Source organism: Piliocolobus tephrosceles, chromosome 17 (assembly GCF_002776525.5).
Source record: "Piliocolobus tephrosceles isolate RC106 chromosome 17, ASM277652v3, whole genome shotgun sequence".
Lineage (NCBI taxonomy): Eukaryota > Metazoa > Chordata > Mammalia > Primates > Cercopithecidae > Piliocolobus > Piliocolobus tephrosceles.
The window spans coordinates 42040394-42110028 of record NC_045450.1 but is presented as its reverse complement, the minus strand read 5'-3'; the positions used below and the strand labels follow the sequence as shown (position 1 = coordinate 42110028).

At 50.4% G+C, this 69635-nt stretch overlaps 3 protein-coding genes across 5 annotated transcripts; all 3 read right to left on the bottom strand.

The window, feature by feature from the left end:
- Positions 1-4585: 4585 nt before the first annotated feature.
- On the bottom strand, positions 4586-6555 carry CCL17 (C-C motif chemokine ligand 17). Its single transcript, XM_023209876.1, has 3 exons — positions 6440-6555; positions 5259-5376; positions 4586-4673 (listed from the first exon to the last, which is right to left on the bottom strand). Exons 1-3 carry the CDS (start codon positions 6507-6509, stop codon positions 4586-4588), a joined length of 276 nt encoding a protein of 91 aa, XP_023065644.1. The 5' UTR covers positions 6510-6555.
- Positions 6556-29627: 23072 nt separating this feature from the next.
- CX3CL1 (C-X3-C motif chemokine ligand 1) lies at positions 29628-42262 on the bottom strand. Of its 3 annotated transcripts, none has more exons than XM_023210020.1 (3): positions 42078-42147; positions 34980-35118; positions 29628-32660 (listed from the first exon to the last, which is right to left on the bottom strand). In XM_023210020.1, exons 1-3 carry the CDS (start codon positions 42145-42147, stop codon positions 31643-31645), a joined length of 1227 nt encoding a protein of 408 aa, XP_023065788.1. In that variant the 3' UTR covers positions 29628-31642. The 3 variants fall into 3 exon arrangements, with proteins under 3 accessions (XP_023065788.1, XP_023065790.1, XP_023065789.1); XM_023210021.2 differs by having other exon boundaries at positions 29632-32660; positions 34980-35100; positions 42078-42262; XM_023210022.2 differs by lacking the exon at positions 34980-35118 and having other exon boundaries at positions 42078-42226.
- Positions 42263-48870: 6608 nt separating this feature from the next.
- On the bottom strand, positions 48871-56660 carry CCL22 (C-C motif chemokine ligand 22). The gene is made up of 3 exons (XM_023209848.1): positions 56549-56660; positions 54488-54611; positions 48871-51561 (listed from the first exon to the last, which is right to left on the bottom strand). Exons 1-3 carry the CDS (start codon positions 56619-56621, stop codon positions 51477-51479), a joined length of 282 nt encoding a protein of 93 aa, XP_023065616.1. The 5' UTR covers positions 56622-56660; the 3' UTR covers positions 48871-51476.
- Between the last annotated feature and the right edge of the window lie 12975 nt (positions 56661-69635).

The following is a 69635-nucleotide window of genomic DNA, read 5'->3' as shown; positions in this document are numbered from 1 at the left end:
GTCGAGAAAAAGGGGACCTTAGTCCACAGCTGCGAGGAACTGCATTCTGCCAACAAGCACGTTAGCTTGGAGAGGACCCCAAGTTCCAGATGAGAATGCAGCCTAGCCAGTACCTTGTAAGATCCTGAGTAGAGGCCCTGGTCTTCTGTGCCTGGACTCCTGGCACACAGAACTTGTGATAAGAAATGGGTGTTATAAGCAGCTAAGTGTGAGGTCGTTGGTTACTCAGCAATAGGAAACTAATTCAGCCCCAGAATGGTTTGACAGTAACATTATTATTATTATTATTATTATTATTATTATTATTATTATTATTATTATTTGTTGTGGTGGTGGTGGTGGTGGTTGTTTTGAGATTGAGTCTTGCTCTGTCACCCAGGCTGGAGTGCAGTGGCGTGATCTTGGCTCACCTGTGTCAAAGTATCACATGTGCCCCATAAATATGTACAATTACTATGTGTCAATTTAAAAATTTTTAAATGTACCCACAGGATTTGAATTGATGGAGGTGGCTGAGTGACAACACAGAGCAACTAAGGCCACTGAAAGAAGAATTTATTACTTGCATCTCCCCAGGAGAACAGGGCATGGCACACATGCAGGACCACACATAGGGTCCACAGGGGGAGCACCAAGTTTGGTCAGGAGGCTAAAAGGAAGGTTCACAGAACAGCACAGGCCACAGCCTTTCATGGGGTTTCCACTTGAAGGGCAAGGCAGGCCAGGGGAAGCAGCCCAGGTCTGGCTAGTTGGAATAATTCCAGAGGGCCTTGGGCATAGGGGCTGCCCCTAGTTGTCTCTACCCGGCTCTGGGTGATTTAGGGCAGGGGAATTACTGGCTTGGTGTGAGAGTTAAATATAGATGGTTGGGGGGTCTGTGATCAGGATTGGTAGGAAGGTTTGTAACTATTATTACTTCAGGATTGGTAGGAGGGTTTGTAACTATTATTACTTTCAAAAACTTGCAAAATCTGGCTTGCAGGGGAGGTGTAAATGCCTTTGGCCCTGTGATTTGGCCCTGTGATAAATGGATGCCAAATAGAACAAATACAGTCTCTAAGAAAATACAGGGAAACACCCCGGCCCACAGCTCGGCACTGCCCAGGTTGCTTCTGGAGTTAGTGGCCCTGCTAGTCCCAGCAGCTTTTCTTCCTTCTTCCTTTTCATCCAGCAAACCCCAGGCAGTGTAATTGGTGGTTTCTTAGCTTCTGTTCCCCCAAGAGGAGAGCTGGCCAGCTACAGACACCCCTGCCTCAAGGCCTAGTGCAGTTACAACCAGATGTGGCTGATCCCAGCCCCTGGGGACAGCGATGGGGTGGGAGTCCAGCTGGTGGGGTCAGGGCCTCTGGCGCATCAGCCTCAGAACTTCCTCCTAAGAGCAGAGTGCCCTCTGGTGGGCCATTGGAGAACAATCCAATTCTAATTTCCACATTTGGAGATGAGATGTGTTTCAGGCCCGGTTGTTACGGCTCCCCAGGAAATTTCTCTTTCCCCGCTAGTGCCCTTGTGGAATTCACCCAAGCAGCACTGATGAAAATGTATAAATCAAATATACATTATGCACAAAGCTTTTTTCCCTCCTCATAAATGAGTCTGGTACTGTTTCCTGACCCAAATACCTGCTCAGTGAGTTTATTGGGTAAATCACCCAAGCAGCTCCAATTACAAGGGGCAGAGTGTGGTCACGATTAGACTGAGGTGAGCACTGCCAGCAGGTGGAGGACACACAGCCCAGGTTCAGATGCAACCAGAGAGACCAGGGCTGGTTGTCTTGGCTGCCGGGGAGGCAACACTCAGTTGAACGTTGAAGAGAAACTGGATTTCAGAATAGTAATCCCAGCACTTTGGGAGGCTGAGGCGGGTGGATCACTTGAACTCAGGAGTTCGAAACCAACCTGGCCAACATGATAAAACCCTGTCTCTTCTAAAAATACAAAAATCAGCCGGGTATGGTGGCACACACCTATAATCCCAGCTACTCAGGAAGCTGAGGCATGAGTATCCCTTGAACCCGGGAGACGGAGGTTGCAGTGAGCCGAGATCGCACCACTGCACTGCAGCCTGGGGACAGAGCCAGACTCCATCTGAAAAGAAAAAAAAGCAGGGGTGGGGTGGGGGAGGAGGGGAGGCACCTATCAGTTGAAAGAAGCAACGTAAGTCTGGCACTCCTCCTCACTTTTCAGCCCGAACCTGCCCATTCCTCTTTTTCCCTCCCAGCTTTCCAATCATGGCAGCCTCCAAGTCACACCTCCTTAAAATGCCCTGAGGTCACATGGCAGTTGTCCTAGCTCTTGCATCTCACCATCCCCCAACTTGCCCCGGATGCTGCTTGTGAATACTTGGATTCTGAATCGTGCATTTTGTTGCCAGTCCTGGATCCACCTCTTCCCTGCCTTTATGCAACGCCCCCACCCTATCTCACTTTCAGAGACCCTCTGGCAACTCCCCACCTCCTCACAGGCCTCCACGGCAGCTCTACTTATCTCAGCTTATAATATGGGCTTCTGAGTAGGATTTCAGTAGGGGGAAAAAAAAGGTCTTGCTTTTTTAAACGAAGTTTGCTGGAGGCCAGGCGCAGTGGCTCATGCCTAGGATCTCAGCACTTTGGGAGGCCAAGGCTAGTGGATCACATGAGGCCAAGAGTTCAAGACCAGCCTGATTGACATGGTGAAACTCTGTCCCTACTAAAAATGCAAAAAAATTAGCCGGGTGTGGTGGCAGGCACCTGTAATCCTAGCTACTTAGGAGGCTGAGGCAGGAGAATCGCTTGAACCTGGGAGGCGGAGGTTGCAGTGAGCGGAAATCCAGCCATTGCACTCTGAGAGTCCTTCCAGCTCTGGCATGCAGGGTGCAGGGGTCCAGACCCCGACCGTCGCTGGCCTTTGCTATCTTAGGAGCTTCTCCTTGCCTCCCTCCCTTTTTAGATCATCCTCCACTGGGTGGATTCAGAGGACAATTTTCCGTGAAGAACTCAGACTGGGCCACCCCTAGGACTCTGGGTCTTAGGCAGTTGTTCAAGGGATCCTCCTCGGCATCAGGACAGGAGATGAGCCCATCTGCGGCCGAAGAGACCCTAGAGTCACAGGGAAGCCAGTTCACTGGTTTTATCAACGTTTTTATCGCTGTTCTTGTTTTAATCCTGCCCCTACTGGAAAGTAGACTTGCGTTCTATCATCTGCCCTGCAATGAGTTGACTGGCCACAAGGGGGCAGAAGGAGGCAACAGTAGGGCCTGGAAATTGCCCTTCTACGCAGCCCTGCCAAACAATGCCGGCCACAAGGTCCTCGGAAGAGAAGGACCCATGCCCCTGCTGCCAAACTGTGTTCAGAGAGAAGCCACGGCCCCATCGCTGGTTGGGAGAGTGAGAGAGAAGTAGAAAGGAAGGCCCCGACTCCTCTGTGCTCAGCCCGTAGCTGGGCATGGGCAGGAGTCTGGGGGTGGGGTGTTCTGAGCCTCTAGTCCCCATCTTTTTGAGCACAGGGATGCGGGGTCCCCGGAGTGGCTCACGGGGCTCTCAACCTAATGGAGGAGCTGGGACTGACACACACACACACACACACACACACCCCAATGAGAGAACCACGAGGAGCAGGGGTCGGCTTCCGGGCAGTCCCTAAGAGCTGGGGGAGCGAGTCGGTGGGCGGCTGTGCTGGGCCGGCTTCCTGCAGTCTGGGCGCAGCTGAGCTAGTGGGGAGGTCAGCCCGGGCCTGGTGGGCATCACACTTCAGTCAGGAGGAACCACAGGGCCACGTGGTGCCCGCCTGCCTGGGGCTGGAGGGGGCTAGGAAGGTAGCTGCAGGCAGAGGACCCAGGGCCCCCGCAAGGACCCAGGACCCACAGATCCCCCTTGCTCTGAAGCTGGTCTGGAATTTGAGCGGGGAGAGGGAGCCAGGGCCAGGAGGAGTCGGACCAGCTGGCCTGCAGTGAGTGCAGGGGGAGGCAGGGACAGGGCTGCAAGGTCCCGCCACCCTTGGCCAGGGGGCTCCCCAGCACTGGGCAGAGCTGTGGCCTGCGGCAGGGTCCTGGCCAGTCTGTGAAATTGACTCCAGCACCTCGGGGAAGCTTGTCCTCAACTCCACGTGGGGCAAGAACAGGAGCTGGGCTAGGGGGAAACCGGGAGACCTCGGGGTAGGTGGGAACAGAATCCAGCCACCGCCTCCCAGGACCCCGCCAGCCCCGCCCCTGCCCGGGCCTCTCACCAGGGCCTCCCCTCACTGGTGCGTGGTCTGCGGAAGCCACGTGCCCCTCTCAGCCTCAGTCTCCCTTTCCAACCTGCACAGGGCAGAACCAGATGTTCTCTGAGGACCCTCCCAGAGTGACAGGCTGGAGTGGAAGTGCATCTTGCACTGTGGGCACGAACACGCTGACACAGACTGAGGAGAAAGAATTTAATCTGGGCCCTTTGTGCCCATGGCTCCAGTTCAGACAAGGGGATGGGATCTCCCTCACTGTGGCGCTTCTTTGGCCTTGGAAGGCTTCCCCTGGACCCATTTGCTCAGGGTTGGGGCAGTGAACACCAACGGTGGAGGTCCCAGGTGGTCCCGGGAGACAGTCAGGAGTCTGAGGTGAGGAGACTTCAAGACCTCTAGAGGCTTTGCAGGTATTTAAGTGCCTTCTTCACTTTCTTGTCATTGGGGTCCGAACAGATGGCCTTGTTCTGGACAGTTACAAAACTACACAGAAGGAGGATGTTACCAGGGGTGGCAGAGGGGGAAGGGCCCCCAGAGTCCCTGGGACGGCCCCGCCCTATGCTGACCAGGATTCCAAGGCTCCAAGAGGGGCAGGAAGTTGCTGCAGTCACACCAGGCATTGGTGGCAGATCTGGGACTTCAGGTTCTGTCCTGAGTGACATCAACCCTCTCAGGCAGCCAGGGCTGCAGGACCTTGTGCCCACCCCTCAGCCTGCCCATGCCCCCAGACGGCCTAGAGCCTGGGACGTGGAGACTGCGGGCAGGGCTTAGGCCCAGGCCAGGGAAGGTGACCACATTGCCCCTGACCAGCTGTGGGACCTGGGGGTGTTCATCGCTTCCGGGGCCTCGATTTCACCGCAAATCAAGGAGCAGGTTGGACCTCACGGCCTGCAGCCGCTTTGGGTCCCACAGCATGGGGAACATGAGCTGCCCCAAGGAGCCTGCAGAGGTCAGGGAGGAAGGCCCCACTGTCTCTTCCCTGCTCCAGTGGCCGTCCTGGGAGCTCCTGGGAGCACTTGTCCCCAGGCTTGGCCCCGAGGAGCAGAGGTAGGGCCGGGGGGGACTTACACAATGGCATCCCTGGAACAGTCCTCAGATGTGTGGTACCACGTCTTCAGCTTTCTAAGGGGAATGGCTCCCTTGAAGTACTTCAGGCAGCACTCCCGGCCCACGTTGGTCCCTCGAGCTGCAGGGAGAGGAGCGGGGCAGGGGTGTCTGTGAGTATCTGGGTGTATGTTGTGGGGACTCCTGGAGGCTGTTCATGGAAGATCTGCATGTGCGTGTTCATGTGTGCACCTGTGTGTGGTGACTGCATGTGCATCGCTGCCTATGTGTATGTGTGTCTGTGTGTTACCATGCACAAGTGTGTGTGAGGCCTCTGTGTATGCTGTGGGGGTCCCGTGTGTTTGTGGGTATGCCTGTCTGTGTGTGTCTGTGGGGGATCCTGTGTGTCCCGTGAGTGCCTACGTGTGTGTGTCTGTGTGCATCCCTGTATGTCTATACTTGGCAACCTTATTTCATCTTCCCTTTGTCAACCTAATATAAGAATCTCTTTTTCAGGCTGAGCCCCCCCCCCCCCCCCCGCCCCTGAGGCTCATGCCTGTAATCCCAGCACTTTGGGAGGCCGAAGTGGGTGCATTGCCTGAGGTCAGGAGTTCGAGACCAGCCTGACCAACATGGTGAAAATCCATTGGTGGCGTGGTGGCTGGGCCCCTGAATTACCAGCTACTCAGGAGGCTGAGGTAGGATAATTGCTTGAACCCAGGAGGCAGAGGTTGCAGTGAGCTGAGATAGCACCATTGCACTCCAGCCTGGACAACATAGTGAGACTCCATCTCAAAAAAAGAGAATCTTTTTTTACATGCTTTTGGAACCAATTATCCTATCTTTATGCTGATTTCCTCATTGTGCATAAAACCTGTTAATAAAACAGAGGCTAATAAATAATTTTGAGAATTGTTCATTTTCCATTGCAAAACTACAGCCACAGCCCCCACCTCGCAGCCATTGTAGCCGGAGCTGTGCTCGCTTTGGACCTCACCAAGCCCACCCGCAAGAGCTGGGTCATCATCAACATTTTTCTCTGCTTATTTCCCTCAAAATCCTAGTGCTGTGGGCTTCTCATGTCTTTTGTGGGAGTAGGTGGAGTGTAAATAATACACAAATGTGTGTGTTGCTGCAGTGGTCTTCATGCCCCCAGCTCCTGTCCTCCCGGTGCCCACCCCTGGCCACCTGTCCCCTGCTCTCACCTGCATGGATGTGCTGCAGAGAAGCCCCCAGGAGGAGGATGACCAGGGCCAGCATCTTCAGTGGGGCCATGGTGCCAGGAGCCCAGGAGGGAGTCTCTGCGTGCAGGTCCCTCTGCTTAGGGAGACACCCGGGTGAGAGTCGAGAGTGGCAGTGACCTATTTAACCTCTTTGAGGGTCTTGCCCCCCTTCTGTCACCTCCTCACATCCTTCCCTAGACCAGCAAAGTTCGAAGAATTTGAGATGATTCAGGAGAAGTCCAGCTCTTGGAATATTTGTGGATTTCCAGAGAAGGGGCACTCAACTGCAGATGGAGGTGGGGTACATGTATCTGGAGCCCATGGCAGTGACATACTTCTCCTTTCAAAGGGGACATTTCTTGGTTCCTCTATTAGAATTGAAAAGCCTCCATGCACAGCTGGGTTCATCTGTCTGGGGCTGGAGAGCATCCTTCATGTATGGGGGCTTGAGTAGGGGAGCAGACGGGGGTGTTGGGGAGTCAACCAGGCAGAAACCAAGCAGAGCTCTTCTGAACCATGAGTGAGCTTCAGAGTGCTGTCGGGGCCACCGTGGCTGCCGGGCACGGGCACATGGGCATCACTCTGCAGGGAGGTCCATGCTTTATCCGCCTCTGAGAGGCTGAGGCCCAGCCAGGGCACACAGCAGCTCTGGTTGGTGTCCCATCCCAGGCGAGGCCCTGACCGCAGGAGGCATGAGCCCGGTGGTGCTTCGATCACCATTCAGTCCAAATAGCTCAGGAGACCACGTTCCCCTAAATGGGATGCCTTACCCTAAGATATAGAACAGAACGAAGGGGTCAGTGGGAGATGCTGCTTCTCACTTCTAGCAGAGCTGTGTTCCGGAGTCAGTACTAGATGCCTGGTCAGGGTCCAGCCTGAGTCAGGCCCTGAGCTGACTTTCCAGGCACCCCAGCTCATTGCAGGGCAGATGACAGAACACGAGTCCACTTTCCAGTAGGGTCAGGAATAAAACAAGAATTGCAATCATAAGGAGGTTGATAAAGTTGGTGAACTGGCTTCTCTGTGACTCTAGGGTCTCAGCCCCAGGTCACAGCATCCCTGCAAGTGGGTCAGTCCCCTGGCCACCCGAGGAAATTGCCAGTCGCTCTGTTGGGGCTCGCAGGAGCCTGAGCACGGGCATCCCTTCAGTAGGATGAGAGTCCCATGGCCTTCAGGTGGGCAGCACCAGGGAAGGGCGGCTCCAGGCAGGGCAGCACCTGGACTCTGATTGTGACATGGGGGACCTTGGCCTGGCTTCACCCTGTCCCTGCATGACCAGGGCCAACTCAAAATGATAGCACTGCCCCTCCAAAACAAGGCACAGGTGCCTTCCACCCTCTCACAGTCCACCCTGTGTTAATCACTGTATCTTTACAAAGTTTTTCACTAACGTCATGATAACAGCAACAGCCGCTATTTGTCGTGAGGTTTTTTGTTTCTTGGTTTTAGATTCTCGGGACCTGTGGAAACCCCACGCTCCCGGAGCATTGCTCAGAGCTAACCTCATCAGTCCTCAGGTGGAAGGGTGGGGATCCTATGAGAGGAAACCAGACAGAGACCCTCAACCTCAGAGGAGCCCCAGGCGCTCCTCTCCCCACCCCTCAACAAGGGAGGCCTGGCTGCTTCTGCACCTGGGGGGTGGGGCTTCCCTGCTCATGGAGAAATCTTTCTGTGGGCAGGATCCTCTGTGTGACCTCGGGCGGCTCTCAGACCCTCTCTGGACCTCAATCTCATCACCTGTAGAAGGAAGTTTGGTCTGTCCCACAGAGCCCTGCCAAAACGGTAGATCTCAGGAAGATGGAGACCCCCTTGGTGGGCCTCGCACCAACATTTCTCTGCTTCTCTGGGGGTCTCATTAGCTACCAGAGACCCTGACCCTGCCCCCTCCTCAAGCCACAGCCCAGATGGGTTCTTTGCCCCCAGCCACCCCTCCTGCGCCCAGGGCTGGCTTCCATTGGCACATGCAGAGGAGGGGGAGGGGAGGCTGCTTTTCCTGTCTGGGCACCTCCTTGGTGCCAACATCCCAGAGAAAGGGAGGAGCAGCTTCAGAGTAGCTCCCCGCAGAGTCCTCCTGCAAAGGAGGCCGCGCTGGGCAGGGGAAGGTGTGCAGGCACAGGGCAGCCCTGACCTGGCGACAGAGCCCGAGCCCAGAGGTGTAGGGCTGGGCCTGGGTCCTGGGAACAGGAAGGAAGGGGCACCTCTGCCAACCACCCCTCCCGCCCTCGCTGCCCTCTGTGTGCTCTGCCCTGTGGCTTCTGCCTGCCCTGTTGTGGGAACTCCACCTGCCACAGAAGCCACTACACGCTCTTCTGTGCTACACAACTGCAAGGGACAACTGTGACCCAGTGAGCAGCCTGATTAATGATGAAGCGACTGCAGTCCCTGCTGCTGGGGAAACTCCCCGGTGGGTTCTGAGTTTTCTTTGCTTTCCCGCAGACTCAGAGCTTTCTCCAGAAGGACCCAAATTCCCCTGTTTATTCTGGGGAACAGATCATGAAAGTAGCAGTGGAAGGTTCTGGACTAGGAAGGTTCCGGTTCAGCGCAAGGCTGGTGCAGACTGCCTGGCTGGCAGGGGCAGCTGGCCTCTTGGTGCTGTGCCCGGGGCTGCAGGGCGGACAGAGGCCAGACCCTGCTGTTGTGGGGTTTCACAGTGGATAGGGGTGGGGGAACAGGGCCTGACCCCTTATAGGGACATGCAGGTGAGATTAAAGGGCTTCGGGGCACAGATTGGGGAGAGGCTGCTTCTGGCCAGAATTCATGGAAGGCTACCTGAAAGAGGTGGCTGTAGGGCATAGGGCTAGGTTTTGTAGATAAGATTCATACTGAGGCCAGGTGCAGTGGCTCATGCCTATAATCCCAGCACTTTGGGAGGCCAAGACGGGCGGATCACGAAGTCAGGAGATCGAGACCATCCTGGCTAACACGGTGAAACCCCGTCTCTACTAAAAAATACAAAAAAACTAGCTGGGTGAGGTGGCGGGCGCCTGTAGTCCCAGCTACTGGGAGGCTGAGGCAGGAGAATGGCGTAAACCCGGGAGGCGCAGCTTGTAGTGAGCTGAGATCTGGCCACTGCACTCCAGCCCAGGCGACAGAGCGAGACTCCGTCTCAAAAAAAAAAAAAAAAATAGGGCAACAGCATGAAACCCCGGCACGGGGCACAGCCTAAATGCAAGACTGAGAGCCAGTCACACGAGGACAGGCTGTGTCTGCCTTGCCCCGTTCTGTGGGCATCCCCAGGGCCAAGCATGGTGCCTGGCATGCAGTGAACCTTCAGCGTTCGAGTAAACACAGGACTGACCGAGTAAACACAGGGCTGAAGGAAGGGTAGGTGAGATGGACACAAAGGGCCCAGTGTGCCTCAGTCTTCTTTGGGAGGTGGCTGGGACCAGGGACATTTTTGAGGTGGTTTCCTCACCAGGGGTTAACCGAGTTTATTCCTCCTCAGTTCTCCCAGGCTGTGAGATGGATGCCAAGGGACCTTCCAGACAAAATATCCCGAAGTCTGGGCCTGTGCGAAACATCTTGAGAGATCTTTATGCTGCTGTGAGGACTCTAGGACCTGGAGGTCTGTCAGGGCAATCAGGAATGCTCCCTGGAGGAGGTGGCAGTGAGGCAGAGCTTTGTGGAGGGGCAGCAGGGGAGAGAGTGCTGTGGCCAGGGGAAGGGAAAGGGCCATGACAGGGAAGCAGGCCAGACACTGTTAGGCCTATTAGGAGAGTGTGAAGGGGAATTGGATGTGAGTGGGAGGAATGGCCATGGTAACTCCTTGTCTCAACGCCTCTGACTGAAGTGGGCAGGCACACCACCCAGGAATCTGCCACGCTTGCCCCAGGGGCTGCTGCAACAGCCCACTCTGCTTTGGCCAGAGGGCACTGGAACAGGCAGATATGTGGTCCTTCTCCCTGAAAGACAGGGAAGGAACGTTCCTGCCCCAGGCTCTGCCCAGGCTGATACAGAAGCCTGTCCCCGAGGCAGTGCGTGGAACAACGATGCTGTCAGTCATAGAGCATCCAAGCAGCTGGGGCGGCAGCTCTTCATCATCTTCAATTGCATTTGACAGCTGTGGCTGTCACCCATTGGGGTGGGCAGCTAGGCAGAAGTGTCATCCCTGTCACACCAGTGTCACCTGAGGCTCATCAGGGCAGTGACTTGCCTAGGATCTCCTGGAGCAGCTCAGTAAGGATTGAGCATTTGTTTACTCATCTCCATCACTGACAGCTGAAATTGGATTCATCCTGCCCTACCCAGGGGCCCGGGAATCAGGGATCAGGGCCAGTCCAGCTGAGATGTGAGGGTCCCAAATGGTATTTCCACCCCGGCCCCAAAATAGGCCCCATTCCCCTGTCCCAAAGACTTGACATGCCCGTTGATGTGTCTGTCGTTCCTGACGGGGTGTCCTCTTGGTTCCTCAGGTCGGAAATCCAAGGGTCATCTCTGTTCCTGGGTTCTCCCTCAGTGCCCACATCCAGTCCATCAGCCAAGTGTGTTAGTTGGCTACCTGGATGTGTCCTGAATTCGTCTCCTCCTCCTCCTCCATCTCTCTGCTGGACCACAGCCGTGAACTCATGCCCCAGCTTCCAGGCCTTCCTGGTCCAGTCCATCTTCCTCTCAAAGCCCAGTGATCTCCAAAACACGAGTCTGAGCAAGGCTCTCCCCTCTCGAAATCCTTCAATGCTTCCCCATTACCCTCAGGACAAAGCCCACATTTCTGCCTACTTCTCCAGGCTCAACTTTTTCCTCCAGCTCCACCACCCACCACATCACTTTGTCCCAGCCACATGGACCTTCTTTCAGTTCCTTGAAAATGCCAGGCCCTTACTGATGCCCAAGCCTTTGTACAGGCTGTTCTTCCTGTCTGGAACATTCTCTCCTGCTCCCCCATCTCACTTCCTTTTACTCCTACCCTCATTTTGAACCCTCACTCCCTTCCTTCCTCTATATCCCCAGAGTTCATTGACTTCCCTCTTCATGGCTGTCTTCATCTTGTATTGTGATTGCTAATTTACTTGTTGGGACTCACACAAAAGACTGTAAAATCCTTGAAGGATCTCTTTTATGTTCCAACTTATCCCTCCAGGACTTAGCACCTTAGTGGGTGCTCAATAAAATATGTTTATTAGGCCAGTGTGGTGGCTCACACCTGTAATTCCAATACTTTGGGAGGCAGAGGCAGGTGGATCACTTCAGCCCAGGAGTTCAAGACAAGCCTGGGCAACGTGGTAAAACCCTGTCTCTACAAAAAAAAATGCAAAAAAATGACCAGGCACAGTGGCCCACGCCTGTAATCCCAGCACTTTGGGAGGCCAAGGCAGGTGGATCACAAGGTCAGGAGATCGAGACCTTCCTGGCCAACATGGTGAAATCCCGTCTCTACTAAATATACAAAAAAAAAAAAACAAAAAAAATTAGCTGGGTGTAGTGGAGTGTGCCTGTAGTCCCAGCTACTCGGGAGGCTGAGGCAGGAGAATTGCTTGAACCTGGGAGGTGGAGATTGCAGTGAGCCGAGATCACACCACTGCACTCCATCCTGGGCAACACAGCGAGACTCTGTCTCAAAAAAAAAAAAAATTAGCCAGGTGTTACAGTGTGCACCTGTCCCAGCTACTCTGGAGGCTGAGTAGGGAGGATCACCGACATCAAGAAGGTTGAGGCTGCAGTGAGCCATGATTGCACCACTGCATTCCAGCCTGGGAGGCAGAGTGAGACCCTGTCTCAAAATATATATATATGTTTACTGAATGTATAAATAGGTGAGTGGTTTTATGGATGGGTGAATGAATGAATGGGTGAATGGATATGGAAGGGTAAATGAGTGAACGGATGGATGGTGGATAGATGATGGATGCATGTGTGGATGGGTGATGGATAGATGAGTGGCTGGAAGGCGGATGAAAGGATGGATGGATGGATGGTAGATAAATGGATGGGTGGATGTGTGGATGGATGATGGATAGATGGATGGGTAGATGGATGGTGAAAGAATAAATAGATGGAAGGGTAGATGAATGGATGGAAAGATGGATGGATGAATGAATGGATAGATGGATGGCTAAATGGATGGGTAGATGGATGGAGGGTAGATGGATGGATGGCAGATGGATGTATGGATGGATGGTAAAAGAATAAATGGATGGATGGGTAGATGGATGGATGGGTAGATGGATGGATGAATGGATGTGTGGATGGATGGTGGAAGAATAAATGGATGGATGGGTAGATGAATGAATAAATGGATGGATAGATGGATGGATGAATGGAGGGATAGATGAATGGATGAATGAATGGGTGGGTGGATGGATGGATGGATGGACGGATGGAAGGATGGATGAATGAACTGACAGATGATGGATGGATGCATGAAACTGGATAGGTGAGCAGACGGATGGACTGATGGATGGGTGGGTGTGTGTATAGATGTACAGATAGATGGATGTGTGGTTGGATGGGTGAATAGAAGGATGGGTGCGTGGCTTGATAGATGATGAATGGATATATACATGCATGGATGCATGGATAGATGGATGGTCACTTAGAGATTCTGAACTACAACAAGGGCCCAACTTACATTCTATCCCAGGGCAAATTGTTTTTAAACCAGTGTGTCCCATCATTTCATGAGACACACCCAAATCCTTCTGTCATGGATAAAGCAGAGGAATCTAACCAAGGATACCCTGATTCCTCCTCCATCTAGTTTACAACTTCCTTGTGGTTGTGGCCATTTTCTGCCAAACCTACATTGCTTCAACTGTGGCTTGGATCTCAACCTTTATTCATCCCAGAGGGGCCTCCTTTCCTCAGTTGAGCCACCATCTTCTAGCTCTTTACTGTCTCCCATCCCATGACACCCTTTCCCTCTGCTGACAACATGATCCTGTCTCTCCACTTCCATAAAGACCTCCCCTTGACCTCAATACCCCTGCATGGTGCCTTCCCATTTCTCCTTTCATTCATGACCAAACTGCTCCGATGTGTGGTCTGTACTTCCCTCTACCATTTCCTCTCTGCCCACTTGTGACTTAATTAATCCTCAGCAATGTGGCTTCCAGCTCTGATGCTCTAGGAAAGGTGCTCTCTCAGAGCCTCTTAATCCCCTCCAGCCACTCCCTGAACCTCCCATCGCCTTACATTGGGCAGTGTGGGGCAGTGGTTACCAGCAGAGGCTCTAGAATCATTAGCTACAGCCCTGGGTCCCAGTCCCTCTGCTACTTGTTCCTGGTTGTGTGACCAGCAGCAATTTTCTGAACCTCACTTTTCTCATCTGTGAAATGGGTGTGATGATAAACACTCCCTCATGGTATGGCCTGGAAAACTGACTGAGATGAAGTCTGTAAAGTTCCTGGTCTCCAGCTGGCTCAGGGAATCACCTTGTCATCCCTGGGAACCTACCTCCCTTCTCGATGCTCCTCCCACTGGGATTTGGGACATGGTTCTTCCCTGGGCTCCCCATGAGCTCCTCTTCTCAGAAATGTCCCTGAGCTCTCACTACAGGCTGGGGTGGGTGGCGGGGGTGGTCTCAGCAGTTAAGTCTATTAGTTTATTTTGTCTTCACAACAGCTTCAGGGGTAAGAACTATTAGTTTTTACAGATGAGAAAATTAGGAACTGACCAGAGTAGTTTAAACCACCAGTCCACTGTAATCCCAGCACTTTGGGAGGCTGAGGTGGGAGGATCGCTTGAGCCCAGGAGCTTGAGACCAGCATGGGCAACATAGTGAGACTCTGTCTCCACACACAAAAAAAATGAAAATTAGCCCATCACAGTGGTGCATGACTGAGCCATGACTGTGGCACTGCGCTCTAGCCTGGGCAAAAGAGCAAGAATCCATTTAAAAAAAAAAAAAAAAGTCTACTTCACGAGCACAGAGCTAGCTGGTGGCAGGAGCAAGCCTGGGCCTCTGTCCTAGACTTTGTTTTTGCCTCAAGAAACCTTCTCTTCCTCCCTGACATCATCTACCCCAGATCTTTTACCTCTGGATAAATACTTGTTAATCTGTCTCCAGCCCTGAGCAGTAACCAATCAGACACGCCTACCTGGACGCTGCCCCTTCCTGCCCATCTTTCTGTGGCACCCCTCAGCTCTCTCTGCCTTGCAGCCTGGCCAGCTCTGTGCAGTTCTGTCCCCCACACTAACCTGTGGGCTGCTGGGAAGCAGAAATCTGTCCTGCTATGGTTCATTCAGCCCCAAGTACCAGAAGTGCAAAACCGAGTTCCCTCCCACACCAGCCTCCCTTTTTTCTGTTCAAGCCAGCATTGTTTCCCACCTCCCCATCTGCCCCCTAGTCTGAAACTTTGCCCTTGACTCATTCCTCGCCTCCATCCCCCACGTTACATCAGGCAGAGACTCTGCTCAGCGCTGTCTTCAGTGGGAGCTTGGCTTCCTCGCTTCCTTCTCATCTCCACTGGCTCAGCCCTCATCCTTCACACCCAGAGAGTCTCAACAACTTCTGGGACTGTTCCCTCCTCTCTGGTCTCTCCTGACACCTCCCTCATCAGCTGTATGCCCATATGTGATGGATCTTTCACAAGGGCTGCCCTAACCATATAATAATGCCCCCTTCCTCCAAAACCATCAATGGCTCCCTGCTTCCTTCCCCATCCAGTCAAAACTTTTCAGGCCAATCTTGAAGCTGTACCTTCAATCTAGCCCCTCCTTCCTATTCAGTCTCATCTCACTGCTCCCCAACATTCAGTTTCCTTGAGGGCCAGTGCGTCCCCTCACTTTGTGACTTGATTTGCTGCTTCCAAACTCCTGTCCGCTTCTTGTATGGATTATCTTCTCTTGATCCAAAGACCATCCACCTCTCATCTAAGACACGCCATGAAAGATCCAGTGAGGGGGCCACCTCACAGTGGAGGGGTTAGGAGCAAAGACTCTAGGTCAGGTCACCTGGTTTTGAATTCAGCTCTCCCATCAGCAGGTGGTGACACTGAGCTCAAAGTCACTTCTCTCTGAGCCTCAGTTTCTACAGCTGCAAAATGAAAATAATAACAATAATTAGAAGGCTTTGGTTTCCATCAACTGCCTTACTGCATGTATCTGGCAAATAGTACACGTTTCTGACTTTAAATATCATCTATATGCCAACCACTCCCAAGTTTCTCTTGCAAACTCCAGCCTCCTTCTACGTCCAGCTGCCTACTCGCCATGCCAAATAGGCAGCTCCAGTCCCCCAAGTCCGAAGCTGAATTCCTGATTCCCACCCACCCCTACACCTGCTCTCTCCTCCTTCTCTGCCAGCCCCTTCCTTCCGGTTACTAGGGCCAGAAACCTGGACGCTATCTCTGACGCCTCTTCCTCTCGCCCCCAACTTCCCATCTGTTGGGTGAGCTCATATCTCTGCTTTCCAAATACACCCAGAAACCAGCATCTCTCCCTGGCTTCCTACAACTGCCTTCTTGGGGCTCTCCCTGTCTCCATCCTTGCCCCCAAAGTGTATTCTCAGCACAGCAGCAGAGGGACCATGAATCTCCTGTGTTCAGAACGTCTCCGAGGCTCTCCACCTTACCCAGAGGACAAGTCCAAGACCCTCTGACAGCCTGGAATGTTCTGACCCTCCACTGCCTGGAATGTTCTGTCCCCAGATACCTGCAGGACTCACTCCTTCACCTTTTTCAAATCTTTGTTTAGGTTGGGCGTGGTGGCTCACGCCTGTAATCCCAGCACTTTGGGATGCAGAGGCAAGTGGATAACTTGAAGTCAGGAGTTCGAGACCAGCCTGGCCAACATGGTGAAATCCCGTCTCTACTAAAAATACAAAAATTAGCTGAGTATGGTGGCAGGTGCCTGTAGTCCCAGGTACTTGGGAGGTTGAGGCAGGAGAATCGCTTGAGCCCAGGAGGCAGAGGTTGCAGTGAGCTGAGATCATGCCACTCTACACTCCAGCCTGGGCAACAGAGCAAGACTCTGTCTCTCTCTCTCTCTCTCTCTCTCTATATATATATATATAAATTTGTTTAGATTACATCTTTCAGTGAAGTCTACCCTATTTCAGATTGCATGCCATCCCCATCTCTTCCTCTGCTCTTTTTTTTACTTTTTTGCTGAAATGCTTATATCCTCTGACATGCTAGACCATTCGCTTACTTATGTCTGCTATTTGCTGTCTGTCTCCCACCTGTACCCCCACCCCCGTCCTACTGGGATGTAAATTGCGTGAGACAGAGGCCTCTGTTTCTTTTCTTTAATGGAGTATATCTCGACACATCGTAGGCCGTCAATATATTGGAGTAAGTGAGTGAATGGATAAATGGCTGGTGTTGTTCCTGAAGCAGAAGAATGCAGAAACCCATTGGTAAGAGAGTACTCACTCTTACCAACGGACTTGTCTCAATGTCTCTCTGACGCCTGGGCTCCAGGACTTCTGGGCTTCAACTCAAGCCTTGTAAATGAATACATTTTATTCATTGCTAGAGTCTGACTCTCTTTCCAAGGAACATCTGTCCCTGTTTCCAAGCTGCTTCAAAGGTAGGTCTATGGTCCCCTGATGACATTGGGAAAATTCGAGGTTTACCCTCAGGGTACATTAACAGAAGTCACTGAGAACTCAGAAGTCCTCTGCTTCTATCCTGGCAGCCTGCCTGCAGTGGGGGTGGAGGATTGTCCTGCCAAACTCGACCCTCTGGGCACCCGAGGAAGATCTGTTCAGCACCAGGGTCAGTGACAAGCACCCAGCATCCTGGGAAGAAGCCTCGCACCCTTTCCAAAAAGCCTGGTGGATCTGGCCTCTTTGAAAGGCCTTGGGAATCCCAACCACTGCAAAAGCCAGCAGGGAACGAGGTCACGTCTCAATAGTATTTGGGGATTTGACACATGGCACAGTGCCACCTGGGTCATGGCTCTCCCCAGTGGGGGCTGAGGGTATCGGGAAGGGATGTGGCCACTTCTGAGCAGGCCCCAGACCTGGGAAGCAGGAGTCCTTAGAGAGCCCTTTGCAGGGAGGAACCAACACCTCAGCTGCCCTCTGAGCTGTGTCTGTCCCTCTGCACAGTGGGGCTTTCACCTCAACCACACTTGGCTAACGATAGGGTCCGCCTTCCTCTCTGCCTTGCCCGGGCTCTGCCCTCTCAGCTTGTGGGTGACTGGGCTCTCTCCATTGTCTCAGGTTGAGTTCGTTAAGGATGTGCTGTCTGGGGAAGTAATGGGAAAGCGGAGGGGTAAAGACAGAGAAGGGGTGAAAGCCCAGCAAGGGTGTGACCTCAGGTGACGTCCCCGGAGGGCAGCTTCAGCCAGATTCCTCGGAGGGGCCCGGGAGAGTGATTGAAAGTAAAATCAACCAAAAGGAGTGGGGCCTGGGTAGGGCACCAGCGTTGCTAACCACACCCCTCTACCCACCAACAGGTTAACAGATGTATTAATTACCACGTCACTGAGCCCCGCTTTCCTCCCCTAATCACAGCCTCTATGCACTAGAGGAACAGAATTTGGCAGCCATTAGTCCCACGCATTTCTTCACATCTCACTAACTCAAATGTGTATGTCCTTAAGCAAAATATATACCATTGTTCATGCACATTTCTTTCCTTCTTTTTTTTTTTTTTTTTTTTTTCACACAGAGGGTGTCTCGCACTATTTCCCAGGCTGGACTGCAGTGGCGCGATCTTGGCTCACTGCAACCTCTACCTCTAGGGTTCAAGCAACAGTCCCAACTCAGCCTCCTGAGTAGCTGGGATTACAGGGGCACACTGCCATGCCCAGCTAATTTTTGTATTTTTAGTAGAGATGTGGTTCCACCATGTTGGCCAGGCTGGTCTCAAACTGCTGACCTCAGGTGATCCTCCTGCCTTGGCCTCCCAAAGTGTTGGGATTATAGGCATGAGCCACCACGCTGGGCCTGTTCATTTCTAAGCTTTATATCGACACCATCATCTTATACCTGTATTTCCACATCTTGTGGCATTACACCTGACAGTGTCATTTGTGTTGATACAGGCCAAATGTATAGTTCTTTCTTTTCATCATTGTATGCTATTCTATACACCAACTATACCACAATTTACAAAAAAAAAAAAAAAAAAAAAGAAGAAGAAGGATTTCTGAAGTGAGGTTGCCTGCTGGCTTAGTTACTAAGTGCGTGACTTTGGGTTTCTTTTTTTTTTTTGAGATGGGGTCTCGCTCTTGTCCCCCAGGCTGGAGGGCAATGGTGCGGTCTCGACTCACTGCAATCTCTGCCTCCAGGATCAAGCGATTTTCCTGCCTCAGCCTCCCAAGTAGCTGGGATTACAGGAACACGCCACCACACATGGCTGATTTTTGTATTTTTAGTAAGAGACAAGGTGTCACCATGTTGGCCAGGCTGGTCTGGAACTCTTGGCCTCAGGTGATCCACCTGCCTCAGCCTCCCAAAGTGCTGGGATTACAGGTGTGAGCCATGGTGCCCGGCCTGGGTAAATTTCTGAATCTCTCTGTGCCTTTGCACTCCCATCTGGAAAATGGGGCTCAGATGGAAACCAGCCCAATACTCCCATACACTGTTCTTTGCACAAACATAGAAATTGACCCTTCTGGTCTTATAGCTTGAAACTTATATTTGTTTTATCTGAGTTCCTTCCTCAAGTAATGACCTGTTGGGCCTCTCAAAAAAAAAAAAAAAAAGTATCAAAGAACTGAGACTCCTTCATTCACCATGATTGCTTCCTTGCCCCTGTCTAGTTCCTGTTCTCTTATACATTGTTACATTTCTTCTCTGCTGTATAAACCCCTGGTTTTAGTCAGTCAGGGAGAGACGGATTTCAGACTGAGTTCCCATCTGCTGGTTGCAGCATTTGATTAAAGTCTTTCTTGGCAATACTTGGTGTCTCAGCGATTGGCTTTCTGGGCAGGGAGCAGCAGGACCTACCGCACACCTGGTGTTTTGGTAACACTATGAGCATGAGCTCATCTTTGAGCTGTGACAGGGATGACAATGAGAAAACCCATCCAAAGGCTCACAGGGATGTCATGGGGGACAGTGAACCTCATGAGAAGAAGGTCTATGTTGGGTCAGGCACAGTGGCTCACGCCTGTAATCCCAACAGTTGGGGAGGCCAAGGCGGGCCTGCCATCTTTAAGAGCTGTAGCGCACACCGCAAAGGTTGGCGGCTTCATTCTTGAAGTCAGTGAGACCATGAACCCACGGGCAGGAACGGGAGTTGTCTAGACACACTGAGAGCCCAGAACTTCTAGATTCTCCCTCGCCTCCTCACTCCTCTGGGGAGATTCGGTGACAAGCAGGGTGTGACCCAGTCCAGGCTTCCCGGAGATTCTGGCCATGCCTGGGGACAATGTCTTGGCCAGGATGTGCTGGTGATTGCATAACCACGGGACCAGCTCAAACCAATTAACCATTGCTTAAGTTGTTACAGATAGCATGGAGCCAAAACTGCATGTCATGTAGCCTGGCTGGGTGCAGAGAAAACTTCCACCTCCCGATCGTTAGCACCACCAGTGTGGCAACTGGCTGCATCAGCATTCCTGGGACTAGTTAGCAGTGCCCTAAAAGCTTGACCTACCCAGGAATCAGGGAGGCAGATTTGAGTGTTGTCTTCTGTCTTGCCAGGTGACTTGGAATAAAGCTTTTTCTTTTCACAAAAGTGATGCTATAATATTGGCTTCTACTCACATCAGGCAGCAAGTCCATTACTCGGTAGCATTTGGAGGATTCGAGGGGCACAGGAGTGACTTGAACACATCACAGATGATCACTTTCAGTCTCTGACGGTCCTTTGAGGGAGTTAAATATTTCCCACTGGGAAATTCCTTGAAATGCAGTGCCCCACAAGGACAAGGTGGGCTTTCCATCAGTTGGAAAGGGGCATGGCACAAGGAGTGTCAAAGGACACAGATGGGTGGGCTCTGGCCTTTCCCCTCTTTACCCTTTCCAGGACCTGCAGTGGTCAGTGGGACACAAAGGGGAACAGGACACATCCATGCCTTCCCTCACAGATCTTACAGAAACACAGCAGGGCAGGCAGATATAGCCAGGTCACGTGAGGGTTATGAGGGAAGACCCCAGGGACCATGAGTCCCCTTAGCAGGAAACCTTCCTTAAACTCAGAAGTCAGGGAAGGTCTCCTGGAAGAGGTGACATCCAAGCTGAGAGAAAGGATGAATAGAAGTTGGCCAGGGGAATAGTGAAGAGGTAAGTTCTCTCAGACAGAGAGAAGACTGACTTGAAATATAAAGAAAATCAGCTGGGTGCTGTGGCTGATACCTGCAATCCCAGCACTTTGGGAGGCCGAGGTGGGTAGATCACCTGAGGTCAGGAGTTTGAGACCAGCCTGACCAATATGGTGAAACCCTGTCTCTACTAAATACAAAAAATTAGCCAGGTGTGGTGGCACACGCCTGTAGTCCCAGTTACTTGGAAGGCTGAGGCAGGAGAATTGCTTGAACCCAGAAGGCAGAGGTTGCAGTGAGCCAAGATTGTGCCACTGCACTCCAGCCTGTGCAACAAGAGCAAAAACTGTTTCCAAAAGAAAAAAAAACACTTTAAGAATCTGCACTTTGGGAGGCAGGTAGATCACCCGAGATCAGGAATTCGAGACCAGCCTGGCCAACATGGTGAAACCCCATCTCTACTAAAAATACAAACAAACAAACAAAAAACACAAAAAAATTAGGTGAGTGTAGTGATGTGTGCCTGTAAACTCAGCTACTCAGGAGGCTGAGGCAGGAGAATCGCTTGAACCTAGGAGGCAGAGGTTGCAGTGAGCCAAGATTGTGCCACTGCACTTCATCCTGGGTGACAGAGCGAGACTCCATCTCAAAAAAAAAAAAAAAAAAAAAAATCTGTGGACAAAAGTGCTGGGAGAGGGTGAGAAGGATGGGAGCTGGCAGTAGGAGGATGAGGATAAAGCCCATTGACCTGTGGAAATCCTCCAGGGAACCCAAGACACAGAAACTGCCCATGCTGGTCCCTAGAGCTGTGCCTAAACACCTGATTCCTGTGCCTGCAGGCCCAGGTTACCCTGGTTTGGCTTCTGGGCTTAGGAGTGCTTGCAAAACTGGCAGACCCAGATCAACTGGCGATGAGGTGAGGCTGGATAATGTTACTATTCTTTTCCCTATTTACTTCCTTGTCTGCTGAAGCATATCTGTATTAGTCAGGGTTCTCTAGAGGGACAGAACTAATAAGATAGATGTATATATATAAAGGGAAATTTATTAAGGAGTATTGACTCACATGATCACAAGGTGACATCCCACAATAAGCTGTCTGCAAGCTGAGGAGCAAGGAAGCCATCCTGAGTCCCAAAGCTGAAGAACTTGGAGTCCGATGTTCGAGGGCAGGAAGCATCCAGCATGGGAGAAAGATGTAGGCTGGGAGGCTAAACCAGCCTAGTCTTTCCATGTTCTTCTGCCTGCTTTTATTCTAGCTGTGCTGGCAGCTGATTAGATTGTGCCCACCCAGATTGAGGGTGGGTCTGCCTCTTCCAGTCCACTGACTCAATTGTTGATCTCCTTTGGCAACACCCTCAGGGACACACCTAGGAATAATACTTTGCATTCTTCAATCCGATCAAGTTGACACTCATCATTAACCATCACAACATCCGAGACATTAAAACTCTCGAGCACCACTGTATTTCAGAGAAAACGTAAAGACTTTCCTCTTTCCAACTCCACTCAGTGAGAATTCCAGATAAATCCATAGACACCATAGACAGTGGCCCGTGCTGAGGGTGACCTCCCCACATCTGCAAAAAGAGCGAATGAAGAGATGAAGAGGAGAGTCAGCTAAGAGTCAGCTAAGAGCATATTTTCAAGCTTTTTTTTTTTTTTTTTTTTTTGAGGCGAGGTTGTGCTCTGTTGCCCAGGCTGGAGTGCAGCAGCACGATCATGGCTCATTGTAGCCTCAACCTCCCAAGCTCAAGCGATCCTCTTACCTCAGTAGCTGGAGCTACAGGTGCGTGCCACCACACTCGTTTTGTTTGTTTGTTTTGTTTGTTTGTTTGTTTGTTTTCTTGTAGAGACAGGCTCTCCCTATGTTGCCCAGGCTACTGTCCACTCATGGACTCAAGTGATCCTCCTGCCTCAGTCTCCCAAAGCACTGGGTGTGAGCCACCTACACCCACCTTGTTTTCAAGCTTTTTTTCCTTTCTTTTTTTTTTTTTAATCCTTGTAGCTGGAACAGGACTACAGATGCACACCACCACATCCAGCTAATTTTTGTGTTTGTAGTAGAGAGAGGGTCTCCCCACATTGCCCAGGTTGGTTTCAAATTCCTGGGATCAAGCGATCTGCCTGTCTCAGCCTCTCAAAGTGCTAGGATTACAGGTGTGAGCTACTGCGCCTGGTGTTTTCAAGTTTTTAATAGCATCATGCAGATTACTGACAAGTCGTGCCAGTTGAGTCCAAGCAATCATATTTTTTCTTCCTGGATGCTGTATCCATCAGAATGGGCTAGGATATGCTGCAATAACAAATATCCTCAAACTGTCTGTGGATTAAACTGCGAAGGTTTTATTTCTTCCTCACACTGCGTGACATAGATTAGCTGGGGCTCTTTTCATGGCTGGAGGCGCTGAGTCACACTCACTCTGGGACCCAGCCATTTTCTGGAGTGTTGCCAGATGCCATGCTGGAGCTACTGAAAGCTCTGGTAGGTCTTCCACCAGCAATTAAATGCTTGAAGCCTGTGTGACACACGCTGCTTCCACTCCCAGCTCACTGGCCAGAGCTGGTCATTTGACCCCCACCAAAACCCCAAAAGGCTCAGGAAGAGCAGTCCCCTTGAGTGCCCAGGAGGCAGCAAGCCAGAAATATTCAGGAAACTGAGTACTCCAGTCACCAAGTTCTTGAAAGCAAACAGGCTTTCTTTTCTGTCCCAAGTCAGCTTGCTAGTCAACAATTAATTAGTTGAGATTTGTGCATTTTGACCTTGCCAAGTATCTCAGCCTATTTTCTGTTTCTTAACTTAATACCACAGACTGGGCAATTTATGGAGAAAGGAAATTTGTTTCTTACAGTTCTGCAGGCTAGAGAGCACAAGGTTAAGGGGCTGCGTCCGGTGAGAGCCATCTTGCTGATGGGGACTCTGCAGAGAGTCCCAAGGTAGGGCAGAGTATCACATGGTGAAGGGCCTCACAAGAGACAGCCAAACTGGTTTTTATAATAGACATACTCTTGTAATAACTAACCCACTCCCTCAATAACCCATTAATCCATGAAAGGATTAATTCACTAATGAGGGCAGAGTTCTCATGATCCAATCACCTTCGAAAGATCCCACCTCTCAACACTGCTACCATTGGAGATGAAGTTTCCAACACACAAACTTTTGGGAGTCATATTCAAACAAGAACACCAAGTTCAAAAGTAATTTAGAAAAGTTACATCAACTTGAACAGCATCTATGGGCTTAGGGGAAAATTATGCAAATTACAGATGAGTATTTTTTAATTAATCAATTTATTTATTTATTTTTAGAAACAGGGTCTTGCTGTGCCACCTGGGCTGAAGTGCAGTGGTACAACCATAGCTCACTGTAACCTCGAACTCCTGGCTCAAGCAATCCTCCTGCCTCAGCATCCTGAATAGTTGGGAATACAGATGTGTGCCACCATGCCTGGCTAATTTTTTATTTTTTGTATATATAGGGTATCACTATGCTGCCCAGGCTGATCTCAAACTCCCGACCTCAAGTAATCCTCCTGCCTCGGCCTCCCAAAGTGCTAGGATTAGAGGTGTGAACCACTGCACTCAGTCACAAATTATCCTGATCTCCTTAATGACACTATAATATTTCTTCAGCCTACTTTACTGAAAACCAAGAATACTGCATTTCTTTATAGATATCTTAATTCTATAGTCTTCTTTGGGTACCCAATAACGAAAGCAAATATAAATAGGCTACTTCAAACCCTTTGGAAACATCTATTGCCTGATCATAGGTCTGTTTACTGAGAGCTCACTATGGGAACGTCATTTTTCTACGTATTCAAGGATTATCTCATGATATCTTCACCCCTGAGATGAATTGTTATTATTCCCATTTTACAACAGAGAAAACCAAGACCCAGAGAGGTTAAGTAACCTGCCCAAAGTCACACAGCCAGAGAGTCCCATGTTATGTTTTGCTCCTGCATTGCTTGAAATTGCTCATTGCAAATAATCCTATTCTGGCCTCTGGGGACAACAGGATCCCCTGAAATTTAGAAAGGGGCATCTCTTCAAAACATGTGCTGCTCTGGAATTCTCCTGGGTTCAGAGGCACACTCCCCACCCCAATTTGGCACGATTAAAGAGATCCTGCATGAGTTTCAGCTGTTGAACTTTGCTGCCAGTTTAGGAAAGCCAGCCTGGCAGTAGATCTTAAGTCTTTGCAGCTGAATCATTATTTATCCAGGAAAGCACATGACTGATCAGAAAAGAACAGAGCATGGATGGTCTCCTGAGTGCTTATGTGCTTGTGTACATCTGGGAGGAGCTGGGCATGTGCACGCACACACAGACACACACACGCAGAGCACACACACATATACACACAGAACACACACATATACACATGCATAAACACACGCATATACAAACTACACACACTCATACAAACATACATTACACATATGCACAATGCACATACATGCACCGTACACACGTACACAGGCATACACACACATAACACATGCACACATACACTACATGGATACACACATATATACTACACATACCCATACTGCACACACATGCACAGTACACACATACACATGCATACACACATACATATAAACACATACATACACACACTACACACATACACATAATGCACACATATGCATAGTACACACATACACACATACACAAACACATACATACATACACTACACACATATACACACTACACATAAGTACAATGCACACATATGCACAGCACACACATACACTTACACACATGCATAAACAAATGCATACATACGCTACACACATGCAGACAATACACATACACACATACACACATACTACACACATACACACAATGCACACACTACACACATTCACACAATATACACACATATACAAACATACCACATACATACACTAAACACATATACACACATACTACACACATACACTACACACATATACACACATACCACACACATACAATACACATACACACATATACAAACATATTACACATATACACACATACACGTAATGCACACACACACACTACACACATACACACAATACATACACATACACCATGCCTTCCGGGCACCTGTTATTCAGCCTCAAGCTGGAAATTCCCGGCCATTCATTTCTGTGTTTTTCTGTCTGGCCTCACCCTTTTGGGGAATGTACAGAGGACACACGGGACTCAAAGGCAAAGACCAGAGGGTGAGACGCTCGGGGCCTGAGAACCTTGTGGGGTGGGAGCCAGTGGTCCGGTGCAGTGGGCTCCAAAACTTTGGCCAGGCAACAAATCCCCTAATTCGGAGGCAGTGTAGGGTGGACTGAGGAAGCCAAGCAAGAAGGAGGCTGGGGCGGGGGTGGGGGGGGGGGTGCAGCTTGAAGGGGCAACCTCCACGTCTGAAGCCTGAACTCAGCAGGTCAGAAGTGGGGGTCAGGAGCTTGCACTTTTGAGACTCTGTGTCTCACACTTTTCTCTGTAATGCTCAGGCTGAGTTCTGGAGAAAGACCCTGAGTTCTATCCCTGCTCTGCTGCTTACGAGCTGCGTCACCCTGAGCAAGTCACATGTCCTTTCAGAGCCTTTCTCTCTCTTTTTCTTTTCTTTCTTTCTCTTTCTTTTCTCTTTCTTTTTTTCTCTTTTTTTTTTTTTTTGAGATGGAGTCTCGTTCTGTTGCCCAAGCTAGAGTGCAATGGTGTGATCTTGGCTCACTGCAAGCTCTGTCTTCCGGGTTCACGCCATTCTCCTGCCTCAGCTTCCCGAGTAGCTGGGACTACAGGCACTTGTCACCACACCTGGCTAATTTTTTGTATTTTTAGTAGAGATGGCGTTTCACCGTGTTAGCCAGGATGGTCTCAATCTCCTGACCTTGTGATCCGCTGGCCTCAGCCTCCCAAAGTGCTGGGATTACAGGCCTGAGCCACCAAGCCTGGCCTTTCTCTTTCTCTTTTCTTTTCTTTTCTTCTATTCTTTTCTCTTCTTTTCTTTCTCTTCCTTCCTTCCTTCCTTCCTTCCTTCCTTCCTTCCTTCCTTTCTTTCTTTCCTACTTTCTTCTTTTCCTTTTCCTCTTCCTTTTCTCCTTCCTTCCTTTCTCTCTCTTTCTTTCTTTCTCTCTCTCTTTCCTTCCTTCCTTTTCCTTCCTTCCTTCCTTCCTCCCTCCCTCCCTTCCTCTCTCTCTCTCCTTCTCTTCCTCTATCTCCCCCTCCCATTTCTTTTTTTGTTTTTTCAAGGCAGGGTCTTGCTCTTTTGTCCAGGCTGGAATGCACGGGCATGATCATGGCTCACTGCAGCCTCGACCTCCCTGGGCTCAGGTGATTCTCCCACCTCAGCCTCCCAAGTAACAGAGACTACCGGCGCACGCCACTACACCCAGCTAATTTTGTATTTTTATAGAAATGGGGTTTCACCATGTTGCCCAGGCTGGTCTCTAATTTCAGGGCTCAAGTGATCTGCCCACCTCTGCCTCTCAAAGTGCTGGGACTACAGGCTTGAGCCACCACACCCAACCTGAGAGTCTTGCTTTCATCATTAGTAAGATGAGGATCATTGTATATAAAGAATTTCACACACTGCCTGGCACATCGTAAACATTACGTGAACAATGTCTACTATTATTTTATAACTAATGTTATATAACAACACCCGTACACCCCCAGGGTGACAGTGGGCAGGTCCAGGGAGCAGCTGCCATTTGAGATAGAGCAGGCTTGGGTCAGCAATTCCGTTTCCTACCATCCCCTCTGCCTCCTGGATCCCCCAGACCTTGTGCCCACATCAGTTACCATTTATCATTGCCCTTCTCTTGTTTTTCTTATAGTGAGGATATTTTTCTCTGAGCCCAATTCTCCATCAAAAGTAGGTCAAAGGCTGGGCGTGATGACTCAAGCCTGTAATCCCAGCACTTTGAGAGGCTGAGGCGGGAGGATCACAAGGTCAGGAGATCGAGACCATCCTAGCTAACAGGGTGAAACCCCATCTCTACTAAAAATCCAAAAAAAAAAAAAAAAATTAGCTGGGCATGGTGGCATGCGCCTGTAGTCCCAGCTACACAGGAGGCTGAGGCAGGAGAATTCCTTGAACCTGGGAGGTGGAGGCTGCAGTGAGCCAAAGGTTGCAGTGAGCCAAGATCACCCACTGCACTCCAGCCTGGGTGGCAGAGTGAAATTCTGTCTCAAAAAAAAAAAAAAAAGGTCTCGTCCAAACACTGCATTAATTGTGGGAATGGCTTCAGCTAACATTTAGCTCTGAAACTGAAAGAAAATAAAATGACACAAACACTCCAGGGTTCCTGGGGAGTTGCTCTGGACTGAGCCGGAATACAAGTCTCTCCCATCCTGAGCCTGCTGAGAAGGCTGCAATCTTACCTAAGAATGTGATGAAAAGACAGAGACACATCTTTTCATTTAGGTGGGATTACTGGGGTGTGCCACGACACCTGGCTAATTTTTGTAGTTTTAGTAGAGACAGGGTTTCACCATGTTGGCCAGGCTGGTCTCAAACTCCTGACTTCAAGTGCTCTGCCCACTTTGGCCTCTCAAAGTGCTGGGATCACAGGTGTGAGGCACCATGCCCGGCCCTTGACCTACTTTTGATGGAGACTTGGGCTCATAGAAAAATATCCTCACTATAAGAAAAACAAGAGAAAGGCAATGATAAATGGTAACTGATGTGGCTACAAGATCCAGGAGATTCAGGAAGTGGAGGGGATTGTAGGAAATAGGATTGCTGACCCAAGCCTGCTCTGTCTCAAATGGCAGCTGCTGCCTGGACCTGCCTACTAAAAAACACCATTCATGTAGACATTGAATCTAAGATATGATTGATGGTAGGTGATTTGTTTTTCTAAGACCAGCCCAGCGGGCGCAAAAGAACCAGCGGGTAGGCAAGTGTAGGAGCAAAACTGCAAGTTTATTTTTGGTAACCTAAGGTGTGGGGGAGAAGTCTGTCCGCCTCCGGCGAAGGAGGCCTGCAGAGTCCCCCCCTGGGGCTCTCAGATGGAGTCCCCACAGTCCTGACATCCCAACAGGAGTGGGGCTGTGAGAAGGCCGCGTGGCTCACTGGCCGAGAGTGGCTTTTCTAGGAGTGGGAGGGCAATAGGCAGGGCACGGGCGTGTCGGGGGGCATTCCACAGGTGCGACCAGGTAAATCTTGGTCTCTTCAGATTGACGTCACCTGGCGCATGCCCAGTTGATCTGCACCTTCCCCGCGCCGGCTGCATTTTCGCGCGCGCAGGAAGAGTTGGTGGTGAAGAAGAACCCGGAAGTGCACCATCTTGCCTCCGTTCGTCCAAACAGTAAGATGTTCTGATATTTAATAAATTACTAATAAAGAAAAAAAGCCTGCCAATTAAGTGGTGACAAGCCATGGATTACAAAACAAGTCTCAATTCCAAACATGTCATAGTGTGAAAAGGATGCATCCTAACATTCATGAAATATTGGATACCAGTAGGCTGGACTTGGTCTGTGGCAGCCTTGTGCAGTTTCCAACCTGCACAACTGTACACAGCAGCTCTTAGGAAGCCTCCCAGGACACTGAAGAGCTTAGGCCACCAGGAGGCTCACACTTGGGGCACATCTATGAACTCCCAAGTCCCTTAAGAAATAATCCCTCTTTGATCTTCATCTGAACTAGGAAGGCCGCAAAGAGGAAACTAAGGGCCAGTTTCCATATGGGGCACCAGTTCACTGACAGTGGTCCCAGGGCCCCTGGGACGGTGGTTCAGCAAGCGTGGGGTAGGGCTTCATGAGGGATTCTGAGTCCTGTCAGACTAGGAGAGGCCCCATACTCACATTTATGCAGACCCAGAGAGGTAAAGGCCCTGGCCCAACATTACACAGCCGGGCAGAACAGAGCCGGGCCAAGGGTTCAGCACTCCTCACTCCGATCCCTGGTGCTTCTTCTCTTGCTGACTGTAAAAATGTCTGCTCTTCTGCCCCAGGTGAACTGGAGATAGCGGTCTCCAGGGCTGAAAGGGGTCTTGGCCTGCCCACCCCTGCCCCGTTCCTTCCCCTCTGAAGCCCTGGTTGCTGGACTTGTCCCCAGAGAAATCAGCCGTATTGATTCACAAGACTTTTAAATTTTATTAGTAAAATACAAAATGGCACAGACATTGGTGATGAGGGTTGGAAAAGTAAAAGGATCAACCTACTCTTTCCAAAGTCTTCCTAGATCATCCTTGTCCATGTCCTGCTTGGAGAAACTAACAAAGTCCATGGAAGGGGGACCAGCTGGCCCCAGCAGCTTCCTCACAAAGGAGGCAGGGCCCCATCACAGTGTGCCCCACCCCTGGAAGGCTCTCCCAGCCGGAAGAGCCGGAACAAAGTGCATCAGTTCCACTCTCACCCTCTCTGAGCTGCCAGAGTGACCCCTCCTGAGCCAGGCCCTGAACTTCCTGAATACACTGCACCACGCCCAGCAGGGGAGTGCAAAGGCCGGGTGGGCCGGGCGGCACAGCTTCTTGCTCTCTATGGACCAGAGCTGGGTTTCCTTCCTCCAAGCACCCATCTGTGAAGGAGTGTTCCTGGCACCTGGGTAGAACCCAGCCCATAAGAGGCCCCTCGGGTAGAGCAAGGGTCACCCTCGGGGACAATCCAAGGGAGAGGTGAGCTGCCACCAGGGACCCTGAGGGGCCAGGCCGGCTGGTGCGGCCTCATCCAGGCATGCTCGAGCCTGCAGCAGCCAAAAAAGGGAACCCCTGACTTTATGCCTGCAACTTCCCCTTTCCCATGTCCCAGCCCCCTTCCCGGGTAGCATCCCTTTCAGAAACAAACAGGGGCCTCGTGGAAAACATCATGGAAATCCCTGGTCCTGTCTGCGATGGGGACAAAGATGAAGGAGAAGGTCTTGGAGGGCAGAGAACAGTGTTTTCAAGGAGTGAGAGAGGTGGGAGGGGAACCCAGGCCTCATGAAAGAATCTGGCGTGTGGGGAGTGGGACTACAAGGGTCCTGTGGCCTGGCTGCCTGCAGGAGTCTCTGAAGAAGCGTCAGGAGTGTGGCTGCTCCCAGAGCCTTTCCTGGGCTTCTTAGACATGTGTCTGGAGCCCTCCCTCCTCCCTCTTAGGGGGTGAGGGGAGGCAGAGCTTGGGGTGTCTCAGTGACTAAGCCTGGGCGGGGCCTTCAGGGATGGTCTCTGTTCTGCCCACCTCCATTTGGGGGCCCACAGGGCAGGATCTGTGCTATCAACTCACTCCCTCGCAGGCCCTCTGGGCCTCCGGGTCCAAAGACAAGCTAGTCTATTGGCAAGGACTGTCTAAGGTGCTCTGCTCATAAGGACTGTGAGGCTGCATCCAGGGGCTGGAGAGAAGGGCCTCAGGTCAATGAGTGATGTCAGGGGGACAGATATTCCTTACCTCCCTCTTTCCTTTCACAGATGGGAGTACCTTGGGGGGTTGATGGTAGAACTAGGATCAGAACCCAGCCTTCAGACTCAGCACAGTGTAGACCAAAGAAGAAAGCCACCAGATACCCTTATCTCCCCTTCCCACAATGCCTAACCAAGGGCAGAGCCTCACTGGGAGCAGTGCCAGGAAACACCACACTAGCCTCATGCAAGAAAAGACACGTCACTAGTGGGGGCGTGGGCTCTGTACAGAGGACGGGGCTGGGGGAGATAGCACCGCAGGTGGCCGGGGTGACTGGCAACTGCAGCAGGACCAAGAGACACAATGAGATTGCGGGGAGTGGGCAGAGGGCCTGGCCTGATGCTCATGTGTGAGATGGGAGGACTGTAGTACTCACAGGGTAGCGTGGGTCAGAGGGGGCTGGGCATAAATAATTTTTCATTGGGGCTGGGATGACGTCAAAGGGAACCTCTAACCAGCCAGCAGCAGAGGAGAGTTTTGGGGCTGGGGTGAGTTGGGAGACCACCCCCTCTGTCCCTGGCAGGAGGAGAATGGTCAAGGCTGGCCTCCTGGGGTGTGCCTGGGAGCTTGGAGCTTGTGCACCTGGAGGATCCCACCTCCCCGCTCCAATCATCCCAGCTCAGGCCAGGCCCTTGGGTGGGAGTGGGTATGAGGATGAGGGATCCCAGGCAGCTGTCTGAATCAAACAACTAGACACAGGCCAGAGGAGTTCACACGGGCACCAGGACATATGAGTTACTACCACAGCTCCGGGGGATGTAGCGAAGGCCCTCCACCATCTCTCCCGCCATCTTTCGAGGGCAGCCCTGGAGGCTCTGGTAGGCGAACATGGCCACCCCCAGGCAGAAGAGGAGGCCAAGAAAGGCCAGCAGCCCCACTGCCTGCCTCCGAGTGGCAGCCTGGGCATCAGGGACAGGAGTGATAAGGACGCCCAGCCTCTGGGGGTCCATGGTGGCGTGGATGGGTTCCTCAGCTTTAGGGGTCCAGCTGCCTGAAGCCACTGGCTCCCTGCTGGGGGTTCCTTCCGAGGAGACAGGGACCACAGAGACGTGGGCCATGCTGCCAGGCCCCCAGTCCTGGAAGGCATCTGTGTGCGCTGGCACGGGACCCATCTCCTCCCGCTCCAGAGAGTTCTCTGGCCTGGGGCTCTGTCCCTGACCCCACACAGGCTGGCCTTCAGACGGAGTGTTCTCCTCTGGGGCTGGGGAGGAAGTAGTGGAGGCCTGGCTGGAGGAGGCCTGGGTGGAAGGGTCCTGGGTGGACAGGGCCTCAGAGGTCTTTCCCTCAGCCCAGAGGCCGGGCCCAGGTTGGTGGGGACCAGAACTCTGGCACGTGGCGGCAGTGGAGACGGGAGGCACTGGGAAAAGTTCCGTGCCCACAGGCCCTCCATCCTGAGCCTTTGTCGTGAGGGGGAGCCCGGTCCCTGAGGAACCAGTCACGCCTGTCGACTGCTCTGGGGAGGTCCCCAAGGCCGTCTGTGCCTCCCGGGAAGAAGGAGTCGGCTTCAGGCTACTGCTTTCGCCTGTGGCTTCGGGCTCCGGTACCACAGAGTCGTCCATTCCCCGGGCGGCAAGGGTGGTCCTGGGCTTCACCAGGCCGATCTGCTTCTCAAAGGTGCCGCCATTTTGAGTCAGAGCAGCAGCCTGGCGGTCCAGATGCTGCATCGCGTCCTTGACCCATTGTTCCTTCGGGTCGGCACAGAACAGCCTGTGCTGTCTCGTCTCCAAGCTACAGGGGAGAAAGACAGGGATCCAGTGATGGCCAGATACCAGAAACCCGGGCCAGCGTGGTGTGGGGGCACAGCACCAGTGCTCTGCAGGTGAACACACCCGGCTGGAAATCCCGCCCTCCCACTTAGCGGCTGTGAGGCTGCTGACCAGCTGGGGAAACCCGCCCTCCTGTGCTCCCAGGTCCTCACCCGAGAAATGGAGACAGGAAACCTCCCATCTGGAGGGTGACCGCCCATCCCAGAAAAAAGGGGATGCAAGGGGTACTCAGGATGAGGGACTTCCGTTTTAAAACCGGGAAAGTCCCCAGGCAAACAGGGACGAGTTGATCACCCTACTTCTGTGTTACTGTAAAAAAAAGCTAAATTATGGCTCAGAGCAGATCAGTAATAGCTGAAAATAATAACAATGTCGATAATATTGTTACCATTAAGGCAGGGGGCTCTGGGCTTTGAGTCTCCTGCTGGGGAGAGGACTTCAGGTGAGCTCTGTATGGGGCCTCCTCACTCTGGAACAGGCCTTATGAGACTTCGTGAGTCTTGTTGCTCTTCTCCTTCGGTTTCACAGCTACAGGCTGTGCTCCAGGCCCCTTTCCTCCCCTCCTGATGTGTGTTCACGGGCAGAAGGGGTTAGAGCCAAATATGTGGCAGCCTCATTGGGACCCTGAGTGCCTTCCAAATCTTGAACTTCCTCTGAAGCCGTGTGTGACTGGTTCACCACCAAGCCCACAGCTCAGAGCTGACAGAGGCCCAGGCTCCATGCCACGGCCTGTGCTTGGCATTTGCCCATGTTCAAACCTTACATCCATGCCACAAGGTGGCTACCAGGCTCATGTCCATTTTACAGATGAGGAAACCAAGGCTCAGAGAGGTGAAGTAAAGGCACCTGGCTCCAGGATGCCGGGAAGCTAGAGAAGTCCAGGAAGCAAGTATGACCCTGCAGGCCCCCTGGGCACAGTGATCCCTTCCCCCACTTCCTTTTTCCCTTTCATCTAGAAAACAAAAAATACTTGGGGGTGTCTTGGGGAAGTAAGCCTTGACCGATCAGCAAAGAAGTCAGGCAGGAGCACGCTCAGTACCTTGCCCACCTTAGAAACTGCATAATTGAGGAGAGGAAGTGCCAGACTTCCTTTAACTGAGCCTAGAAAGCAAAAGGCCATTGGCCATTTCCTGCTGCCTGACCCCTAGGTCTGGCTGAGGCTGCTTTAGGGCTCAAAAGTCAGTCCTGGGGAAAGGCCTCAGGGCTGGCTGGTTAGGCAGGACCCAAGAGAGCCCCCAGGAGAAGGAAGTGACCAAGATGGCCAGGGTCCTTAACAGCCAGGAGGACAATGACTCAATCCCTCCCCAAAGTCTCCAAATGACCCTGTTTCCTCTTCTGTCAGATGGAGATAGTGATCTCTGCAGCAACTACTGACAGACCCTGCCGAGCACTTTATTTATTTTTAATTTAATTTTTATTTTTTCTTTTCTTTTCTTTTTTTTTTTTTTTTCTTTTTTTTTCTTTTTTTTTTTTTTTTGAGATGGAGTCTCACAATGTTGCCCAGGCCAGAGTGCAGTGGTGCCATCTTGGCTCACTGCAACCTCCGCCTCCTGGGTTCAAGCAATTCTCCTGCCTCAACCTCCCGAGTAGCTGGGATTACAGGCACCCACCACCACGCCCAGCTAGTTTTTGTATTTTTAGTAGAGATGGAGTTTCACCATGTTGGCCAGCCTGGTCTTGAACTCCTGGCCTCAAGTGATCCACCAGCCTTGGCCTTCAAAAGTGCTGGTATTACAGGCATTAGCCACCGCACCCTTGCCAAGCACTTTAGTTACATCCTGTCCTAGCTACCTATTTTATAGACAAGGAAACCAAGGTGCAAAAAGTAAGCAATGGAAGCAAGGCCACCCAGCCAGTAAAAGGGGAAGGCAGGATTTGCACCAGGTCTGTTAGAGTCTGGAACCTGCATTTTAAGTAAGACCCTCATGCTTTACGCCTACCCACACCACCCCATGAAATATAGTGGGTTCGAGTGTGGGGTAACATGTGCTTCAGTCCAGGAGGAATTACCACCGTTCATGGCTGCTCCAGGCCATAAGCCAGGGCGGCTGCCCCCCAGCCACACTGGGCCATTCAGGAAGCCACTCTCCACCTTAGCTATATGGCACAGAAATTAAGGTCAGTGAAGTGGCCTGCAGGCCAGGGGCAAGAGAAGCGTGTGCTGAGGCCTTCGCCTAGGAGACCAGGTCTGGGAGGGGAGGTGTGGACGTAGATTCTCAGAGGTCTGGGAATATTCCAAGGGCCTGAAGGGGATTTCAGAGTCCTCGGGGGCAGTACCTACACGATTGCACGTTTGCCGCATGATTCCTGGTTCTGTTGATAGTGGATGAGCAAAGCCACAGGTATCTTTGATGTCATCTTGCTGCACGTGATGTTGCATTTCGTCACGCCGTGGTGCTGTCCTGAGTCCAAAGAGGTTCCTGGTCAGCAGGGATGTCTGTGGGCATCTGGCTTCCCAACCCTGTGCCAGATTGTTCCGGCCACACCACCCAAGCCAAAGCTGATCACCTGTACACCCTGGCCTTCAAGGCCTTTGACTCAGCCTCCCTCCCCCACCAAACTTCTCTATGCCTCAGTTTTACCACCTGTAAAATAGGAACAAAGATAGTATCTACCTCATAGGCTTGTTGTAAGAATAAGAAATGTGAATTCTTATTTACAGAGTTCTTTTTGCCTGGCACTGGCACATATTAAAAGTTTGTTTGTTTGTTTGTTTATTTTGAGATGGAGTCTCGCTGTTGTTGCCCACGCTGGAGTGCAATGGCATGATCTCGGCTTACCGCAACCTCCGCCTCCCGGGTTCAAGTGATTCTCCTGCCTCAGCCTCCCGAGTAGCTAGGATTACAGGCATTTGCCATGACGCCTGGCTAATTTTGTATTTTTAGTACAGACAGGGTTTCTCCTTGTTGGTCAGGCTGGTCTCAAACTCCCGACCTCAGGTGATCTGCCCTCCTTGGCCTTCCAAAGTGCTGGGATGACAGGCGTGAGCCACCATGCCCAGGTTAATTTTTAAAATTAACTGGTCCATTGTGCAGCAGGGGAGATGAATCTGAGAGTGACAGGGATCTGCTAAGGTCACACAGCCAGCAAGTGATGGAACAGGTTCTCCTACCAAGCCGGCTGCAGTCCCCACCGGGCCTGTGGCATTGCCTGTCCCCTCACCTCTGCCTTATTTCTCTCTGCTGCCTTTTTTTTTTTTTTTTTAATTAAGAAATAGGGTCTTGCTCTGTTGTCCAGGCTGGAGTGCAGTGGTATAATCTTAGCTCACTGCAACCTCAAAATCCTGGGCTCAAGAGATTCTCCTGGCTGGGTGTGGTGGCTCACACCTGTAATCCCAGCACTTTGGGAGGCCAAGGCAGGTGGATCACCTGAGGTCAGGAGTTTGGGACCAGCCTGATCAGTATGGTGAAACCTTGTCTCTACTAAAAATACAAAAATTAGCCTGGAATGATGGTGGGTGCCTTTAGTCCCAGCTGCTAGGGAAGCTGAGACAGGAGAATTGCTTGAATCTGGGAGGCAGAGGTTGCAGTGAACCGAGATCGTACCACTGTACTCCAGCCGGGGTGACAGAGCAAGACTCCGTCTCAAAAAAAAAAAAAAAAAAAAATCTCTTGCCTCAGCCTCCCAAGTAGCTGGGACTACAGGTGCATGCTACCATGCCTGGCTAATTTTTTTTAAGAGACAGGGTCTTGCTATGTTGCCTAGGCTGGTCTTGAACCCCTGACCTCAAGCGATCCTCCCACTTCAACTTCCGGAGTAGCTGGGATTACAGATGCAAGCCACCATGCCCAGCAATAAACTTTTTAAAAGTGTATAAGTACAACTGCTTTCTAAGAAGGTGGGGTCTGATGAATAGATGATCCTTTGTTCTGCTGTTAAGAGCCAGAATGAGCCTAAGAGTAGTTGCTGAAACGTACTGAGTCGTCCTGCCTAGGAGGGAAGAGGCATTTGAAATTCCTGGAGCAAGAAGAGTAAGAAGAAGGAAGGGTTGGAGATGGAAGGTATGAATAAGGTAGGGGCAGAGCGGGGCAGAAGGGGCAGGCAGTAGCTGAGTGTCACGTGGAGCCAGAGAGAAACCCCAGGACAGGACAAATAAACCCAACTATTTGATATAAACATTTGAAGTTGTTTACACTGCATTTCCACCTTTTCTCTTCGCCTAAAATCCCCAGCAAATTTTTTTTTTTTCTTAGCGTGAGCTCAAGGAGGATGAGTGTAAAAATCAAGGAAGAGCTGGAGTTTCAGATCTGGGTCAAGGTTATGTGCAGCAAAAGCAAGACCCCAGAGGGTTTTGCAAACATCTGGAGGCCAGGGCAGTCAAGAGAGCAAGCTGATCTTATCTAGCACTTCAGAGCCTGGGAAACCCCCAGCCCATCCCTGGGATCCACCAGAACACAAATTGCTCATGCATAAATACTTACATAATGTGGCCATGCAAACATACTCCCCTTTCCCAAATACAGGCGCGTGCACGTGCGCACACACACAGAGACTTTGTAGAGTCTGCTGCTTCCTCCTCCATCGCTCCCCCTTAGCTTTGGCCCACCCTGCTTTGTGGGAAGGTGGTTTAGGACCGGCAGGTCTGGGTTGAGTCATCAAGGAGCAGCACTAGTAGCTTCCAGGGGTTGGGGGCTGTGTGCAGGAGAGGCTCCCCAGGTCACAGGGCTGTCCTTTCTCTCTGAGTAACCAGGATATAAAAGTCACTGCGTGGACTGGCCACCCTCCTTCTGCAATGGGACCTCAGAATGACGCACCTGCAGCCTCCCCAGGCCCTGTTGAGAGGAGCCAGGTGGCAGTTCCCTAAACTGGCCTGCAGGTGTCTTCTTTAGGAAGAAATTTCTTTAGGAAGAAAATACGGTGCCCCTGAGTGACCAGAGACAGGAGGAGGCAAGGGAGGCTGCCCAATGAATAAGAAAGAAGGTCCATTCTGTGCGCCCCAAATCCAACATGGGGAAAGCCATTACCCACCTTCAGGGCTTTAAAGAGCCACAGAGTCATCCTGTCTCCAAAGTCCCCACTCTCTGCCACAGTCCCTGAATGGTCCTGGCCCAGCTAAGTTCTTGGTTCTGCCAGGAAGATTGTTTAACTAACCTGGGGAGCCTGTCCCTTCTCAGAGCTGAAGTTTTCCTTTCTATAAATGGAGACAATGCCTCATCCAGCCAGTCATCTATTATCTGTCATAGGAGTGTCAGGAAGGCAGGGACCTCGTCTGTCTTGGTATCACAGTTTCAAGCACAAGGTGGATACTCAATCAATATCCGTTGAATGAAATTAGTCTCAATTTACTTCTCTCTCTTTAATGCATCTATCTACCTATCCATCCATCCGTCCACCCACTCTTATCAATCTTCTACCCATTCCTCACCCACCTGCCACCTCCTACCCATCCCCTACTCATCTCCATTCATCCATCTACCCACTCCCTCTCCCCTACCTGTCAATCTTCCACCCCCTTTTATCTCACCCACTCATCCATCCCTCATCGTCCCCTCCCCATCCCTTCTTCCATCCATCCATCCATCCATCCATCCACTTCCTGATTCAGCCAACACTGGCTGGAATTACTTTTGAGTATATACAAAAATCTCAGGCCCTCTTATCCTTAACCTTGAGCTCTTTCTCCCATAGGCACTGGTGCTGAGCTTGGAGAGAGTGCTTCCATCCCAATAAATGCCATCAGATCACTCTGCTTAGTCAGTCAACCAACAAATGCTGGTTCCTCTTGCCAGGCCCTGTGCCGGTGCTGTGAGGTACAGTGAGATGAATAAGGAACGCCTCTGGCCTCAGAAGGCTCCCAGCCTGATGGACAGGTAAAACAGGCACACAAAGTATCAGAGCTTTTTTTTTTTTCTTTAATTGAGCACCTACTGTGTATCAGACCCGGTGTCCAGCATGTACACATCTGCTCTCTTTAATTCCCAACATCAAAGGGAATTATTATCCTGCAAAGGGAGTATTATTATCCCCACTTCACAGATGCAGAAGCTGGGAATAAGAGAGGTTAAATGTGCCCAATGCCACACAGCTGCATGGTGGCAGAGCTAGTTTTCTACCCAGCCCCTAAACACCCACTGTTCTAGGCTACTCTAGATGCCAGGTGGAAACACAGTGTTCCAGAACATACCACAAATATACTGGGGTTTACATGAGGGAGAAACCACTTCCAACTTCAAATGATCAGGGGAGGCTTCTTGGAGGAAGTCCCCTTTAGGCTGGACCTCAAGGACTGCTAAGAGTCTTCCAGGGTCTTAGAAGGAGACTCAGGAAGTGTCCTGGGTCACTGGGTGAGGTGATAAAGAGAGGACTTGAGCCATTGCTCAGGTGTGTGTCCTAAGCAAGTCACTCAGACTCTCTGAGCCTCAGTTTCCTTACTTGTAAAATGGACATGACAATACCTGCTTCACAGTGTGGTTGTGAGAATAAACATTTTTTAACATCTGGAGCATTTTTCCCTTAGGGCAGGGTTTCTCAACAGTGACACTACTGACATTTTGGACCAGACAGTTCTTTGTTTTGGGGGCTGTCCCGGGCACTGGAGGATGTTTAGCAGCATCTTTGGCCTCTACACATTAGAGGCAAGTAGCTCAACTGAACCAAAAACATTGGGACATTTGTAACAAGTAAAGATGTCCCTAGAAATTGCCAAATGGCCCCTGGGAGAGCAAAATTACTCACTGAGGACCACTGCTCTAGAGATATCCGGAGATATCCACCTGGCTCCCTCCCTCAGCCTCCTCCAAACTGTGCAAAGCCGCCTACTCAGTGGGCTTCCCTAACCCCCTATTTAAAATGTCAACACCTCTCTTCCTTGCTCTCTATTTTTCTTTTCCTTTTCTTTCTTTCTTTCTTTTTTTTGAAATGAAGTCTCGCTCTGTCACTCAGGCTGGAGTGCAGTGGCACAATCTCGGCTCACTCCAACCTCTGCCTCCCAGGTTCAAGTGATTCTCCCGCCTCAGCTTCCCAAGTAGCTGGGACTATAGGCATGCACCACCACACCTGGCTGATTTTGTATTTTTGGTATAAACAGGGTTTCACCATGTTGGCCAGTCTGGTCTTGAACTCCTGACCTCAGGTGATCTGCCCACTTTGGCCTCCCAATGTGCTGGGATTACAGGCATGAGCCCCTGCGCCCAGCCACCCCTCTCTATTTTTTGATCACAGTACCTTTTCTCCTTCCAACAGATCACATTGTTTACTGATTCACTTTGTGTATTATCTGTCCTCTTCAGTTGAACTACAGCACCCCGAGGGCTGAGGTCCTTGGCTGTTTTATTTATTGATGCTGCCCCAGTACCTAGTACCAAGCTTGTCACACAGTAGGTGTCCAATAAGTATTTGTTGAATGAATGGACAAAATGCCCAAGGAAGCGCTTTGTGACATAATACCTTAACCAACAGAAAAATGGAGGAATTTTTATTTAAATTTGACAGGGGCCTGGATCTGACACTCTTGAATTTATCCTCCCATGCCCTCTCCATCCACCCCCACTGCTAATGAGCGGGGTAGGCTATAGGAGCTTAAAACAGATTCGTTTTTTTCTCTTTCTTGCCAGGACTTGAGTGGGAGTGCATGCGTCAGCTGTTGGAGTGGGGGGGCAATGCTCTGCGCCGACTCGTAGCTGCAGGTTCGTTATATAAAGCACAGAAGCCTCCTGCCTGACACAGCCCCACAAACCCACATTTGGGGACTGACGCAGCTGCCCCACACTAGTCAGGGCAGCAGCTATGAACCCCCCAGCCTCCCCTCGGGGTCTCTCTGGCTTCCAAACCACCCCCTCATCCTAAAGGGGCTCCCGAGGGCCTCTCGGAGCCATACATGTCAGCGCTGGAGAGGACTTCCAAGGTGAGCCTGGTCAAATGCCCAGTTTTACAGGAGGAGAAACTGAGGCTGAGAAAGGTTCCAGTAATCCCCAGGATCTTCCAGTAAAGCCAATGACCAAGATGAGGGCAGAAGCCTGGTTCTAAAGCCTCAGGCTGCTAGTCAGAGCACCCAGAGTCCCCCAGGGTCCCTTTCCATCCTGGCCTAGGACCCTTTCCCCTCTAAGCTTAGTAAAAGTAATCTTCCTCCGCCACCCTCTTCAAAACACCCCCATAGGCATTGGAGCCTCATCACCCTCCCCCAGCCCACCGGAGAGGTAATAGCTATATTTAAAGATGCAGCAGCTGGGACCAGAGGAGGCAAGACCCTGCTCAGGGTCACACAGCAAGACTGTGGCAAAGCAGCCGCCATCTGACTCCCCACTTTCCAGTTCTCACTGTTCCCAGACACCTCAGGCTTCAGGGCCCAATCCCAGAAAGCAGGCAGCCAGCAGGAATTCGCCTCCACCATCCCCACGTGCCCACCCACCCACGCACCTGCTCCCTGCCCCAGGGTGAGTTTGCTTCATGGAAATATCTGGAAGCTGGGGACTACTTCTCATTTTCCTAGACTTGCTGCGTGCCCACAGGCAAAGTCTCACCTTCTCTGAATGTCACCCTGCCGGATGGTGGGGGCAATCCCTGAGGAGGGGGCTGCCTAGCGGTTCATGGAGGTGGTGTGGCCCACAGAGGTGGTGAGCGTGCATCTGTGCTCTCTTCTGCATTCAGTCCCATGAGTCTTACCCTCTCCTGCCCTACTTGCTGGCTGTGCATCCTCAGGCCAGTTTCTAAACCTCTCTGGGCCTCCATCTTATCCATATCAGGTAGGATGGTCAATTATGTACCCCTACCAGGTCCTGGGCTTCAGTAAGCAAGTGACTAGAGGCAAACGCGTTTTCTACACTGTGCTTGGAGGAGGAAGACAGCATGATGGGTAGACAGGCAGAGCAACTGGGGCTACAGACCAGCACAGCAGCGGCAAGCCCCAACCATGAGCTGCAGTGACCTTGACCTTCACTGGTCCTGGGCCCCCTAATCCTGGGGGCTTTGAAAACAGGGCAGGAGAAAGTCCCAACTGTGGCCTGGCCCAGGGCCAGGGCTGCGGGTTACACATTAACGTTGGATGGAAAGAGCCAGCCACTGTCAGCCAGGTCCTCCCACCCCAGTGCCCACCAGGAGCCTCTGCAGGCTCCCTCCACCCCCATCCTCCTGGCACACCCACACCTGGCTCCCTTATGCCACCCACACCACCTCTCTGTGCTTCCAGGCACAGCCACTTTGCTTGCTGGGTCAGGCAGAGCAGTGGCTGGCAAGTGGAAATCTGTCCAGTGCTGCATCTGGGGAAAGGAAGGTGCCCAGCCCCCTCCTGCACATCCCTGGATAGGGGCTGCCACCGGCCTTGAGCTTTACCCAGGCAGGGTCTGGGGCCCCTGATGTCAGGCTTGAGGGACAGACAAGGGGCTGGGGGCTCCCCACCAGGGGGTCCTCACCCTGTTCATGCCCAAGTCCAGGCCCCACTTACCAGCCAGCAGGACAGTCAGATGGCAGAGGGTGGCCAAGTGGAGCAGCCACGAGAGAGATATCGGAGCCATGGCTGAGGGTGGGTGAGAGTCCAGGCGGGGGCCAGGGCAGGCGGCTAGAGCCAGGCGGCAGAGCTTAGTGCTGTTGCCTCGCCGCCGCCGCCAGAGCTCTGTGGCTTTTTATAATGGTGCTGGTTGCCTCCGCCTCCAGCCCCCGCAGGCAGGAGGGTGGGAGGAGAGAGGAAGGGAGCCAGTGTGCAGCCACTGGATTCCTCGGGATGTTGCCAAGGAACCAAGCCGGCTCTGTGGTCCTGGGCTTCTCATCATCCTAGGCTTGTCATACTGGGACCTTCCCGGGGAGGCTGGACCGGGCCTGCCTGGGTACAAAGGCCTCCTCTCCTGCCACCAGCTGGGAACATGCCCTAGGATGTGGCCTGGGGCCCTCACTCCTAAGTGGGCAACACACAAAAGACCAGCAGGCTGTGGAATAGAGAGCAGGATGCCAAGGGGCCGGGAAGGACTCAGAGCCCCTCCATTCTGGGTCTGACAAGCTGTTCTTTGATCCAGGGAATGCCTTGCCCACATCAGGATGGACCCCCAAATTTCCCCTCTCAGAATCCCAGGCCCCTGGGGGACCTTGTTGATCTATGCATCTCCAGAGTCCGGCAGGGAGCCTGAAGTCAGCAGGGGCTTGCTGCAGGGTCTGCTGAAAGAAGGATTGAGTCCAGCTTCATATGGATAGATGGGGAAACTGAGGCCCGGAGCCCCCCCCCCCCCCCCCCCCCCCCCCCCCTCCGAGTGGAGAACCCCCCCTCCCACCACCGTGATGAGTAGAATGTGGACAGCTCAGGACCCAGGAGAGAGCCCTAGCCTCCCTGCCTCCACCTCCCGGCCTCCTGCTCCCTGCTTTGCACCCACTCCCACCTCTGCTCTGGCCCCTGCTAGCACAAAGAACAACGTGGCTGCCAACCCATCCCTGACAACTCTGTGGCTCTTGGCTCCTCAGCTCTGCAGCCGTGCCCTGGATAAGCCTTGCCTCTCGTGGGGCCTGAGTTCTCTATCTGCCCAAGGAGAACATTGGGCTAGTGCACTGTGGAGGGGGCTCCCCAGCACTGGCCCTCCAAGGTCATTCTCCATGAGAGGTGGCAACAGGACCACACAGGGCCAGCCAACAGGCTCTCACTGAAGGGTTGCCAGCCTTGGGAGCACATTAAAACACAGTCTCCCTTCATGGCAGCCTTCCCTAAAGGCAGTGGCAACAATCCCTGAGACTCCAGAAGAGTCAGCAGCTCCGCGTTGGGCCAGGACTGAGCTGCAGTGGTGTCTCCGGGCTGCCAATCTGAGGGAAACTGGTTGTGGAGCCAGCATCCCATGCTATGAGCCAGTTGCGTTGGGCAGAGGGGCTACAGATCCCAAGGCCAGGGACCTCTCTCTCCTCAACCACCCCCCACCCAATGGGCTGCCTGGGGCATGGGGTTAGGGATTAGGAGGCTAGATACTTCTTGAAGTAGCAGAGCACCCTTGGCAGGGGCCAAGGTCCACTCGTGCTCAGAGAATCTGTCCTGGCCTGTGCACATGGGAAGCGAGTAGCCTTCTCATTCCCAATGTCCAATCCCTCTTTTTATAACTGAGGAAACTGAGGCCCAGAGAGGGACAAGGAGGGATAAAAACTGAGGTTGTGTTCTTTCTGCTCTGTTCATGTAAGAACAGAGGAGGAGGCCAAGTGCAGTGGCTGACACCTGCAATCCCAGCACTTTGGGAGGCCAAGGTGGGTGGATCACCTGAGGTCAGGAGTTCGAGACCAGCCTGGCCAACATGGTGAAACCTCGTCTATGCTAAAAATATAAAAACTAGCTGGGCATGGTGCACACCTGTAATCCCAGCTACTTGGGAGGCTGAGGCAGGAGAATCACTTGAACCTGGGAGGCAGAGGTTGCAGTGAGCCAAGATCATGCCACTGCACTCTAGCCTGGGTGACAGAGTGAGACTCTGTCTAAAAAAAAAAAGAAAAAAGAACAGAAGAGGAAGAAGGGGCAGGGGTGGGAGGAAAAAGAAAGGGAGAAGGGGAAAGAGGAGAAAAAAGGGAAGAGAGAGAAGCAGGGGGGAAGGGGTGGAAGGAAGGGGTGGAAAGGATGAGAGGGGAGGAGGGAGAAGGTGGAGAGGAAGAAGGCAGCCACCCTGGGAAGTGCTACAACTTGTGAAGGACAAGAGCCAGGTGGGGCAAGTACTGGGGAGTAGAGGCCCTTATTCCCTGGCCCCCCACTATGCTCCAAAGAAGTATTTAGAAAGCAAGGGCTTTGGGGCTGGGCACGGTGGCTCATGCCTGTAATCCCAGCATTTTGGGAGGCCAAGGCAGGCATATCATTTGAGGTCAGGAGTTCAAGACCAGCCTGGCCAACATGGTGAAACCCCATCTCTACTAAAAATACAAAATTAACTGAGTGTGGTGGTGTGTGCCTGTGGTCCCAGCTACTTGGGAGGCTGAGGAAGGAGAATCGCTTGAACCCGGGAGGCGGAGAAATCTTGCAGTGAGCCGAGATTGCGCCATTGCACTCCAGCCTGGGCAACAAGAGCAAAACTCTCAAAAAAAGAAAAAAAAGAAAAAAGAAAAAAAAAAAAAGACATTTTCTTAGTTCACCAGCCAGGAAATGAGGGATCCTGGATTTAGCCCAGCCTGCTGGCTCTGAGGTCTGAGCTCAAGACCAGTAGGGTCCACCACCTGCCTCCACCCCCACTGCGAGGACCAATGTAAGAACTAAGTGAGTTTATGTCCACAGGGTGCGGGTCACAGCCTGGCATAAAATAGAAGCGAAAATGCAAAGCATGGCTCTGCTTTTCCTCATTCAACCCTTCAGGCACCCTCTACCCTCCCCAGGTCCAGCTTCTACCCCCATAAAGTGGAATGATCACCTCCAACTATCTCATTAGGATGTTAAGGACTGAATTTAGATTTAATTTGGATGCAATCAACAGCCTTTCAGGCTAGCCAGACCTGAGGCTAAACAGGACTCCGGCCGGATACGGTGGCTCACACCTGTAATCCCAGCACTTTGGGAGGTCAAGGCAGGAGGATGACTTGAGCTCAGGAATCCAAGACCAGCCTGGTGAAACCCCCTCCCTACAAACATGGTGAAATCCCCTCTCTACAAAAAATATACGAAAATTAGCCAGTTGTGGTGGCCTATACCTGCAGTCCCAGCTGCTCAGGAAGCTAAAGTGGAAGGATCAAGTGAGCCCGGGGGGTTGAGGCTGCAGTGAGCCGTGATCATGCCACTGCACTCCAGCTTGTGCACAGAGTGGGATCCTGTCTGAAAAAAATAAATAAATACATGAGCAGGACTCTAACACGGAAAAGGGGTATTCCCTTGGGCAACTGACTTAAGCTGTCTCTGCATGTCAGCTTCCTTATATGTAAAATGGGATGCAAACAGCCACCTCATCAAGCCACCACGACAGTGAATAAAATTAAGGACTTTCACAGTGCCTGGCACGCAGGAGACATTAGTATCTGTTAATTGAGCCCGGTGTGTGCCGGGCAATGTGGTGGGATGGGGGACACAAAGGCAAGTAGGCTGAAGTCCTTGCCCCCAGGAGCTGTAGCTCAGTAGGAGAGAAGTTGCCAGCCCTGCCAGAGAGCTAGAGGCTGTGGGCTTGGGGAGGAAGGGAGAACTGCATGCTTGTTGGGGAAACAAGAAAGGTGGGTGAGAGAGAGATTATCTTTCTATCTGAAGATGGGCAGGATTTGCTTTGTCTCTTTAAAATTTCTGTTTTGGAAAATACTCAACAATACACAAGAAAGAATCGTACAAAGACTTTCAAATCTCCACCAATGGCTGAGCGCGGTGGCTCACGCCTATAATCCCAGCAGTTTGGGAGGCCGAGGCAGGTGGATCACCTGAGCTCAGGAGTTTGAGACCAGCCCGGCCAACATGGTGAAACCCTGTCTCTACTAAAAACACAAAAAATTAGTCGAGTGTCGTGGCAGATGCCTGTAATCCCAGCTACTTGGGAGGCTGAGGCAGGAGAATTGCTTGAACCCGGGAAGCAGAGGTTGCAATGAGCCAAGATTGCACCACTGCACTCCAGCCTGGGCAACAAGAGCGAAACTCTGCCTCAAACAAACAAACAAACAGACAAAACCTCTACAACCAATGACTGGCATTTTTTAATACTTGTTTTATCTTTTCTATTTTTATTTTTTAGCCAAACCATTGCAAAGTAAATGATAGATGCTTGACACTTTGCCCTTAAATATTCCAGCATGCATCTCCTCTGAATAAAGCTATTGTCTTACATAAATATGATATCATTATCCCATCTAACGAAATTAACAATAATTCCTATATGTCATCTAACACCCAGTTCATATCCAAATTTCTCCAATTGTCCCAAAATGTATTTTGTAGTTTCTCCTCTCTCCTTCTTTCCTTCTTTCTGCCTCCTTTCTTCTCTCCCTCACGCCCTTTCTTTTTTATCGTATTTATTTTTTTGAGACAGGGTCCCTCTCTGTCACCCAGGTGAGCGTGCAGTGGTGTAATCTCAGCTCACTGCAGCCTCAACCTCCCAGGCACAAGCGATCTTCCCAGCTCAACTTCCCAAGTAGCTGGGACCACAGGCTCACGCCATCATGCCTGGCTAGTTACTGTATTTTTGTTGTTGTTGTTGTTTTTGTTGTTGTTGTTGTTGTTGTAGAGACAGGGTTTTCCCATGTTGCCCAAGCTGGTCCCAAACTCCTGGGCTCCAGTGATCCGTCCACCTTGGCCTCCCAAAGTGCTGGAATTATAAGCGTGAGCTACCACACCTGGCGCCTCCCTCCCTCCCTCCCTTCCTTCTTTCTTTCCTTTATTCCCTCCTTTCTTTTGTTTTTTAAATCAGGATCCGATCTAGGTTTATGCACTACATATGGGTATTTCTTTTGAGTCTACATAGACCACTTGCATAGACCACTTTTTAATGATTTCAACTTTCTTAAGAGTCAAGTCGGCCGGGTTCAGTGTCTCACGCCTGTAATCCTAGCACTTTGGGAGGCCAAGGTGGGCAGATCACTTAAGGTCAGGAGTTCGAGACTAGCCTAGCCAACATGGTGAAACCCCATCTCTATTAAAAATACAACAATTAGCTGGGCATGGTGGCATGCGCCTATAATCCCAGCTACGTGAGAGGCTGAGGCTAGAGAATTGCTTGAACCCTGGAGGTGGAGGTTGCAGTGAGCCGAGATCTCACCACTGCCCTCCAGCCTGGGTGGCAGAGTGAGACTCTGTCTCAAAAAAAAAAAAAAGAGAAGAAAAAAAGAGCAAAGTCAAGTCCATTGTCTTATACAATGTTCTCATTCTTAATTTAGTTATTTCCTTGTGATGTCACCTAATTTGTTCCTCTATCTTATTTATTTCCTGTAAACTGAGAGTTAGATCTAAAGGCTTGATTAGACTCAGGCTACATACTCTTGGCAAGAATCTATTATGAGTAATACCGTACACTTCACAAGCACCGGTTGCTCCACTTTTCCTTGGATGGATGGGATTGATGGATCGATGGGTGATTGTTAGACATCTTTATTGTAGAAGAATTAGTCCCCTTGTGATTTGCAAGTCAGTTGCGGCATGCTGGGCTGGAACCCTGCCGCATGAACCTAGGCAGGATTTTGACAGACCATTCCGGGCAGAAGTGAAAGCCTCACCAAGGTGGAAGGGACAGGACGTATTCAGGGGTGGGGAATGGCCCGATGCCATTGGCTCCAGTGGAGGCTGCAGCTGGGCCCAACTGCAGAGAACTGTGAAGCGGGAGTGAAGAATGAGAACGCTGTTCACAGGCCGGAGAGAGCTAGGAAGGTCTTGGGCTGAGGGATAACCAGAGTAACGATGAGAAAAAAAAAAAAAGGGTAGCACTGGATGCAAAAAGTTTCCTCTGGGGTGGGGTGGGGGTGGTGAGAATGAGGGTGTCCTTGTCCTCACCTTCGACAAGCCCTCAGGTGGCCAAGACCCTGTGCCCCAGGGAGCAGGGAGCCTATGCTGTTCTCTGGGGACACGAGGGACTCCCCCAGCCCCGGAAGTAGCACAGAAACAGCTCTGGAGAGGAGGATGGGGAGATCAGGGCACTCCTGCAGGACCAGGGTTGGAGAAGGGATGGGCGTGACCAGGGACTACCCCTGCCACCACCTCCAGGGCCCCTGGGGCCCCGCCCCACCCAGTTCTCCCAGCTTATCTTTTCTGGCCAGCAAGGAGGGTTGCCCATGGGAGCTTAGCATTTCCTCTGCCTGTGACCACGTTGGCTGTACCAGAAGGAGGGGGCCTGGGTCCCTGAAATGACCACGTGGAAGGTTGCCTACGACTGAGAATGCCTGATTAGACTTCGTGTGAGAAGAAATAGCTTTGTTGAGTTGAGCCACTGAGATTTGGAGGTGTTTGTTGCAGGAGGTAGATTCTCCTGACTAATACTCCCTCCCTTTCTCCAGTGTCTGCCCGTGCAGGGGGAAGGTGAAGGCTGAATGGTTGAGTGATTATGCTGCTGAAGGCTCGAGATGTGGGGACTGCTTTAATGGTTTATAAAATCCTCCTGACAGCGGGTCCCAAGGTGGGCTGGGAACTCTGGGACAAATGTCTGGGCTTCCCTGTCAGCACCTGTGCAGCCACCTCCCAGGCCCTTGTGTCCAGCCTAGACTCCCACCACTCACTGGGTGACCTTGGGCAAGTCACCACCTATTTCAACATGAAGACTTCGCCAGTGGGATAGAGGGGATCAATGGTGTCCCTTGCCCCATCTCACAGGGACAGCAAATGCCAGGAAACCAAAGCAGACACTATTTTAAAGAATTTATTTTCCAGAAATCCTGAGGGGCAAGGGCAGGACAGGAGGGGAAAGGAAATCCCAGGACGCTTGAGGGTCCCGTTTATGGGCAGTAGGCAGATTAGTCCTCCTAGTGCCTGCAGCAGGCAGGTTAACCCGGGCTTGGGAGGGACACAGACCCTGGATGACACTGAGCTGTATGCCTAGGCAGTGTCACTCCCCACACTTTCTGCCTGAGCCCCACAGCAAGCCTATAAGATGGACATTCTCACTGTGATTTGTCAGGCTGGGTTCAGGGAGTGAAATGGCCTCCTCCAGTTCCACAGCTTCAAATACCCGGCAGAGCGGCACCAGGCTCCCTCAGAAAGGACCAGGTACTTGTAACATGTATGTCCTTTACCTGGGACACTGCTGTCCCATACCTGCAGTATGAAAAGAATATTTCTCAAGAGGAAGAGGAAGCCAGGCGCGGTGGCTCATGCCTGTAATCCCAGCACTTTGGGAGGCTGAGCCAGGAGGATCGCTTGAGCCCAGGAGTTTGAGACCAGCCTGGGTAACATGGCAAAACCCCGTCTCTACAAAAATCAGCCAGAAAGGCATAGATAGACCCAAATCCCAGTCTTTAGCCTGTCCCAACCACCTGAGAATGGTTTCTACCCAGGATTCCTTCACTCAATTACACCCCACTCTTTGCCTCCTGCCACACAGAGAGAGAAAGTGCTACCCTACCACAGCCAGCTTCCTCCCAGGGCCAGGAAAGCTCCACCTTGTCCCCCTCTCACACAGTTCCTAAAATTCTTCCATTCATCCATTTGACCTCTTAAGTATTTACTCTGTTTTCAAATACATATATAACTCCAGCTTATAATACCAAGCCAAGGGTAGTCATTCACACCATAGCATGAATTTGGTTGTCAGCTATTTAAGGAAGGAGGCAGGGAAAGTGGAATGGGGGGTACTCTGAAGAGGCCAGGCCTGGGTATTGGGAGGTTGGAGGACCACCCAAAAAAAGCCTGAGGGGAGAAGGAAGTGTAAGCAGACACGACACATAGCTAAAACGGGGAAGAAAGGTACAGGAGTCTCCTATTAGGAAAAGAAGGGGGAGGCCAGGTGTGGTAGCTCATGCCTGTAATCTTAGCACTTTGGGAACCCAAAGAAGGTGGATCACTTGAGGTCATGAGTTCAAGACCAGCCTGGCCAACATAGTGAAACCCTGTCTCTACTAAAAATACAAGAATTATCCAGCCGTAGTGGCACACACGTGTAATCCCAGCTACTTGGGAGGCTGGGGCGGGAGAATCGCTTGAACCCAGGAGGTCGAGGTTGTAGTGAGCTGAGATCACACCATTGTACTCCAGCCTGGGCAACAGAGTGAGACTCTGTCATTAAAAAAAAAAAAAAAAAAAAAAAAAAAGATGGTGGGGGAAGAGGCCAGGCGCTGTGGCTCACGCCTGTAATCCCAGCACTTTGGGAGGCTGAGGTGGGCAGATTACCTGAGGACAGGAGTTCGAGACCAGCCTGGCCAACAAGGTGAAGCCTCGTCTCTACTAAAAATACAAAAATTAGCCGGGCGTGGTAGCGGGAACCTGTAATCCCAGCTACTGGGGAGACTGAGGCAAGAGAATCACTTGAGCCCAGGAGGCGGAGGCTTCAGTGAGCCAAGACCGCACCATTGCACTCCAACCTGGGTGACAAGAACGAAACTCCATCTCAAAAAAAAAAAAAAAAAAGAGGGGGGGAGAGAGTGGGGGAAGAAAGGCGAATCTGGGCAAATTTGGGGCTTAACATGGACCCAGCTGGCCCCTTTCTAGTGACCTTGAGTCTCTGTATTGATATGTAACTGCCTTTTGGCAGGGAGAGGGGAGGGTCATTAGTTTTATTGATTTTGTCTGCAGCCACTTTCTGGGCTCTGATTCTGAGCTGGGGCCTGTCTGCAGTGCTCTATGCCAGAGGCCGGGAGACCAGAGTAACTTAGATATGAACCTTGGTCCAACTAGTGGGGAGGTGGGGGAGACAACCTCCAAATCCCAAGAATCTGGGGAGACTGTGACTAGGGTTATTAAGAGAGGACAGAGGGCTAGGGGATGTCTAATACATGAAATGGAATTACCAGCTGCTTGGGCAAGCAATGCCTTGGAGGGCTGGTGGGGCTACACATGTGCAGGTGGTGGGACTTTCTGGGTGTCGGCAACATCCCAGGCAAAGACCCAGAAGTGGGATGTGTAGTATGGGTTTGGAGAACAGGGAGCTAGAACCCAACATGCATGAAGGGAAGTGGGCAGGCTGGAGACAGAGATGGAACCCAGATCCAGAAGGCCACATGCCAGGCTTGGGAGCCCTGACCTCAGCTTAGGGCAGTGGGGAGTCATGGAAGGGTTTGAGCAGGGGAATCGCTGATGGGAACAGGACACTCTGGCTGCAGGGAGGCAGAGGATGGGTTAGAGGGGTCGGGGGGAGATGGGAGTGACAGCACGGAGGTGACAAAGGGTGACAGCCACCGGGATCAGGGAATGCAGAGTTGGCACAGACTTCCGGCCGGGAGCAGCTGTAATGGCAGGGAGGTAGGGCTCCTGAGCTTTCCTGGAGGAGCCAAGGCCATGGTCATCAGAGTAGGCTCTTCATTGGCTCAGCTTATTGAGAATCATCTTCACCCAGGGCACTCTGGGATCGGCACAGATCTCCTTACCCCTGGAGGTTAGCAACCTGGAAGGGGAGACCCCAGAGACAATGCAGCAACATTAACATGCAGCAAGGAGGCCACACCCTCAGGAACTTAGCATTTATGAGCCACCTACTTTATGCAGGGCTCAGCATTTATGAATCACCTACTGCACGTGACATTACCTGCTAAATAGAGTGGTTCAAAATTTACGAGTCACCTGTGGTGTGAAAAGAATTATTTCTCAAGAGGAAGAGGAGGCCGGGAGCTCACGCCTGTAAACCCAGCACTTTGGAAGGCCGAGGCAGGAGGATTGTTTGAGCCTAGGGGTTTGAGACCATCCTGGGAAACATGGCAAAACCCTGTCTCTACAAAAATGTACAAGTCAGCCAGGCATGGTGGCACGTGCCTGTGATCTCAGCTGTTTGGGAGGCTGAGGTGGGAGGATTGCTTGAGCTCAGGACATCGAGGCTGCAGTGAGCCCAGGTCTCTGCTCCACTGTACTCCAGCCTAGGCAACAGAATGAGACCATGTGACAGGAAAAAAAAAATGGAAGAGGAGCAGCAAGGACTTCCAAGATCCTCAGTTCTTTAGTCCCGGCCTTGAGTTCCAGGTGAGGCCATGAAATAGAATCCCCAAGAGTTGGGTGTTTTTGTGTTTTTTTTTTTTTAGATGAAGTCTCTGTCACCCAGGCTGGAGTGTAGTGGTACGATTTTGGCTCGCTGCAACCTCCACTTCCCGGGTTCAGGAGATCCCCCTGCCTCAGCCTCCCAGGTAGCCAGGATTACAGGTGCCCACCACAATGCCCGGCTAATTTTTGTATTTTTAGTAGAGATGGGTTTTCACCATGTTGGCCAGGCTGGTCTTGAACTCCTGACCTCAAGTGATCTGCCTGTCTCGGCCTCCCAAAGTGCTGGGATTACAGGAGTGAGCCACCTCGCCAAGCCAGAATCCCCAAGAGTCTTATAATACGCTTAACTACTCTGAGCCTCAAGACACATTCTTTCTGGGGTCCCTTCTGGCTCAAAATCCAATGATCACATATGATTTGATTGATTGATTGATTGATTTTAGAGACAGGGTCTCACTCTATTGCCCAGACTTGTCTTGAACTCCTGGTCTCAAGTGATCCTCCTAACTTGGCCTCCCAAAGTCCTGAGATTACAGGTGTAAGCCACTGCACTCAGCTTTTCTTATTAAAAAAAAAAAAAAAAAGTCTCACTAAGTTACCAGGTTGACCTCAAAATCCAGGGTTCAGGCAATCCTCCTGCCTCAGCCTCCCAAGTAGCTGAGAGGCACTACCGTGCCCAGCAATTGAGCATCTATTATGTGCCAGACATTCAGCTCTTCACCTTCCTCTTACATTACTGTGCCCTGTAACACTCAAGAGGCCCCCTAACCTCTGTGTGCTCATTTCCTCATCTGTGAAAAGGGGGTCATGATGGCACCTGCTGCGTAGGATTGTTTCAAGGATTAAATGAGTTCATATTTATAAAGTGCCTACAACAGTGCCTAGCACTTAGCAAGCACTCTCTACGTGTTTGAAAATACAAATAAGTCAAATAAGTAAAGGTTATTACTTCATTATACTGTTGGGGAAACTGAGGCTCGGAGTTAAAGAGAGAAGAACTCTGGGAGGGCTTCCTGCTTCAGCCTTCTTTATTATTCACCTGCAGATCCCTCTAAGAGATGGTGTCAGCAATAAGGAGGAGGAAGACGAGAAGAAGATAATAGAGGCCCAAAGCGGGTCATGAGTCCCTAAACCCAGCTCCCCCAGTGTGTGATTTGGTGGACAGCAGGCTCTGAGCAGTTGGAGAAGGAGCCAGAGAGGCTACCGCAGAGAGGGCAGGACCCATCACCCAGCCAGGTGCAGGTGCAGGCTCCAGGCCAAGGAAAAGGAGGCAAAGAAGCCAGAGAAAGAAGCAAAGGAGAGCAAGAAACTCAGGAGAAAGCCCTGAACAAGGAACCAGGAGTGAGTTCTGGCTCCAGCCTGGGCAGCCTTGAGCAGGCCACTGTCCCTTGCTAAGCCTGTTTCTCCATCTCTACCATGGGAATCGTTGAACCTCCTCATAGGATTCTTGTGAGAATTAAACCAGTTAACACAGGTAATGATCAGAACAGTGCCTGGCACTCGGGAGGCACCTTGGAAATTTTAGCTCTTAATATTATTCTTCCGGTCAAAATGGGTTGCCTCGGACTTCTGGGAGCCTGGAGAGGATCCAAGACACTTCTGGTGTGAGCATTTTTTTTTTTTTTTTTTTTTTTTTTTTTTGAGACAGTGTCTCAGTCTGTTGCCCAGGCTGGAGTGAGGTGGAGTGGTCTCAGCTCCCTGCAACCTCCACCTTCCAGGTTCAAACGATTCTCCTGCCTCAGCCTCCCAAGTAGCTGGGACCACAGGCACACACCACCACACTCAGCTAATTTTGTATTTTTAGTAGAGATGGGGTTTCACCATGTTGACTAGGCTGATCTCGAACTCCTGACCTCAAGTGATCTGCCTGCCTCGGCCTCCCAAAGTGCTGGAATTACAGGCGTGAGCCACCACGCCTGGTTCACCATCCATTTTTGCCCAGAACCTGGGAGCATCTTTGCTGACTCAGTGGCACCAGGCATACTCCTATACCTGCTATACGCAAATACCCTAGATGCCACAGCTACGGACGGCCTACTGCCATGCCCACACTGTGGCGGCACCCTGTTCACTCAGCTTGGCATCCTCAGAACCTGACATGTTGCCTGGCGCCTAGTAAGCACCTGATGATATTTGCTAAATGATCACATTATTTTTGTTTGTAGTACACCCAAGCCTGAACTGAGTCATCTCTTCTAGCCAAGCCATCCTGGCAGGCATCCGGTAGCCCTGCCACATCCCTCTCATCCCTGGGTGTGTCCCATCCACCAGCACCTGGGCCATCCCAGGCTGTACCCGTCAGACCCACCAAGACCCTGTGGCCCCAGCTCCCTACTCACACCACGCCAGGCCTCGGGCAGGAGTCTGAGGTCCAGTAGAAGTGTTTCACCACACGCAGGGGCAGACGGTAACGGACGTAATCACGGCAGCAGACGCTATCTTCCATGTTGGCGCCATACGGGCCTAGTGGAGGGGTGCCCAGTGAATTCACAAGCTGGAGCCCGGAGAGGTCACCCTCGGCCCCAGCCCCTGATCTCGGCCTCTCCAGGCTCCAGGAAAGAGATGCAGTTTTTCTGTTCTCATGTGGAAAGATGGTGACCAGAGGATTCTGAGCCCTCCAAGATCCTACCCTTGGAGCTTCTGAGAAGACACTTACGGTCTGATGTCTACACTCTGGGACAGTCAGCTCTAGGAACAGGGATTCAGAACAACTAAGCATCAGCTGTGCCCCAAGATGGGACTCAGTGACTCTGAGCCACAAGGTGCCTTAGATCCTTGCTGTTCAAGGTAAGGTCCATGGTCCGTGGCATCAGCGTCACCTGGGAGCTTGTCAGAAATGCTCAGCCCCCGGCGCCAGACCTGCTGAATCCGGTGTGCATTTTGACAAGCTCCCCAGTGATCCATCAGTACATGGGCAGTTGAGAAGTCAGCTTCTGCTCATATATGTGCAGTGGGAAGGCTGCGGTCCAGAGAGGGAGAGGCACTTGCCCAGGATCACACAGCAAGATGCAGCAGAGTCAGGACCAAGGCTCAACAGAGGACAGTCACACAGACCCGGGTTCGAGTCCTGCTTTCCCCTGACTCACTGGGCCACCCTGACCAAGTCATTGAATCCTCTGAGGCCCAATTTCTTCATCCGACCAAAGGGGTAATAACAGTACCAGCTTCAGAGGGTGTTTAATGCATGAAAAGCACTCAGAAAGCCCAGCAGCTGGGAGCAATTCTTGTTTATAGCTGCCCCACCCCACTCCAGTGCTCACTCCCCCACCCAACACAGCACAAGCATGGAGTGGGGTGGAGAAGGAGTCAGGAACCCATACTGAGGACAGGTTCTGGACAAAAATGGATAGTGAGCCCAGCGCAGTAGCTCACGCCTATAATCCTAGCACTTAGGGAGGCTGAGATGGGAGTATCACTTAAAGTCAGGAGTTCAAGACAAGCCTGGTCAACATGGTGAAACCCCATCTCTACTAAAAATACAAAAATTAGCCGGGCATGGTGGTGGGTGCCTGTAATCCCAGCTACTCAGGGAGGCTGAGGCAGGAGAATCACTTTAACCCCAGAGGTGGAGGTTGCAGTGAGCCAAGATTGTGCCACTGCACTCCAACCTGGGCGACAGAGGCTCCATCTCAAAAAATAAATAAATAAAATGAAATAAAAAATAAATTTAGGCTAGGCACAGTGGCTCACGCCTATAATCCAGCTCTTTGGGAGGCGGAGGTGGATGGATCACCTGAGGTCAGGAGTTTGAGACCAGCCTGGCCAACATGGTGAAACCCTGTCTCCACTAAAAATACAAAAATTAGCCAGGCATGGTGGTGCATGCCTGTAATCCCAGCTACTCAGGAGGCTGAGGCAGGAGAATCGCTTGAACCTGGGAGGTGGAGTTTGCAGTGGGCCAAGATTGTTCCACTGTACTCCAGCCTGGGCAACAAGAGTGAAACTCTGTCTCAAAAAATAAAATAAAATATAATAAAATAATTTTAAAAATAATAAAATTTTTAAAAATGGATGGTAGGAGGGCAGCACCAGCTTTCCAAGGGAGAACCACTTGCCCCAGACCCGCCTTCCCCTACTCAGACCTGACCCCTTAGAAGATCCTCACCCACACCCCTAGGGCCCTATGCTTGAGTTTTCTGGAGCAAGAGATCCCGAGGCTATGCCCACCACAACCCCCAACCCAACTGAGACAGATCCTAGACTCCAAGCCTTCAAGACTACCCATTCAACAGACTTGTAAACTGAGGCCCAGAGAAGCGCTGCAACTAGCCGAGGGCCGCAAGAGCCAACAGCAGACTGAGGTCTTCTGTTCTCGGTCCAGTGCTTGTCCAAGACATGGGGAAGACACCCCAGCGTCTGCCCTGGCCTCTGTAGGGGGCCTTCCTGCTCCCCAGCCTCACCTGCCTCAGTTGCTTGAAGCGCCACAGCAAGGAGGACGAGGACACCCAGGAACACGGTCTGTAGGCGAGCCATGCTCTGTCCTGTATGTCTCAGCCCAGGTGTCTGCAAAGGGACATATGAAGACCTGCTATTTAAGATGCTGGCTCCACCCACAAGCCTCACTTACTTACCTCTTAGTCACCGGGGTGCCCGGAGTCACTTGACATTCACATCTCAAAAGGAGAACTACCTCCCACTTCCTCCAAATTGGAGAAATTCTCTTTGGCGGGGAACCACTCAAAGGGGACCCCCCCCAAATCTGTCCTCTCCCCTGGTTTCAGAGAGACTTATAAAATCCCCCTCTTATAGACTCATGCTCCCCAGGGTCTCCACGCTGTGTGGCCTTGTCTAGCTGTCTCTGGGACTTGGTTTCCCCATCTGGAAATAAGGGAGATGGTTTCACAGCCCTGTTGACTTCACTGGTTGTAAATCAAGTGAGAATGTGGACCAACCCTCACCTGGAATTGAGGCCTGTCTTGTACCCTTAATGACGGCATCACTGATCTCTCTTCAATGGGAGAGGCCTATGGACCCATTGACCCATCACCAGCCTCTTCTGGGGCTTCTCACGAAGTCCACATTTGGGCCAGGTCATAGATTTCTCAACGGTTTATGAAAAGCGTCCACCCACACTTGTATCCTGCCTGATTTTCCTTCCCAGTGGCTGCCAGGCTCTCCCTCCCCTACTCCCATCTCAGTCCCTCACCATGTCCATGTCCTGTTGATGGTGCTTCCTAAATCTCTCTCAGATCTGCTTCTTCTCTCCAACCCCACTGTCCTTGCCCAGTCCAGGCCACCTCCACCTCAGGCTGGGATGCGGCCCCCTCAATGCCATCCTTACCCTGCAGCAGCCAGAGTGCATGGTCCCAAGCTACACACTCTCTCTCCTGCTTCAAAACCCTGCTATGGCTCCCCATTCACCTAAGGGCAGGGCCTGGGCTCCTGTCTGTGGCCCTCAAGGCCCCATTTCCGGACAGGCCTTTCCCCACTGGTCTCCTTCCCCTGGGGGATCACACCACACTCCTCACAGTTCCTCAAAAGGGACTGCGGCCTGTCCCTGGCCTTTAATGTCACTTTCCACATGTCTACCGCATAAACTCCTACTCATGCGTCAAAGCTGTTTGAAATGTCACATCCTTGGTAAGCGCACCCTCTCAGGACTTCAAAGCCTTCTAGGGGACCTAGAATGTGGCCCTGGGCAGACTGTGTCGGGTTTTCTCTTTCTCAAGCCCCTCCCTAGAAGCCAGACTCCAAGCTCTAGGAGGCTGGGGTCTCCCTTCATTTTTCCTGGCATTCCCAGTGCCTTCTGAGGATCAGGCACATGGTAGGTGCTTGGAACACATGGGCTGGGCATGGTGGCTCATTCCTGTAATCCTATAACCCCAGTACTTTGGGAGGCCCAGGCAGGTGGATCACCTGAGGTCAGGAGTTCAAGACCAGCCTGGCCAACATGGAGAAACCCCATCTCTACCAAAAATACAAAAATTGGCCGAGCATGATGGCACGCACCTGTAATCCCAGCTACTCGAGCGGCTGAGACAGGAGAATCGCTTGAATCCGGTGAGAGGCAGAGGTTGCAGTGAGCCAAGATTGTGCCACTGCGCTCTAGCCTGGGTGAGAGAATGAGACTCGATCTCAAAAAAACAAACAAACAAACAAACAAAAACAACACATCTAATGAAAGAGGAAACTGAGGTTCAGAGAAAGAGAGGACTTGCCCAGTTCACACAGCCACACAGAGACTATGCCAGGCCTGGAACTCAGAACTTGGGACTCCATTTATAAAGGGAGCCATCCATTCATCCAATTCCTTCATTCAGCAAATATTTATTGAACCCTGTCGTAGACAGAATAATGCCCCCCCAAATGTCTACATTCTAATCCCCAAAACCTATGAATATGTTACCTTATGTGGTAAAAAGGACTTTGCAGATGTGACTGTTTAGGGTTTAGGATTTTTGTTGTTGTTGTTTTAGAGGCAGAATCTCACTCTGTCACATAGGCTGGAGTGCAGTGGTGCAATCACAGCTCACTGCAGTCTTGACTTCCTGGGCTCAAGCGATCCTACTGCCTCAGCCTCTCCAGTAGCTGGGAATACAGGTGTGTGCCACCATGCCCAGCTAATTTTTATTTCTTCTAGAGATGGAGGTCTCACTATGTTGCCAGGGCTGGTCTCGAACTCCTGGCCTCAAGCAATCCTCCTACCTCGGCCTCTTGAAGTGCTAGGATTATGGGTGTAAGCCACCATACCTGACCTAGAATCTTTAAAGAGGGAGATTTCTTGGATTATCTGGACAGGCTGAAGGCAATCACAGGGTTATTTCAAAAGGGAGGCAGTGGGTCAGAGTCAGACGAGATGATGGATGACAGAGCAGAGGTCCCAGTGACGTGGAACTCTGAACCCAGGGATGCAGGCGGGTTGGAGAAGCTGGAAGAAGCAGGGAAACACATTCTCCCCTAGAGCCTCCAGAAAGAACTTCTCTCTCCCTACACCTTGAGTTTAGTCCACTGAGACTGATTTAGAACTTCTGACCTCCCAGGCTATTGGATAATAAATATGTGATGTTTTAAGCCACCAAGTTCATGGTCATTTGTTACAGCAGCCAGAGGAAGCTCATACAAGCGCCTACTATGTACCAAATGCACTGCCAGAGCCTGGGAAGGCAGCCTGAACAGGAGAGCAGGGGCCCCTGCTCTGATGGAGTTTGTCTTCCACAACAGACAAACATGGCAAACAACATAATGTCAGGCTGGGAGGAACACCAGGAAGCGAATGAAACAGAGAAGCAGCTTTGGGATAGGCAGTCGGGAAAAGCCTCTAGAAGGGGGTGACATTTCAGCTGAAATTCAAAGATAGAAGGGAGGCCAGGCACAGTGGCTCATGTTTATAATCCAGCACTTTGGGAGGCTGAGGCAGGCAGATCATTTGAGGTCAGGAGTTCAAGACCAGCCTGGCCAACATGGTGAAACCCCATCTCTACTAAAAATATAAAAATTAGCCATACGAGGTGGTGTGCACCTGTAATCCCAGCTACTTGGGAGGCTGAGGCAGGAGAATCACCTGAACCCAGGAGGCAGGCAGAGGTTGCAGTGAGCCAAGATTGCACCACTGTACTGCAGCCTGGGTGGCAGAACAAGACTCCATCTCAAAAAAAAAAAAAAAAAAAAAAAAAAAGATAGGAAGGAGCCTGCCAGGGAGAGACATAGCAGATGCAAAGGCCCAGACAGACTGAGAGGGCTGAACAGCTGAGACAGAGTGGGTAGAGACAGAATGGGTAGAGATGCAGAGCACAGCTGAGCGGAGAGGCTGGCAGGCAGGGACCGCAGGGCTCCCGTGAGCTCCTGCTAGGATGCAAACTGACGTGCACAGCATCACCTCGGAGGACCTCTTGTCAAAAGCCATGACCCAGGACCAGTCACAAAACAACAAATACTGTATGATTCTGCTGCTTTGGGGAACCTGGAATAGTCACATTCACAGAGACAGAAGGCAGAATGGTGGTTGCCAGGGGCTGGAGGTGGGGGAATGGGCGTTAGAGTTTCAAGGGGACACAGTCTCCCTTTTGCAAGATGAAAGTTCTGGGGGTGGATGGTAGTGATGGTTGCACAACAATGTGAATGTACTGAATTCCACTGAACTGTACACTTAAAAATGGCTACAATGGTAAATGTATGTTATTCATATTTTTACCTTTTTTTTAAAAGGTGCTTCCCTAGAATCAAATCAAGTACCTAGTATTAATTACCAGTGGACAAGAAATACAGGGGCTAGAGGAAGAAGATAAATGGCCCCATGAGGAAGCAATCAGACAATGCCAGAAGGTGAAACCTTCCAGATGCTTTTCAGGATAACTGTACTCAGATCATCAAGAAGTTAATGTCGGTCCGGTGCGGTGGCTCAAGCCTGTGTGCACTTTGGGAGGCCCTGGCGGGCAGACCACTTGAGGTCAGGAGTTTGAGACCAGCCTGGCCTACATGGTGAAACCCCATCTCTACTAAAAATACAAAAATTTAGCTGGATGTGGTGGCGCACGCCTGTAGTCCCAGCTACTTGGATGGCAGAGGCGTGAGAATCACCTGAACCTGGGAAGAGGAGGTTGCAATGAGCCGAGATTGCGCCACTGCACTCCAGCCTGGGTAACAAAGTGAGACTCTGTCCCCAAATTTTAAAAAAAAGTTAATGATGTTTTAGAAAAATAATAAAGTGAATAGAACATTTATGATTAAAAGAGGCTTAAGAGACATAACAGCCAAATGTAGTTCATGGACCTTGATTGAATCCTAGTTCTGAAAAAATAATCAGGGCATGGTAGCTCATGCCTGTAATCCCAGCAGTTTGTGGATCTGAGGCTCGCTTGAGGCCAGAAGTCTATACCAGTCTGGGCAACATGGTGAAAACCCCTCTCTACAAAAAATACAAAAAAAGTAACCAAGTGTAGTGGCATGTGCCTGTAGTTCCAGCTACTCGGGAAGCTGAGATGGGAGGATCACTTGAGCCCAGGAGGTGGAGGTTACAGTGAGCCAAGATCACGCCACTGCACTCCAGCCTGGGTGACAGAGCAAGACCCTATCTCAGAAAAGAAAAAGGAAAAACAGGGGCCCAGGTGCAGTAGCTCACGCCTGTAATCCCAGCACTTTGGGAGGCTGAGGCAGGTGGATCACCCGAGGTCTGGAGTTCAAGACCAGCCTGCCAAAATGGTGAAACCCCATCTCTACTAAAAATACAAAAATTAGCCTGGCATGGTGGTGCACACCTGTAATCCCAGCTACTCAGGAAGCTGAGACAGGGTAATTGCTTGAACTCAAGAGGTGGAGGTTGCAGTGAGCCAAGATGGCACCATTGCACTCCAGTCTGAGCAACAGTGCAAGATTCCATCTCAAAAAAAAAGAAAAAAAGAAAAGAAAAAACAGCTCTAAGAAGATCTTTTGGGGACAGTGTGGAAATGTGAAAATGTGACTACGGGCTGGATAATATAGTAGATATTAGTGCTTTATTGTTGATTTTCTTCAGTGTAATGTAGGAAAATGTCCTCATTCCTAGAAGATGAAGTATTTAGGGATAAAGGTCATAAAACCCTGAAGTATGTAGGGATAAAGGTCATGATCACCTTACTCCCAAAGAGTTCAGGAGAAAAAAAATGTGTGTATACATATATGGATATGTACGCAATATGTGCGTATCATATGTGTATGCATAACTATAGATGTATGTGCACATCTACATATGTGTGTATATATGAATATGTATGTAATATGTGTGCATATGTGTATAGCTGCAGATGTACATATCTATATATGTGTGTATGTATGTATGTGTATGTATGTAGTATGTGTATATATATGTGTATGTATAACTATAGATGTATGCGCCTATCCTATCTAGATGTATGTGTATATATATGAATATTTATGTAACATGTGTCTGTATATGTGTATATATGGATGTATATGTAGTATGTATGTGTTTATATATATGCATGTGTGCATGTACAGCTATAGATGTGTGTGTGTGTGTGTGTGTGTGTGTGCATATCTCCCAGAGAGAGAAAGGAGAGACTAAGTACATGAGAGGTAAACTGAGCGTCAACAATGTTGCAGCTTGGCAGTGGATATACCGGTGATCACTGAACTACTCTAAGGACTTTCCTGAATATTTAAAATGTATCATATAAAGGCAGCTGAAGGTATTGGAGGGGGAAGAAAGAACAAAATAAATAAGAATAAAATGTGTCATAATAAAACTTGGGGTGGCGAAGAAGAAATCTTCTTTAAATGTGGAAGTCATCTTGTGGCCTATGAGTGGCTGTTGGAGGACTGAAAGTGAGTGACACAGAATTGGCCTGGTGGCTCTTCACCTGAACCTGGGGTTTTCTTACAGGGGGCACTCCAAGACCTAGGCCCCTCCATAGGTAGGCTCAGGGGCTCCCCCCTGGAGAGCCCCTGAGTCCCCAGGGACTCAGCAGGGCTCCAAGTCCTTGCTGCTGGCTCAGCCTTTGTAGCAATGACCCTCCCCATCACCCCTCTCGCTGGACTTACAAGGAAGGTAAGTCACACCTGGGGGCAGCCTTTGTACCCCCAGTGCCTTTGACCTTCTGGGAGCTGGAGAAGAGGCAGGCATGGCATTCAATGCCATGGCCAAACAGGACATGGGGAACCAGCTTTCAAAGAAAGGAAAGGGGAGTTCCTCTTGGGGCTGCAGGTGGGGAATCACCAGGGACACAGAGGGCAGCTGTTGCTGCTGGGGGTGTTTTCTCTCCTCCTGGCAGGTGTTTTATGCTGCTGTTATCCTTCTGTCCACACTGCAACGTGTGGAAAGCTCCCAGATCTAACCCTCTTTTCCTCAACCTTCCTTCTTCTTTTGTTTAAATTAATGTGTTTATTAAAAATACATTAAGGTAGAAACAACCCAAATGTCCATCAACTGATGAGTGGATACAGAAAATGTCATATATGTATGATCCAGGAATCCCACTGCAGGGTATTTATCCAAAAGGAAGGAAATCCATATATCAGAAGTGTCTCTACACCCATGTTTATTGCAGCACTGTTCACAACAGCCAAGACATGGAATCGACCCAAGTGTCCACCAGTGGAGGAATGGATAACGGGAATGTGGTATAGATACACAATGGAATGTTATTTAGCCATAAAAAAGAATGAAATCCCCTCATTTGCAGCAACATGGATGGAACTGGAGGTCCTTATGTAAAGTGGAATAAGCCAGGCACAGAAAGACAAATATCATATGTCTCCCACATATGTGGGAGCTAAAGAGTTGATCCCATGGAGTCAGAGAGTACAATGGTGGGTTACCAGAGGCAAGGGAGAGGTATGGGGGGAAATAAACAGTAATTGGTTAGGAAGTAAAAAATACAGTTGGATAGGAGTAAGTTCTAGTATTTGATAGTACAGTGGGGAGATTATAGTTAAAAGTAATTTATCATATATTTCAAAATAGCTGGAAAAAAAATTATATATATATATATATATTTGAGATGGAGTCTCCCTCTGTCGCCCAGGCTGGAGTGCAGCGGCACGATCTCAGCTCACTGCAAGCTCCACCTCCCGGGTTCATGCCATTCTTCTGCCTCAGCCTCCCGAGTAACTGGAACTACAGATGCCTGCCACCATGCCCGGCTACTTTTTTTTTTTTTTTTGCATTATAGTAGAGATGGAGTTTCACCGTGTTGGCCAGGATGGTCTCAATCTCCTGACCTCGTGATCGGCCCGCCTCGGCCTCCCAAAGTGCTGGGATTACAGGCGTGAGCCACCGCATCCGGTCTGGAAAAGATTTATAATGGTCCCTACATAAAGAAATGATAAATGTTTGAGGTGATGGATATCCTAATTACCTTGATTTGATCATTACATATTGTATACAGTTATCAAAATATCACATGCACCCCGAAAATATATACGACTATGAAATCTCAATTTAAAACATAAAATATATGTGGTACATATATGCAATAGAAAATTATTCAGCCTTACCCAGCACTTTGGGAGGCCAAGGTGGGCAGATCATTGGAGGTCCGGAGTTCGAGACCAGTCTGGCCAACATGGTGAAACCCCGTCTCTACTAAAACTAAAAAAAACTGAGCCAGGCATGACGGTGCACACCTGTAATCCCAGCCACTCTGGAGGCTGAGGCATGAGAATCGCTTGAACCCAGGAGATGGAGGCTGCAGTGAGCCAAGACGGCACCACTGCACTCCAGCCTGGGTGACAGAGTGAGACCCTGTCTCAAAAAAAAAAAAAAAGAAAAGAAAAGAAATAAAATTATTCAACTTTAAAAAGAAAAGAAATTCTAGAACCAGTCACAAAAAGACAACAGGGTACGATTTCACTAATATAAGGTACCCAGAAGAGTCAAACTCACGGAGACAGAAAGTAGAATGGTGGCTGCTAGGGTGGGTCTGGGAGGTGGGGAATGGGGAGTTATTGTTTAATGGGGGTGGAATTTCATTTTGGGAAGATGAAACATTCTGGAAGTGGAACGTGGTGATGGTTACACAACCATGTGAATGTACTTAATACCACAGAACTGTACACTTAAAATGGTTAAGATGGTAAATTTTATATTATGTATATTTTAGCACAATAACATATAAATGTGTATTTGCACAAGTGTATAGTTTATATGTGGAAAGATACACAAACAATCTCTATTAGTTGCCTGCACGGACTCAGGGTAGTGGGTGGGGCAGGTGCTCAGAGGGGAAGACTTGCTTTCCACCAAATACCCTTTCGTATGTTTGAACATTTTTCCATGTGCATGACTGACCTATGCAAAAAGATAAAATTTTAAATTCATGCGTTCCAAAAGGGGTAGAATGAAAAGCAGTTTTCCCACCTCTGAGATGCCCCTCACCCCCATGCCAGGTTTAATTTCCTTTCCTCAGAGGCAAACAGGCTAAATGATGTCTTGTTTGTCCTTCAGAAATAGGCTAGGCATATGCAAGCTTCTATGTAAAGGAAGGAAGATGGGAAGTGAGGAGGAAAAGAGGGAGGAAGGGATGGAAGGAAGGAAGGATGCAGGAGGGTAAAAAGGAAGGAAGAAAAGAAGGGAGGGAGGGAAAGAGGGAAGGAAGGAGGGAGGGAAGGATGGAAGAGCGAGAGAAGGAAGGAAGAAAGAAAGGATGGAAGAAGGAGACAGGAAGGAAGAGAAGCAGGTAAGATATACAAAAACACTGTTTTACACCTTGCTTTTTTCACATAAAATGCTATCAAAACATCTAGCTAAACTGTGTTCTTTCTATTGACTGGGCAATTTTCCACGATATGCATATACCATAATACCTATAGCCAGTCCCCTACTGATGGATATTTTGGGTTTTTCCAGTCTTTTTCATTTACAGAATAATGTCAAAATAACCTTCCTTGAGTGTACTTGCAAGGGGGAATGCTTCTGGTGGGCAAATTCCTAGAAGTAGGGTGGCTGGGCTTTTACATATCCACAGAGATTTAAAAAGAAAGCCCCTGCCCTGAACAGCTGTCTCGGAGCTTCCTCTTTTCAGCAGACGCAGGGGGTGCCGGGGGAGAGGGCTCTGCATGGGGTTGGGAGGACCACTTCAACCACTGATTTCTTTTTTTGAGACGGTGTCTTACTCTGTCACACAGGCTGGAGTGCAGTTTCACAATCACAGCTCACTGCAGCCCCGACCTCCCCAGGCTCAGGTGATTCTCCCACCTCAGTTGTTGTATCTTTGGCAGATATGAGGTTTCACCATATTGCCCAGGCTGGTCTCTCACTCCTGGGCTCAAGTGATCCACTAGCCTCAACCTCCCAAAGTGCTGGGATTACAGGCATGAGCCATCGCGCCCAGCCCAAGACTTTTTTTTTTTAATAGAGATGGGATTTCACCATGTTGCCCAGGCTGGTCTCAAACTTCTGGGCTCAATGAATCTTCCTGCCTCGGCCTACCAAAGTGCTGGAATTACAAGCATGAGCCCCTGCACCTGGTCAACATTTTCATTACCACAAAATGAAACCCTATATCATTATCGGTCACTCCCCATTTTCCCCTATCCCCAACTTCTGGCAACCATGAATCTATTTTCTATCTCTCTGAGTATATTTTTTGAGGGTATTTCATATCCATGGAATCATATATGTAATACTTGGCATTTTGTGTCTGATTTTTTTCACTTAGTGTTTTCAGAGTTCATCTGTATCGTAGCATGTATCAGCACTTCATTCTTTTTCATTGCTGGATAATATTCTACTGTACAGATGGACCACATTTTGTTTATCCATTCATCAGCTGATGGGTATGTGGGTTATTTGCACTTTTTGACTCTTGTGAATCATGCTGCTATGAACCATTGTGTGCAAGTTTTTATGTAAACGTGTTTTCCATTCTTTGGGGCATATATGTGGAAATGGAATTGCTGGGTCATATGGCAACTCTAGGTTTAACTTTTGGAGAACCTACCAGGCTGGTTTTGTTACTGGATGGTGCCGTGCAGTTCTGGGCTGTTGGTATCCCGAACAAAGAACTGGAGGAGACACACGCAGAGAGCAAAGCGAAGCAGCAACAGGGTAAGAAGCACAGTGTTCACTCTCGGATAGGGGAGCGGACTGACCTCTGCAGACGAGATCAGCATCAGCTTGGTGTAATTTGGGTCTTTTCATGTGTTTTTTTCTTCTCTCCCCAAGGCTGCCTAATCTCTAACCAGTGTTTGGCTTTTGATTGATAGGTGTGTTGCTCAGTTATTTTGGGCCCTTGTGTGCTGCTGTGTCTCCTCTATCCCATAATTTTTTGTTTGTTTGTTTGTTGAGACAGAGTCTTGCTCTGTCGCCCAGGCTGGAGTGCAGTGGCTGGATCTCAGCTCACTGCAAGCTCCGCCTCCCGGGTTTACGCCATTCTCCTGCCTCAGCCTCCTGAGTAGCTGGGACTACAGGTGCCCACCACCACGCCCGGCTAGTTTTTTGTATTTTTTAGTAGAGACGGGGTTTCACCGTGTTAGCCAGGATGGTCTCGATCTCCTGACCTCGTGATCTGCCCGTCTCGGCCTCCCAAAATGCTGGGATTACAGGCTTGAGCCACCGCGCCTGGCCTATCCCATAATTTTAAGTACGTGCATGATATACAGCCCATATGCATGAACCTTAAGTAGCTGATAATCATGCAGGATTATGTGAAAGATACTTTTTCTCTAATGTGTATGCCCATCTCTGAAGCGCTTCCACTTACTGGTTTGGTCTGGATCTTGCCTGCCATGGGGTCCTTGCTTACTCTTTCTTTTTTTTTTATTGGTGGGCGGTGGGGGGCGAGTCTCCCTCTGTTGCCCAGGCTGGAGTGCAATGGCCAATCTCGGCTCACTGCAACCTCGCCTCCTGGGTTCAAGTCATTCTCTTGCCTCAGCCTCCCGAGTAGCTGGAATCATAGGTGGGCACCACCATGCCTGGCTAATTTTTTTGTATCTTTAGTAGAGACAGGGTTTCATCATGATGGCCAGTCTGGTTTCAAACTCCTGGCCTCAAGCGATCCAACCCGCCTCGGCCTCCCAAAATGCTGGAATTACAGGTGTGAGCCACCATGCCCTGCCTCCTTGCTCACTGTTTCATCTCACTTTTGTTTTGGCTGCTGAACCTCTGCTTTTCATCTCACTTCTTGTTCACCCACCCCTTCACCTTGTTTCTGTTCTCTGCTTTTACTTATTCTGTCCTTTATCCAACTTTCAATTTCCTTTGCTATTCTCCTGCCTCATTTTCAAGGAGACTCTACCATTTTACATGAGTGTTCTCTCCATTTCCCCACCAACCTTTACTATTGCCTGTCCTTTTGATTACAGCTATCCGAGTGGGGGTGACGTGCTGTTCTTTGGCTTTGATTAGCATTTCCCTAATGACTAATGATGCTGAGTATCTTATTGTGTGTGTATTGGACATTTGTCATTTCCTTTGGAAAAATGTCTATTAAAGTCTTTTGCCCATTTTCCATTTTTTAGTTGTGTTGTTTGTCTCTTTTGTTGTTGACTTGTAACGGTTCTTCATGTATTTTGATATTAGATCTCTATCAGATATATGATTTACACATAATTTATTCTTTGGGTTGACTTTTCACTTTATTGATAACGCCTTTGGAGCACAAAACCTTTTCACTTTGATAATATCCAATTATCTATTGTTTCTTTGGTTACTTATGCTTTAGACATTATATCTAAGAAACAGTGCCTAACCCATGGCCATGAAGATTTGCTCCTATGTTTTCTTCTAAGAGTTTTTTATTTTGATTCATTTTGAGTTACATTTGGTAAATGATGTGAGTTAGGGATCCAACTTTAGTCTTTTGCATGTGGCTATCCAGTTGTGTCAGGTTATTTATTGAAAAGACTATATTCTTTCCCCCATTGAATTATCTTGGCAATCAACTGCCCATAAATGTATTCATTTATTTCTGGACTCTCAATTTCTACACAATCCTTTTTTTTTTTTTTTTTTAAGAGACAAGGAGCTTGCTTTGTTGCCCAGGCTTGCAGTGGTGCAATCACAGCCTCAAACTTCTGGGCTCAAGCTATCCTCCCTTCTCAGCCTCCTTAGTAGCTGAAACTATAGACATGCAGCACTGTACCAGACTAATTTTGTTGTTTGTTTCTTTGTTTTTGGAGAGACGGGGGGTCCCTTTGTTGCCCAGGCTGGTCTCAAACTCCTGGACTCGAGCAATCCTCCCACCTCAGTCTCCCAAAGTGTTGGGATTACAGGTATGAGCCACCACACCCAGTCCACAATCTTGATCACAGTGCTTCATAGTAATTCCCTCCTCCTATAAAGAGCATTGCCCCTTGCTCTTTATAGCTACTTTCAAACCACACATTTTTCCTCCCTAAAATCCCCAGCTTCTTTCCTTAGTTCAATTGTTTAAAAACATAGAGACAGGGTCTCACTATCTTTCTCAGGCTGGTCTTGAACTCCTGGCCTCAAGTGATCCTCCTGCCTCAGCCTCCCCAAGTGCTGGGATTACAGGTGTGAGTCACCTCACCCAGCCCCACAACTTCTTTTTATTTTTTTTTAATTTTCAAACAAAATCTTTCAAATATGCAGAAAAGTAAAACAAACCTTGGGATCCACAACCTAAGATTTAACAGCAGTTAACATTTTACTGTCTTTTGGTTCACTAAGAAATAAAATATTTTAGATAGAGCCAGGCATGGTAGCTCGTGCCTGTAATCCCAGCACTTTGAGACGCCAGGCGGGGCAGATCGCTTCACCTCAGGAATTCAAGACCAGCTTGGGCAACATAGCGAGACCTCGTCTCTCCAAAAAAAAAAAAAAAAAAAGATGACGATGACGAAGGAGAAGGGGAAGGAGAAGGAGAAGAAGAAGAAGAAGAAATAAAGTATTTTAGATACAACCAAAGCTATCTACCCTACCCCCCCCCCCCCCCATTTCCCCTCCCTCTCTCTTTTTGGGTAACCACAAAACCACCTAGGAAGTTACAGGGTCCTTCCCAAGGATGCCATTGTACTTTTATAGCCTTATAAATAAGATACAGCATTGTTCTGTGGGCCTTAGTATTTTACATAAGTAGCATCATACAGGAT

Excerpts from the sequence above, each read along its gene's own strand:
- CCL17 (XM_023209876.1), bottom strand. The coding sequence starts at position 6,509 with ATGGCCCCACTGAAGATGCTGGCCCTGGTCATCCTCCTCCTGGGGGCT. Across the intron at positions 5,377-6,439 it reads TCTGCAGCACATCCATGCAG|CTCGAGGGACCAACGTGGGC; the intron begins GTGAGAGCAGGG and ends CTCTCCCTGCAG. Across the intron at positions 4,674-5,258 it reads TGTTCCAGGGATGCCATTGT|TTTTGTAACTGTCCAGAACA; the intron begins GTAAGTCCCCCC and ends CCTTCTGTGTAG.
- CX3CL1 (XM_023210020.1), bottom strand. The coding sequence starts at position 42,147 with ATGGCTCCGATATCTCTCTCGTGGCTGCTCCACTTGGCCACCCTCTGC. Across the intron at positions 35,119-42,077 it reads TCTGACTGTCCTGCTGGCTG|GAACCTCTTTGGACTCAGGA; the intron begins GTAAGTGGGGCC and ends CCTGCTGACCAG. Across the intron at positions 32,661-34,979 it reads TGCGGCAAACGTGCAATCGT|CTTGGAGACGAGACAGCACA; the intron begins GTAGGTACTGCC and ends TCTCCCCTGTAG.
- CCL22 (XM_023209848.1), bottom strand. The coding sequence starts at position 56,621 with ATGGCTCGCCTACAGACCGTGTTCCTGGGTGTCCTCGTCCTCCTTGCT. Across the intron at positions 54,612-56,548 it reads GCTTCAAGCAACTGAGGCAG|GCCCGTATGGCGCCAACATG; the intron begins GTGAGGCTGGGG and ends CCCCTCCACTAG. Across the intron at positions 51,562-54,487 it reads TGCCCGAGGCCTGGCGTGGT|GTTGCTAACCTCCAGGGGTA; the intron begins GTGAGTAGGGAG and ends CTCCCCTTCCAG.